The 61,279-nt window shown below is 44.7% G+C and overlaps 9 protein-coding genes across 10 annotated transcripts; 4 read left to right on the top strand and 5 right to left on the bottom strand.

Moving 5' to 3' along the window:
- Positions 1-11,049: 11,049 nt before the first annotated feature.
- On the top strand, positions 11,050-12,900 carry LOC131282228 (probable aminopeptidase NPEPL1). The gene has a single exon (XM_058311638.1). The coding sequence runs from the start codon at positions 11,172-11,174 to the stop codon at positions 12,750-12,752; it is 1,581 nt and encodes a 526-aa protein (XP_058167621.1). The 5' UTR covers positions 11,050-11,171; the 3' UTR covers positions 12,753-12,900.
- Positions 12,901-12,980: 80 nt separating this feature from the next.
- Positions 12,981-13,945, bottom strand: LOC131281127 (ankyrin repeat domain-containing protein 49). The gene is made up of 2 exons (XM_058310380.1): positions 13,724-13,945; positions 12,981-13,653 (listed from the first exon to the last, which is right to left on the bottom strand). Exons 1-2 carry the CDS (start codon positions 13,917-13,919, stop codon positions 13,142-13,144), a joined length of 708 nt encoding a protein of 235 aa, XP_058166363.1. The 5' UTR covers positions 13,920-13,945; the 3' UTR covers positions 12,981-13,141.
- A 249-nt stretch (positions 13,946-14,194) lies between these two features.
- Positions 14,195-15,325, bottom strand: LOC131281447 (peroxisomal membrane protein 11B). Its single transcript, XM_058310779.1, has 3 exons — positions 15,107-15,325; positions 14,908-15,029; positions 14,195-14,843 (listed from the first exon to the last, which is right to left on the bottom strand). Exons 1-3 carry the CDS (start codon positions 15,160-15,162, stop codon positions 14,350-14,352), a joined length of 672 nt encoding a protein of 223 aa, XP_058166762.1. The 5' UTR covers positions 15,163-15,325; the 3' UTR covers positions 14,195-14,349.
- Positions 15,326-16,348: 1,023 nt separating this feature from the next.
- Positions 16,349-18,088, bottom strand: LOC131291705 (uncharacterized protein C19orf47). Its single transcript, XM_058320740.1, has 3 exons — positions 17,910-18,088; positions 17,496-17,822; positions 16,349-17,430 (listed from the first exon to the last, which is right to left on the bottom strand). The coding sequence occupies exons 1-3, from the start codon at positions 17,926-17,928 to the stop codon at positions 16,406-16,408; spliced, it is 1,371 nt and encodes a 456-aa protein (XP_058176723.1). The 5' UTR covers positions 17,929-18,088; the 3' UTR covers positions 16,349-16,405.
- Positions 18,089-18,512: 424 nt separating this feature from the next.
- On the top strand, positions 18,513-24,597 carry LOC131285794 (DNA-directed RNA polymerase II subunit RPB1). Its single transcript, XM_058314652.1, has 2 exons — positions 18,513-21,110; positions 21,252-24,597. Exons 1-2 carry the CDS (start codon positions 18,792-18,794, stop codon positions 24,567-24,569), a joined length of 5,637 nt encoding a protein of 1,878 aa, XP_058170635.1. The 5' UTR covers positions 18,513-18,791; the 3' UTR covers positions 24,570-24,597.
- A 1,191-nt stretch (positions 24,598-25,788) lies between these two features.
- LOC131281036 (STE20-related kinase adapter protein alpha) lies at positions 25,789-27,137 on the top strand. The gene is made up of 3 exons (XM_058310289.1): positions 25,789-26,786; positions 26,858-26,988; positions 27,052-27,137. Exons 1-3 carry the CDS (start codon positions 25,909-25,911, stop codon positions 27,135-27,137), a joined length of 1,095 nt encoding a protein of 364 aa, XP_058166272.1. The 5' UTR covers positions 25,789-25,908.
- A 1,330-nt stretch (positions 27,138-28,467) lies between these two features.
- On the bottom strand, positions 28,468-30,581 carry LOC131280996 (myosin-2 essential light chain). The gene is made up of 3 exons (XM_058310250.1): positions 30,533-30,581; positions 28,630-28,958; positions 28,468-28,551 (listed from the first exon to the last, which is right to left on the bottom strand). Exons 1-3 carry the CDS (start codon positions 30,579-30,581, stop codon positions 28,468-28,470), a joined length of 462 nt encoding a protein of 153 aa, XP_058166233.1.
- A 10,810-nt stretch (positions 30,582-41,391) lies between these two features.
- LOC131285633 (F-box/LRR-repeat protein 20) lies at positions 41,392-51,099 on the top strand. 2 transcript variants are annotated; one of them, XM_058314502.1, is made up of 10 exons: positions 41,392-41,524; positions 48,382-48,489; positions 48,574-48,657; positions 48,744-49,016; positions 49,099-49,201; positions 49,736-49,821; positions 49,921-50,112; positions 50,193-50,294; positions 50,362-50,574; positions 50,926-51,099. In XM_058314502.1, the coding sequence occupies exons 1-10, from the start codon at positions 41,420-41,422 to the stop codon at positions 51,031-51,033; spliced, it is 1,374 nt and encodes a 457-aa protein (XP_058170485.1). In that variant the 5' UTR covers positions 41,392-41,419; the 3' UTR covers positions 51,034-51,099. The 2 variants fall into 2 exon arrangements, with proteins under 2 accessions (XP_058170485.1, XP_058170478.1); XM_058314495.1 differs by lacking the exon at positions 41,392-41,524 and adding an exon at positions 46,419-46,637.
- Positions 51,100-57,251: 6,152 nt separating this feature from the next.
- Positions 57,252-60,703, bottom strand: LOC131287639 (DDB1- and CUL4-associated factor 11). The gene is made up of 8 exons (XM_058316709.1): positions 60,421-60,703; positions 60,201-60,288; positions 59,482-59,905; positions 59,132-59,415; positions 58,606-58,843; positions 58,375-58,530; positions 58,177-58,283; positions 57,252-57,668 (listed from the first exon to the last, which is right to left on the bottom strand). Exons 1-8 carry the CDS (start codon positions 60,597-60,599, stop codon positions 57,432-57,434), a joined length of 1,713 nt encoding a protein of 570 aa, XP_058172692.1. The 5' UTR covers positions 60,600-60,703; the 3' UTR covers positions 57,252-57,431.
- Positions 60,704-61,279: the final 576 nt, after the last annotated feature.

Genomic DNA, 61,279 nt, shown 5'->3' with positions numbered 1-61,279 from the left:
GTATGTGTCCCTCGTTAGCCAGTCATTTACCAAATACAAATTAGTTTCCAGCCCGAACCTAATTCATCAAGTGAAAGAAAGGTAGCTGTCTGGCTTGCTCAATCGGCAACCGAACCAAACATTCGGTGAAGAATGTTGAATAAAAAAATATTCGGGAAGATTGAACCGAACGATAGTGAAGGTGAAGGGTCTAATGTCGAAGCGGAAAGAATAAACTGCGTGTCGTAAATTACAGAGATGTATTTTTACTTCCCTCGGTGGGGAATCGAACCGGAAAACAGCCATTGAAACAATTGTGCGAATGAAACAACTAACATAAATCACTTATTTAGAGACAACATATAAGAGTTAATTTAGACATTTTTATATTGCAGTGAACATTAGTATTGATTAACATTTTTATCCATCAAATGTGATACTGTTAACATAAACAAGGATTGTCTGTATTACATGAAGTGTCGAAGAAAAACCCTTTACGTCTCTTGTTTTAACCTCATTAGAAACCTCAAAAGAAATGGTTAATGGTGTCAACATTCAACTCCAAAAAAAGCCAATATTCCACATGAAGCCACACCGAGAACAGTTAAATTCATTAACCATTCGAAACTTCAATTTATCAACCGAATTGTTTAAAGTGTTTTTTATAGTTTTTGTACTAAAATAAATTTACTTCACACTCAGCGACACTTCTTTGCTATCGGGCTGATCCCTAGGGGGTCATTATAACAAAGTAAGCATAAGAAACGATGCGTGAAGCGACAAAAATCAGGCGTCTATTCCTCACCCAGGCCAGAATTATCGTAACACATAAAAAAAGTTTAAACACACAACCCACCATCGGGGAGAATTGTTTCTTGATTCAAGTTCGATAAAAAGGTTCATAAATTTTCATTTTCTCGAACCTCTGCATTGGGGACCCCTATGCACATGCACTTGTGACAAATACGAAACACACAATCGTAAAAACAAACCATACCAAGGCTTGTTGATTCTAAGCCGCATTAAACAGGTACATAAAAACAACTTTATCGTTACCATAAATTAAGACCCTAAAGGAAGTGACGTTTTTTATGCGCCTCAACATTTTAATTGCATATTGCACTTCCACCTACACACGCACACGTCACAGGACATAAAACTGGAAGGCATACGAAGTCAATCAAAAGACAAAGTCAAGGAAGAAACATCGTTGATCGGAAAATGATCCAATTGCCGCTGTGATGTTGTTTTTGCCGGTTGCATTAGAATTAATAATGCACTGCTAACCGATGAACAATCATATAGTATTCTTCGCGACCAAACATCATTTGATGACAACAATTGAACATAAAATGTTGTAAATAAAATTCACTCATGTTTTCTGTCAGTTACTGTTTGCATTTCCTTATTTTCGGTATGCGGCCATGTGCCCATTTAATTGGGGTCCCATTAAATGTCGCCAAAAAATACACACTTTTTCCTTTCCTTCCGTCTAAACTTTCATTCAACAAAACAAAACAGAAAAGAGGCTTAATGTTTCGGATCGGGACAATTCACATCACTCTTCGAAAACGAAAAAGCCGACCAGGGCGCGATATAAAAATAAACTTTCATGCCGCCAGAAGGAGGCGCGGAGTAACAGCATGGCCGGACACGCGTGACACATCGTGATGCGCTATCAGCCTCTCTAGCGTGTGTAAACTTGACTGAAAAACGGCCCGAAACCCCTGGGCCATTACGTCCCGAGCACTTTCGTGTCGGGCCAGCCAACCAAAACCGACCATGAAGCCATGAAAAACTTATGAAACCAGATAGCGGTTGAAAACTCAGGCCGCCACTGAAACGAAGATTTTTTCCCCTCTGATCCCTCTGTTCAGTTTGTCTCACGGAAGGTTTCATCGAAGCATTGGGGTTTAGTTCGAAGAAGGTGAAAAGTACTTCCCTTCTAATCACTGCTGTCACCGAAATTGCTCAAGAAACGCGAACTCTACCTTGATATTTACTAATTGATAGTTTTATGGGCACCTTACAGTGACTTTGCTACATCTGGTGACTTGGACTCTATATGTTTTGTTCATGGAATGAAATAATCTATCTATCTTCTATCTTCTTCTATCTATCTTCTATCTCCTATCTATCTTCTATCTATCTTCTATCTATCTTCTATCTATCTTCTATATCTATCTATTCTATTCTATTCTATTCTATCTATCTATCTACAAATTATAAAATTTAGTAAAGTGCGCTTGCAAGTTGTACATTCTCATGTTGCACGCAATCTCAAGTTGCATGCAAGTGTGCTATGAAACCAGTAACCTGCTGATGGAATAGGGAAAACTATTCAAACCAACAATCCCACAACAGAATAACTGAATTAGCGTCTTCATGATCGGTCCTGATTCGCTTGGTTCTCGGTTTGAAGTCACTAACTTGCCACGAATGTTTAGTATTTTCAGTTTGTCCATAAATATGAAGCATGAACAAAAATATCGAAGCGTATTTACTTTTGACAAAAAGTACCGACAGTTACATTGATTGCTATAGCAACCAGCTTGATTTGGGAAAGAGTAAAGATACTTGGATTAACAAAACACTTTTCATGTTGAAATTGTGTTTTGAAGCAATTTAAAATTTTCGCGCGGCACCGGGCCCGGACCTTATAAAATACGTTGAATAGAGTCAAGTAAAAAAAAACTCGACACCAGGTAACTAGCAATGGTCTTCGTATCATTCAACAAAAAAAAAAGAAAAACAAAATGCACCACCAACAGAAGTGATGGCGAATTTCCTTAGAACTGTTTTCTCCAATACAAGATTCTTCAAGAGCTTCGAAACACATACAAAACAAAATTTCATATAAAATATAGTCACACACAATACAAAAATATCGCCATGATTTACATACCAACCAGAACGAAATCCAGAGCTCACTCCGATGGACAAACACGAGAAAACTGAAGGATTTAATTGATCCACATTTCTTAGCAATAAATATTTCAAAGCTTCCTAAGATTAATATGAAGTTGTATAATACCGATTTAAATGGTTCGACAAGTGAACAAGTGATATCTGGACTTGGAATAAAACGTTGAATGTTATATTAGACTAAAATTTTATATTCCACTTCCTAGAAGATAGGTTTCACATAAAAAAAAATCATAGTGCCCGTGTAACCGGGCAAATAAGCTAGTATTCCAAAAGGTTGATTAATGAATTTGTGTGAAGTCACAAGATAAAAATTTTATGAATCATAACAAAAAAATAGAAAGCAAAACAATAAAACGATAATGTTTTAATTGGTCTTAGTTGTTGTTGACAAATTGCGACCATTTCCATGCATCCAAAAGGTTCTTAACTTTCATTTCAAATATTATGTGCATAAAACTGCCTTCTCAAGAACGAATTATATTATTGAAATCTTCAAAACAATTTAAAATTTTATTAAATGGCTAGTTATCAACACACCCCCTTCACACAGTTTTTATCGAAATTTTTTAACAGATTCTTTTTTAACCTTCGAACCAAATCACAACAACTTCAATCAAGCAACTTCATTACTATTTCAATCATGCAACGTAAAACACTTTTCCAGGAAATTATCCATCATTTACAGCCCATTAAAATAACGTACACGGTGTTAAATTTTCTAATCGACTATAGTCCATGTTGTTGTCCATGGAAGTAATGACGCAAGACCAGCAATAAATTGTGGAAAAAGTTTGATTAATTACAGTCAAAATGTGCAATCTTATCAATAAAAAATTCTTTGGTATATGTTCAGCAAAACTTCCCTTTTTCCTTTGCATTTCACACAACAACGAATATGTGGACTTTGAAACTGCTGCCACCACAATTTATCTGGGAACAATTCGTGGAATTTGTCTAAGGCAATAAACTACAACAAATGTATGACTAGCGACCACTTCACACACTTGCTTCCTGAACTAATTTACGGCACAGCAACACATCATCGCTTTTCACTTCCATCTTGACGGAGGGAAATAGGAACCGGAAAAAACCGTGCCGGTTTTACTTTCAAAAAGCGACCAGCCTTCCCCGGCCTCTGTTGTGACACAAACACACGCGCTTTGGGGTTATTTTAGTGCACGACTTTGGAGGCATTTTATTTCAAACCCCAGAGAAGGCAGCTATCAACAGCTGTTTTCCAAATTTCACCCGGGTGTCAACACCTCGAAACGTTTCCTTCAACCGATCGATGCCGGCACTGATTGATTACGAGTGTGGTGGAAGGAAAGACGTGACAATTGGCCCACTCAACCATAGGTAAAGTGAAAATATGTTCAGCAAGTAAGCTTTAAGGAGAAGTAAGATGTTACTACAATATTACTATTTTTTTATACTGGCAGGATGTAGTTCAGGTGAACTAGCAGTCAATGAATGAAAGATAGACCTACGAAAACTTGGAACATCGCAATATAGAAAACATCGAAACTAATCAAAACGCTAACCTGTTAGTGCTTTTTTGAACAAATTTTCGTTCCAAAATTCCCATGAAACCGTGGAAGCCCCAACGTAATAACCAAACCTACCTCCCGCCGTGTTCAAAAAATAACTATCACATGGCGGCAGTGAGTTCGATTTCACCTTTTGGCAGGCGAATATCGTAACGATCACCAAAATATACTAATATTCCCTGTTTATATGGCACGTACGGTGCATGATTTCTGCGACAAAACGAAACGAAAAACTACTATCTATAAAATCCACCAACTTTTTTTCTAGCCTCCGGTAACAATCCCGGACGGGATAGATAACATTTTTACTGATCCACAGATATGTATAGCTTTCTTTTCTCGGCATCGAATGAATTAGTAGAACGTGTTCCTAATTGGATTCTTTTGCTTTTTGACAAATGATTTTCACATTTCTGCTTCTTGAGAGCGAAAAATAAATATAAAAACCATTGTGAAAACGCGGAATTGCACCCATGACAGCGGGATAGCTTCGCCGTTGTTGTGCGAATAAGAAAATCTTCATTGGGCTCCCTCCACTCTGCAAGTCTGCACAACTTTTTTCCTTTTTCCGTGATGGAAGTGTGTGGTTTAGAAAAAAAGGGAAAACAGAAACCCATACACCCAACGGGCTAAACCTACTTTTTTTGCACGGTGAGCTACTTTACTTATCGAGCCACCGGTGCACGCACTTCTCCTTCCACTAGAGCAGCCCCCGCAACACCGCAACCAGCCAGCGTTTCCACAGCAAACTATCGAGGCCGGGGGTGCCAAGATAAACGCGATTTACCAAGCCTCGCGAGGGAGACCGTGGCCCCTCCGGAGCAAAGAGGTGCACCACTGGTGAAAACGCAAAACTTGCCCCGATCTGCGGGTTAGGAAATTGATTTTGATTTGCCATACTTCACCCAGATCTACGCCGAATGCACGAGCGTTGAACTTGAGGTTAGAAAATTTTAATATTTGCACTATGGGTGCCATTTGACGGTTTGCGATTCTTTACATATGCCGACAAAAACAAACCCAAAACTGTCAAAAACTGATTAGTAAACTCGTAAAATCATACTATTTAAAATACAAATGTAAGTAATTTCAATATCCGACAGCAGATATTAAACGAAGAAGACTGAGGGAAAACATAAAGCTTCAATTTGTTCAACAATACAGAATGTAACAACGAACAATAAAAAGCTGGATAAACCGCCAACAGCAAAATTGGCAAACCCGATCAAGATCAAAAACAGTAATTTTGGCATCATCATAAAACTGCTGTACACAGTTTTACTATCCTTCTGTACCGCCAGTTCATCTTGGGTTCTTTCGCACCATTTTGCACAAATAACCAATACCCAACATGACGACAGCGGAATGGAAAAAAATAAGAAAAAAAACAAATATCTTGACGTCTCCAATCGCGAAATTGCGCGGGTTGCGACGAGCTTAAACTATTCAAGATAATAAACATAGAAAAGAAAAACTAAAAGTTAAAAGACAAGATAGTCCATGCAAGGTACAACTTAACATAGCCTCAGGAAACAAGGTTTGAACTTTGCCCTCTCGACTGCCGTTCTCAAGGGACTCATTTTGGAGCGTTTTTATCCACCGGAGGAAAATAAAGAGGCGAACGTGGAAACAAAGGTGCAAAAAGTTGGGCGAAAATAGCCAATTTTATTGGGGGCATAGCTTTATAAAGATAAACTATAACGCCGGGAGGTGGAAATTATCTTCCAGCGGCGATGTATCTGCCTATTGCTGCAGCTATTATTTTCGAGGCGAGGCGCACGAAGAGCTTTTTCCACCATATTTTCCACCAATTTCGAGACTACCAAAGCTCGCAATGGTTTCATGTTAGGCCGGGGGAAGTTTCTCGAAGCATTTAAAAACCTACCGCGAGGAACTCCCCCCGGGCAGGCAAGGTGCCGTTCAAATACAGCAAATGGATGGTGGGAGTTGCGACGCCGTTTCTTTTTTAATTCGATGCATTCGGTTTAATGCCACGTCATTTTGAAATCCAATTTTTGTATCCACGATTTTGCGTGCATTGCCCCTTTTTTATAGATTGAGCTGACGATGAAGATTTTGGCAGCGAAGCAAAACAAAAAAGGTAGAAAAAACAAAACAATCGAAACTATCCGGCCCCGAAACGAATATTATGCAGAGAATATGGCAGCCAACTAACAAACTATAAATTCGATCAAATACTTCTGACGGGAAACAAACATATGATAACTCTGTAATGTATAAATTCCATGTGCTAGAAGAAAACATAAAAGGTATACTTGATAGAAATAGAAATAGTTTTTTAAATAGCTTCGAAAACATCATTACGAAAAGTGAGAAATCAGCTGACAAATTAGTGCATATCAAATTGAGAGCACCAAATTAAACATAAGGTAAAAAAATCCTTTTAGAAACTTTTCGATATAATATTGTGTTTCCTATTGCTCGGTCGCCATTGCAGCCTCTTGAAACATGTATGGAACACCATGTAATTCAAAACACCTGTATATTCCAACAACCCGTACACACACCGGTACTCATCAAAATCCGGATATTCGGCAAATCTTCATAGAAATTCAAAGCCAACCCCGATCACAAAGCAGAGTGCGAGAAATTAACAAAAGGAAAAGGGGGAAAAAACAGCCAACCGATAAAAGCCTTAATCAATAGAGCTCTCGTAAGCTGTTCGATATCTTGGGTTTAGTCTCGCGTATCCGCGAAAAACCGGTTTGCCATTTGTGCTCGTTGTGTTGGCTGGCATCTTTCGTCTTTTTTTTTTTTTTTGTTGCTTCCTTCGGCTGTTCCTCTCCTCAATCATATAAATATCTTCGTGATTCGATTTTTTTAACAAGGTATCACGCAATATCACGTACTACCGATGGTGGATGGCGAGTTCTTCCGTTTGGAGGAAGACGATGGTCGGTCGTAACAATCTGTTGACTGAACCTTCAACAGTTTAGTCGAGTTTTGGGCCGGTGACGATCGTGGTGAAATCCATAAAAGGCATTTGTTTTCATTTGATTTTACTCAATTGCATAATTTTGCTTGGAGGGTACAAAGGTTATCTTAATTTTAATCTTGATTATATTATTTTGAATAACTCCACTGACGGTTCAGGCGTCATAGGAAATCATTGCCAAAGATTATCTTCTGCCAAGATATCCCTCTTCCGATTGCCACCAAATTTATAAGTTCAAATAGGGTCAGGGTCGCCTCTAGGACACAAGTATTTCCTGTGCCTGCGCAATAACTAGTGAACAGCAGTCTTTATAATTCGTATGTCTTTTTGCAATTCAACGATGCCTAGCTTTAAACTTGTAGAACAATTTTCTAATATCACTCACCCCCGTGCCAAGAGTTAAATTGCAGAAATTTCAAATGGAAACCGAAGGGATGGTAGTGGTAGTTGGTTATAGGGACTATACAGACTTCAAACTTGGAAGTGCCTTTCACGTACGAACGATGCTCTTTCGGAGATCACCATGGAATCTCTGTCCCTCACGTCATTTTGTTCATTCCACCCTCGGCCGAGTCCGTCCACTTTTGCTTACGGCATCAGTGATTCTTCTGAATGAAACGAGCGCTTATGTAATTCCAACAGGGCGAAAGAAAAACCCTCCCCTACAAACAAGCAAGCCCAGTCAGTCAGGGTCACAGGATGGATGGTCTGGATCGGTGAACTTCGAAGTATTACTCGCGCCCCTTCCATCAGGTTGCACCACCACCATCCGATTCACGGTATTACGCGGCAAATACGAGATTATTCCGGCCTCCGGAAGGCCCACGCAGGTATCGGAACAAAGCGCATTTCGTACGCCATTTCGAACGCCAGCGCCCGTTCACAGTTGCGGACCAAAAGGGAGGTTATCTTGAATCGGACAGATGAAAACTGGATTCCCTGGTGTGGGGAGACGAAATAACCAGTCGTTGGTTCTGTAGATGCCTCTATCTGTACACGGCATGTATTTCTGGACACCATACTCGTGAGCGCCAAACACATTCGACTGAAATATTTTAAATTTATCCAGCTATTAATGTGCATGTAATTCAAATCTCTACCATGGCAAAAGTGCCTATACATTGCAAAACGTTGAATATAGCATAATTTAGAAACTATATGACACGTTTATTTCGATCTGCACTGTAAATGATGCCGTACTTCATCATGGGGTTACAACTTCCCAGCTATCGTGTAGGGTGACGTTTTTCTTGTGCCCTAGCGTGTCTGCGTCCCCTAAGCAACGCTCTTAACTAGAGCCCGTGCATAAATGTTGGCCCCTTTTCGATACTGAAACGCGAATATGCGGGGGTAGTTCCATTCAGCTGGCCAGAGAAACCGGTGCGGCAGACAACGTCGACATCGTGGCGTTCCCTCGCCATCCAGTTTGTTGCGCGTCCCACGAATTCGTCCCACACGTGGCAAGCAAAAAACCAACCCCGCTGGCTTACCTGCGCTGCTGCTACTGCTGGTCTCCCTGTTGGTCTGCGCACTTCCGGTTCGGTCAACGGTTTCCGGTCGTTCCACCGCGACAGAATCGATCACGATCCGCTTCTTTCGGCAATACGCGGAAAAGGTTTGCTTCCGCCTGCGTCACTTTCAAACACTTTACAATATACACAACTTATTTCTTTACTTCACAAACGACGATTTCGTACTAATTGAAACAAACGAAAACTTCAACATTAAATCATCTTTTTTTTCAGAAACCCTTTTCGGTAGGGCTTTGAGAAACATGTATCCAGCCTACTACTGGGATGTACGAATTCACTGTCCTCTTGCGTTGCTACGGTACGACACCTTTTTCGCATCACTTTTACATGATTGATTTTATAATTTACACTTGTACCAATTTACCCTTTCCAGTTTGATTCCAGTTAGAACAACGCCGGTCAGTTGGTAAATTTAAAATCCCAGTTCCCACATCACCTCTGAAAGGTTGTAACACCCGCTCATGAAGTGCAACAAAGAATAGAAAACATTTTTACAACACACCTAATTACGGAAGAAGGAAACTTTCAGCGCTTTTGGCGAGTTGCAGTCACCATTAAAACACGGGAAATGCATCGAGCCATCGATCAAAAACCTGTTCCATCTTGCGTTCTCGATGCAGCAGCACTGGCAAAAAAAAAACAAGGAGTCCCGTTGGTAAACAAGTTGTTTGCTTTAACAAAACAACACACATGCATAAATACAGAAACAAAATACGACAGGAGTGGGTACGGTAAATAAAGAACAGATGATTTTTTTTGTCCCTTTAAAATTTTGAGAACACTCGTGGAAAACCTTTGATTTTTTGCGAAAAAGGAAATATAAACCGCAGCAGCCGTATCTTTTGAAACTCTTCCTTGCTTATCGTGAATATGTTCAGACGCTCCTGAGATCGTGCTCGTAGGGGCTGTATATATTTCAAACATTCGTTGTTACCGGTGCGATAAGACCAAGCTAAAATTTTGCTTGAAAATGAAAGACCAACTGTTCAAGGAAAAGGGTATTTGAGAATAAGTTAGGAAACCCCTCTTTTGTGATTTATGCATGTGTCTGACGTTTATTGAGCACCCGGGCCAACTGGACCAGTCGCCTTCATCACTGTTATTGATTTTTATTCGTTGGAAAATTTTCCCATACACCATTTTTTGGCAGCTTTCCTTTGCCGTGTTTTGGGGGAAAACACACGTCCTTAGGCACTTATTTTTGATAACTATTTTCTTGTACATACTTTTTCACAAACACAAACACATTATATCCTTATCTCAAGAGTGCCCCTTTTACCAAATCGGTAGAACCGAATAAGCTAACGGCGGAAACCATTTGTTTTCTGCGCTAGTGGTTTTCGCTTTTGTGCCCTTCGCATGCTGCGGTAGATGCTTTCCACCACAAAGTTGCCGATTGGTGTCGGAGCCGGAGGGGTAAACGAAATTGAAGGCGTCGAAAGCGAGAAAAACTAAGCCGCTCGTTGATTTTGCGAAAACACGACTTACAAACGCATGAAGACTTTGCAACTTCACGTGCAGTGGATAGCAGTATCGAGAAAATGGCCCACCAGCAAGGCGAACGAAAAACACATCATGAAGCAAAAAACAAAGCTGAACTTCCAATTTCCACTAACTTTCCGGTACGAACACGATACGCGATTCGACCACTTTGCTATCCTACGCCGTACTGATGGGAACGTTGTGCTTTGTACGCGGTAGCAACCGAACGGTTGTTTTCGAAAGCCAGTGGCCCTCGAATTGCGGTAGAGTGAGCGGGTAGGGAAGAGCAAGAGATAGAGAAACAACAGCAGCATTTGACAGCAAATGGTTAGATTGACAATCATTCAAATCAAAGTTGCAAACAAATCAGTTGCCAAACGTCAGATATTTTTGAACAATAAAATAACAGAATAAGCAAATTCGTTCTACAAATCTTCGACAAATATCCCTAGTTCATCCGAAGCTGAGCTATTGAGACTTACTAAAATTGGTTCGGCTTTTTAACAATTTTCTCGTAACGGCATTCTGTAGTGTAGCAGATTGTCATTGCGGTGAAAACTGAAGCACCCTATCATCCATCTCCTTGGTTGTAAGTTTCTGCTATTCAGATTGGCAAATCATTCTTCAAGTACTCACTAGATAAAGTATCTTCAAGGCAGCACTTGAATCAGTTTCATCAGTCGATCCAATATCTATTAGTTGCTAGGAGGCTGCTCTTAACCTGGCTGGACGCTAGTTACGAGCAAGATGAGCCGCCTGAAGTTTCATCGGACGCTTCAGCCGACGGATCCGCACGCCCTACCGGTCCTCATCATTGGCCAGCTTCGTCATCTGACGGAACTGCCGTTCGACCGGATTAGCCCAAAACTGGAACCGCGTGTCGACCGGGAAACGTACATGAAAGCAGTGTCCTGCCTTCATCCCGCGCCGACCGATACGTGCTCGTTGTATCTCGACCAGGCCCGGGTCGCTGCGCTTCCGTTGAAAGCATCACGCCACAACACTGCATCACGGGCTCACGCGATCACGAAACTTATTCAAACGAATACGACGAATGTGAGCGAATCCATCGTGATTGTGTGCGAAAAGCAGGACTTGCTTGCATCGGCTAGTGCGGTCGCCCGGGCTTTTCCGTTGTACAGTCGGAAAACATCCAAGGCGGCGACTGCTGATCCACCGCCATTGGTGCACATCGAGTTCGTGCTGGTAAACGGTCAGTCGGAAACCCCCGAGGAAATCACCGAAGAGGATGTCCTTGTGATGGCGAACGTGACCGTCGGCATCCGACTGACTGCACGAATCGTTGATGCACCGTGCAATGAGATGAACGTGTCTGGCTTCCTGGCGGAGGTGGAAGCGATCGCACTGGAGCTCGGACTGAAGTCGAAAATAATCCGTGGCAAGGAACTGCACGAACAAGGATTCGGTGGTATCTACGGTGTCGGAAAGGCGGCTGCTGATCCACCAGCTCTCGCAGTACTATCATATGAACCGAAAGGTGCTACCGAAACGGTTGCCTGGGTCGGAAAGGGTATCGTGTTCGATACCGGCGGTTTGAGCATCAAGGGCAAGACCGCAATGCCGGGTATGAAGCGTGATTGTGGTGGTGCCGCTGCAATTCTAGGTGGATTTTATGCTGCCGTCAAGAGTGGATTCCAGCAGAACCTGCATGCCGTCTTCTGCCTCGCGGAAAACTCGGTTGGACCGGAGGCAACCCGCCCGGACGACATCCACCGCCTTTACTCGGGCTGCACCGTGGAGATCAACAACACCGACGCCGAGGGCCGCCTTGTGCTGGCTGATGGGGTCGTTTACGCCGATCGGGATTTAAAGGCGAACATCATTCTCGATATGGCCACCCTCACGGGAGCACAGGGTATCGCCACCGGAAAGTATCATGGGGCGCTCCTGACCAACAGCGATGAATGGGAGGAGAAAGCAATGGAAATTGGACGTCGCACCGGTGACATGCTCTGCCCCGTGCCGTACTGCCCGGAACTGCATTTCAGCGAGTTCAATTCGGCCGTTGCCGACATGAAAAACTCCGTCATGGATCGCGGTAACGCACAGGTCAGCTGTGCCGGTCTTTTCATCGGTGCCCATCTCGGGTTCGAGTATGGTGGATCGTGGATGCACGTCGACATGGCTGCACCAGTGCACAATGGCGAACGGGCGACCGGGTACGGTGTGGCACTGCTGGCCGGGTTGTTCGGCGAACACAGCAAAGCTTCGATCTTGCGGGACATTGCTAGCCAGCCAACTGTGCTGAGAAATAAGGCGTCCGGAAATTGCACTGAACCTCCGTTGAAAAAGGCTTGCTTAGATTGAACGCCTTAACGCATCACGTGAGGGGGTGAGTTTTCAAAAGCTGATTCTTTCGATGATTTATACTGCACATCTTAAATACAATTCATTACTTTTTCTCAATAAATACTTTACCTTCAACCGTTGGAGGTGGATTTTTCTAATAAATCAACTAAATTATGAAACGAATAATTGTTGTGCGTTTCTATTTTTCTATGCATCTGAAGCGACTAATACAATAAATTATTAAGAAGGTAGGATTTTGTGTTTTATTGGATCTTTATAATATCACATAAATTACGATTTAATGAACTTGAACCAAGATAATGGATGAAGGCATCGAACAATGAAGTGACTAGACACCTCAACTCGAAGTATTCAAAAATCCACAGTACTTCCTGTTATCTCATCTCCTAATCAATCATTCCCGTCTCCACTTTGAAAGCAGAGTAAGCCATTTCAAATAGTGTGTACGATTCTCCACTACGTTTCGCTATCTTTTCTGCCGTTTCATCCGAATTGTTTCTACTCTCCGGATCGCACTCCTCGTTCATCAAAAGCGTGATTAGGGTTGATCGACAATTCGATACGGTCACCGTGATATGCAACGGCGTTTGATCACCGTCCGAGCGAGCGTTCACATCAGCTCCGTGCTGTAGCATCAAAGCGGCGCATCCCGCATTGTTCCATTTGCACGCAGAATGTAATGGTGTCCACCCCATCGCGGTACGTGCATTTGGATCCGCCCCATATCGAAGAAGCAGCTTAGCCATCGTAGGATTATCATTGTAGCACGCTTTGTGTAGCACCGTGTACCCATCGCTATCGATTGCGTGCACGACCGATGGCTTTCGTTTGACAATATCTTCCAGGATCTCTTGTTTGTTCTCACCAGCAGCCCACAGGGCGTACCTTTCGAGGGTGGCTAGAAACGATTAAATTACAGTAAATGATTTCATTAGTCTCTTAATTAACTTGTTTCCAAATTACACTACCTGTTGGATCGTTATCCTCTTCGATCAAATCATCCGGATCATCCCATCCGCTGACGAACATTCCGCGAGGCACTTTGCTCATTTTCTCCTGCAACGCTTCAAGCGTATCCATCTCTTCATCTTCCCCTTCGGGCGCTTCGTCGTTGGTAAGACTATTCGCTATATTATCCCAATCTTTTAACGTACGGCTAGACATTGTCTAGACACTTGTTTTTAATGCGGATTTATGTATCGAATGCGAATATGGAGTTTCCCGGCACTATCGCATATGATTTGTTTACAAATAAACCAATTGTCAAATTCAAATCGATGAAAGTTGTCGCAGCCAATGGCTGCGTACGCATAAACATTTGCTCGTATGTTCAAATGACACAAAATTATCGAACGATCGTGATTTTTTTAAAAATCTCTAATGCACATGCCTATAAATTTATCGTTTTAACATTTTATTGCGAATGCTCTTAGCCCACTTCCCGATTAATTTAAAGAAAATTTCTCAAAAATTACCCACCTACCATGCCCTATAAATATCCCAGGTTAGTGCTTCTTTTAGTTGTTCCTTGCTTCTTATTTACATAGATAATCTCTGGTCAAATAATTATTTTGCATCCCCAGAAGATGATGCGCTAAAACTTTAATCTTGGGTACAGTAACGGCAACAGACCCATGATTGAAGATACAGCACCGAGTATGCCGATGGTTTGGTTAGAAACTGCAATATAACCCAATCCGTTTAGGGGAATGAAAACATCACAAACGTTCTTCACCGTGTCCACTAGCAGCGGCTTGTTTTCCTGGTAGATGACCGAAAGTGATTGCTGCAGATTGCGGATATTTGAACGACTGTAGTACACGAAAAGTCGATAAAGTTCCTGTAGATCCCGGCATAGATTCATCAGGATCGAAATTAGCCAGAATCGATTTGAACGATTCAGCCATTTTGTGGTGTCCACACCTTTGCTGATACCGGAGCGCGACAACCAAACTACGTGATCCGCCAACAGGAATAACCCCGAGGAAAGTTTCCCAAGTACGATGAAAAGTTGCTGCGAAACATGCTTCAATTCGATGCTTGCCACTGCGCCATACAGCACCTCGAATCCTTTTCCGAACCGCAGCACTACAAATGGACAAACTTCTAAAATAACTATAAAAGGAACGACATGCTACCAATTATTACTTACACTTGCGGAATGAGCTGAGAATACCTTCGATGTGTTTTAACAGTTGAATGGATTCGTTTGTGGGTGATGTGCTATTGGCGACCTTCGCGGCCCACAAGGCCCGGCAAGAATATTGACAAAACCTTGAAATAAATCGAAAGAGAGAAGAAGCCGCTAAAAGGATTGACTCCATCCGATGTTTCCACGTCCGCTCCATTACCTTGCAATTTTGTCTTTGCCCACTGTTTGGCTGTTCAACTTTATAACGATGTCCATGTTTTTGGTTTACTGCGTCTTTGGTAGTAGGAACGGTACGCAAAACACACGCCACTCCACAGAATGGTGTGGTCAATTAAATGCACTTTGAATATAAAACCTCTAGCAAATTTAATGCTTTAAAATTTAACACTTTGCATCAACCAACTGCGCGTAGGGAATGTAGTAAAATTGTTCTTTGATAACGAAGATAACAATACCGAATGTGTAGAGTGGTGTTGATCTGACGAAATCTGACAGCACTTCGTTTTAACGTCCCACTTCACTACTCTCCTTGTCGATTACTTCCTGGCTGACAGAATCATCATGCTTTCTCGTTTTGTTGGCAACAATTGGCAACGAGATAGAACGAGAAAGCACGATGATTGTGAAAGTCGGGGTACAGTCGGACGTCGATTATCCGGGGCCGGATTAACCGGGGGGCGGATTATCCGGGTGTCTTGCAACTGACAACTGCACAACCGGGTTGAAATATTTCCATGAATTTCAGGTTTGTTCACAAAATGTTTTAGCAATAATGTGTCAAATAAAATTTGTCGGATCAAAATAGCAATAAAAACTACCATAGAAAAATAATTCAACCATTTTTTATGATTAATCCACTAACTGGAACTGGTTAAAAGTGAACTAGCCGAGACTCAAACCAGGTATTAACGAATTTTACGTATATGTTCGATTATCCGTGGAATTCGATTATCCGTGGACCTCCCGGTCCCGACACCCCCGGATAATCGACGTTCACCTGTATTTTCAAATTTTTTTATTTTTTTGTAGCAGATTTGGAAATTACTTGAAGCACATATAGGGATTTTTAGATGATATCATAACAGAAGCAGCATTATTTCTAACTGCAGCACATCACATTCCAACTGCATCAGTTGATTTTATAACGCGATCATGTTTATTATAACTTTGTCAGTTGAAGTCAGAATCGTAGCAGTTGATATTATAATCCTGGTATAGCAGCTTGAGCGAAGTACGCAACTTGCATAGGTCATCGCTGCATAAGAAGCACGAATGCGCAGGCAAAAATCGATTAGTTCGACAAGTTCCGTTTTGATTCACTATTCGATTCAAACGGATTCAACATTGAATCAACTGGTGCAATTGGAATATGATGTGCTGCAGTTAGAAATAATGTTGCTGCTGTTATGATATCATCTGAAAATCCCTGTTTTTTCCTGTTAGTACACATTTTGAATTATATTTATTTGAGAGACGATGAACTTATCCTATGTTACATTCACTTCCGATTATAGCCTAAACGATCAAAAACGCTGCCGTTGCTCTTACCAGCCACTTTACCAACTTTAGCAAGCTTAGAATCGAGGCTGAATCTTTCAACGCGTTTCGACAATGATTTCGTATCACCCTGTGAGCCTAGGCTGAGGCGGTTTTTGATCGGTTGTTTCGGCGCCTGCATCATGGCATCCGATTGCAAACTAACGCGCGATGGAGACACCCTTTTCGCAGCCCTCGGAGACGTTGTGTGCTTCATTTGAACCACTTTCTTCGTACCGTGTAAGGACGACACCCGATTGACAGCAGCTACCGTCGCCTTTCCCATTCCTCCACCGCCTAACCGTTGCTTAACGGAAACTGGCTCTTCACTGAAACGAGGTCGAACCCCTCCAGCAGCTCCATCGGATTGCCCCTGGATGCGTACCTTCCTGGGGGCTATTTCGAGTACCTCATCTTCCTCGGAAAACGAAACGCTCTTCAGGCCTCCTCCAAGGCTTACGTCGACGCTATAGCCAGACATTTTTGGATAGTAGTCTATAGCTTCCTCGTCCGATGACACTGCGACCGCTTTTGCTGGTATTTTCTTTACCAAAATAACCTTCTGTTGCGAAGGGTTATATTTGTGGTCCGCAGTAATTGATGGTAGTTTGGCTGGGGATTTTTTCAGAATTCCCGCTGACGAAACTGCCAGATCATCTTTGCCATTATCCACCTTTCGGCCACCAAGTCGGGCAAATATGGAGCACGATACTGTTTGTTCCACCTTTGGCGTTGTGGAGCTGAACTTTGCTGGTGGTTCATTGTCACTACTAAGTCGATCGAAAATGCTGGATCGTTTGACACCCACCCTCCCGGTTGGCTTCTCATCTATGGAAGGTGTTGGTTTTGCTTCCTTCTTCTCAAGAATTTGCCTGCTACGCGCTGTACTTCCGGTAGGGAGAGTGATCTTGTATTTTCCTTCATGCTCCGGTAGCACACGTCTGGGTTTTGGCTCGGTTGATACCGGACCGATTGATGAAACTGTCCCTGTTGAGGTAGGTGAATCGACAATTGAAAAGAATCTGAACAAATAAAGTTATAGGAGTACGTACGTGATGCAGTTCCCGGCTTCTCTGTCTTTTTCACATTGCTACCGGTTCCAGTGTTTGGCGTGCCGGACACCGTGGCCACAGGAACCCCAGGCTCATTCTCGGGCACAGAGAGTACCTTTTCTCTGGCACTCTGTTCGGCTACTCGTTTAGCATGGCGTAGGATCGCAATAATATCGCCCATCGTTGTTATACCCATTTCCCGGAGATACTCCTTGTTAAGATCCATCAGCATGTCCAGCTGGATCCGGTTTTCGACGAACACGTGAGCGTACGTTGCTGCAGCGGGAGACGGAATATCGGCGTTTGTAAAGAACTTTACCCATGATGCTGAGGAAGATTGAACGAGATGTTAATCATTGGAAGGCGAAGCCCATTACAAGATCAAGCCTATGGCGATTTCCATCGTCAACATACCTGCCGAAGGCGATGGCATTGTTGTAATGTAACTGCTTCCTTATTCCTTTAGCCAATTTCGGCGTGATAATCACCTTGTCCACGAGAAGATTGGAAAGCACAAATTCAGCCGATAGAAATGCACAACATTGAAATAGTTTGACCAATTTCGGTCAAAAATAGCTTGCTGCTGGAAAAGTTTGGTTGTCAAGATGGTAGCAAAACACAGAAAAATGAACAAAATGTCTGTTGCAACTGTCAAAGCTTGATTTTGCTGTCAGATTTCTCAAATTAAATAACTTTCCATTTATAACTAAGCAATTATTGTTGCTTGTGGGTCTTCGCTCCACTAAAAAATAAACAAAATTTATTGCAACATTTTTATTTGTTCAAAATTATAATAACAAGTTGAATTGCAAAGTTATTCACGTATCGTCATCCAGGACAGCACCGCATATACCGACGATTGCCGGCCCCGATATGGATTGGTTGTCACGAACACTTGCAAAATGACAGCATCTCGCGCGTTTTCTGACGTAGAATGCCGATGTGTTAGTACCGTCACGGCGTAGATTTCACTAGATCGAAACGACGCGTGTATTCCGTCACGGGAAGGCTTTATCAGAAGTAAAATTGAATTTTCACCGACTGTACCGCGCTCAAACCGATCGAAAACATTCGCAAACAGTTCCCGGAGCACTCCGGTCACGGAAAAGTGCGAAGTAGGGCCCCGGGAGACATAGTTCGAGACGATAAATATCCATTTACCTTGCACTTGGTTGCCCGTGAGGGGGAAGACAAAAAGGAAAAAGAAGCTCCTTTCTGCGAAGCTGTGCACGACCTTAGTCATCCGCGCTTGTGTATTGATTGCGTTTTCCGAATAAGAAATCCAAGGACAACACAATGAGTGGAGATTCGAAGGCACCGTTGCGTACGGTGAAGCGCGTACAGTTCGGCATCCTATCGCCGGACGAGATCCGCCGGATGTCGGTGACGGAAGGTGGCATACAGTATGCGGAAACGATGGAGGGTGGGCGGCCGAAGCTGTGTGGCCTGATGGACCCACGGCAGGGTGTTATCGAGCGAACGTCGCGTTGTCAGACGTGTGCGGGCAACATGACCGAATGCCCGGGCCATTTCGGGCACATCGATCTCGCCAAACCAGTCTTTCACATCGGTTTCATCACGAAGACGATAAAAATCCTTCGCTGCGTTTGTTTCTACTGCTCCAAGATGCTCGTCTCACCGACCAACCCCAAGATTAAGGAAATCGTCATGAAGTCGAAAGGGCAACCTCGCAAGCGCCTCGCGTACGTTTACGATCTGTGCAAAGGCAAGAAAATCTGCGAAGGTGGTGAAGATATGGACATGACGAAAGATCCGAGCGCTGCGGATGCCAGCAAAAAGCAGGGCCACGGTGGTTGCGGTCATTATCAGCCCTCTATCCGGCGCACCGGGCTTGACCTGATGGCCGAGTGGAAGGAGGTGAACGACGAAAATCAGGAGAAGAAAATCCAGGTTTCGGCCGAGCGGGTGTACGAGATCCTGAAGCACATTACCGACGAAGAGTGCTACGTGCTCGGTATGGATCCGAAGTTCGCCCGTCCCGATTGGATGATCATCACCGTACTACCGGTACCACCGTTAGCCGTGCGGCCGGCCGTCGTAATGTTCGGGGCGACCAAAAATCAGGACGATTTGACGCACAAACTTTCCGACATCATCAAGGCGAACAACGAGCTGAAGAAAAACGAAGCAACCGGCGCCGCGGCACACGTGATTGCGGAAAACATCAAAATGCTTCAGTTTCACGTGGCCACGCTAGTCGATAACGACATGCCGGGAATGCCGAAGGCAATGCAGAAAAGCGGCAAACCGCTTAAGGCGATCAAAGCGCGTCTGAAGGGAAAGGAAGGTCGTATCCGTGGTAATTTGATGGGTAAGCGTGTAGATTTTTCAGCCCGTACCGTCATCACACCGGATCCAAACTTGCGAATCGATCAGGTCGGAGTGCCGCGTTCAGTCGCGCAAAACATGACCTTCCCGGAGTTGGTGACCCCGTTCAACATCGATCGCATGCAGGAGCTAGTGCGCAGAGGAAATTCGCAGTACCCGGGCGCTAAGTACATCGTGCGAGACAACGGTGAGCGTATCGATCTGCGCTTTCACCCGAAGTCATCCGATCTGCACCTTCAGTGCGGCTACAAGGTGGAGCGCCATCTACGCGACGACGATCTGGTCATCTTCAACCGACAGCCAACGCTACACAAGATGAGTATGATGGGGCATCGTGTGAAGGTGCTACCCTGGTCGACGTTCCGAATGAACCTCAGCTGTACCTCACCCTACAACGCCGATTTCGACGGTGACGAGATGAACCTGCACGTCCCGCAATCGATGGAGACGCGTGCGGAAATCGAAAACATTCACATTACCCCGCGCCAGATTATTACGCCGCAGGCGAATAAACCTGTCATGGGTATTGTGCAGGACACGCTGACGGCGGTGCGAAAGATGACCAAGCGGGATGTGTTCATCGAAAAGGAGCAAATGATGAACCTGCTCATGTTCCTGCCGACCTGGGATGGCAAGATGCCGCAACCGTGCATCCTCAAACCGAAACCACTGTGGTCGGGTAAACAAATCTTCACCCTCATCATTCCCGGCAACGTGAACATGATCCGTACGCATTCGACGCACCCGGAGGAGGAAAACGACGGGCCGTTCAAGTGGATTTCGCCCGGCGACACCAAGGTCATGGTCGAGCACGGTGAGCTGATCATGGGCATCCTGTGCAAAAGGACCCTCGGAACGTCGGCCGGCTCGCTGCTACACATCGTGTTCCTCGAGCTGGGCCACGAAATTGCCGGACGATTCTACGGCAACATTCAGACGGTCGTCAACAACTGGCTGCTGCTGGAGGGTCATAGTATCGGTATCGGTGATACGATTGCCGATCCGCAGACCTATTCCGATATTCAGCGTGCGATCAAGAAGGCCAAGGAGGACGTGATAGGCGTGATCCAAAAGGCGCACAACATGGAGCTCGAACCAACGCCCGGTAACACGCTGCGACAGACGTTCGAGAACCAGGTGAACCGTATCTTGAACGACGCTCGTGACAAAACTGGTGGCTCCGCCAAGAAGTCGCTCACTGAGTACAACAACCTGAAGGCTATGGTCGTGTCTGGTTCGAAGGGTTCCGACATTAATATCTCACAGGTAAGGACGAAAAAGAAGGCCCAAGAAATTGTTTGTAACTAGTCGTAATTCATTTATTATTATTTGAGTTGAAAACGATGAAGAAATATGAAGTTGTCTGCAAAATAGCCACCGTTTGTTTCACCGTCTTCCCTTCCATAGGTTATTGCTTGCGTGGGTCAGCAGAACGTCGAAGGTAAGCGGATTCCATTCGGGTTCCGCAAGCGCACCCTGCCACATTTCATCAAGGATGATTACGGTCCCGAGTCGCGTGGCTTCGTGGAAAATTCGTACCTGGCCGGGCTGACGCCTACCGAGTTTTACTTCCATGCCATGGGTGGTCGTGAGGGTTTGATCGATACCGCCGTCAAGACGGCCGAAACCGGTTATATCCAGCGTCGTCTGATCAAGGCGATGGAGTCGGTAATGGTCAACTATGATGGTACGGTGCGTAACTCGGTCGGTCAGCTAATTCAGCTGCGTTACGGCGAAGACGGGCTGTGCGGTGAAGCGGTAGAGTTCCAGAATCTACCGACGATCAAGCTCTCGAACAAGGTGTTCGAGAAGCGCTACCGATTCGATCCAACCAACGAGCGCACGCTTCGGCGGATCTTCAACGAGGATGTCATCAAGGAGCTGACGGAATCGACCTCGGTCATCCAAGAGATCGAGGCGGAGTACGAGCAGCTGTTGCGCGACCGGGAAGCGCTCCGGCAGATCTTCCCGAACGGTGAGTCGAAGGTGGTACTGCCGTGCAACCTGCAGCGTATGATCTGGAATGTGCAGAAGATTTTCCACATCAACAAACGCTCACCGACGGATCTGTCGCCACTGAAGGTGATCCAAGGCGTGCGAGATCTGCTGCAGCGCTGCGTCATCGTGGCCGGCACGGATCGGCTGTCGAAGCAGGCGAACGAAAACGCAACCCTGCTGTTCCAGTGTCTCGTTCGCTCGACCCTCTGCACCAAGTACGTCGCGGAAGAGTTCCGGCTGAACAACGAGGCGTTCGAGTGGTTGATCGGTGAAATTGAGACACGCTTCCAGCAGGCCCAGGTTAACCCGGGTGAAATGGTGGGTGCCTTGGCCGCACAGTCCCTTGGAGAGCCGGCCACACAGATGACACTGAACACGTTCCACTTTGCCGGTGTGTCGTCGAAGAACGTAACACTCGGTGTGCCTCGGTTGAAGGAAATTATCAACATCTCCAAGCGACCGAAGGCCCCCTCGCTGACGGTGTTCCTTACCGGTGGTGCGGCCCGTGACGCGGAGAAGGCGAAGAATGTGCTCTGTCGGCTGGAGCACACGACGCTGCGCAAGGTCACGGCCAATACGGCAATCTACTATGATCCCGACCCGCAGCGCACAGTGATCGCGGAGGATCAGGAGTTTGTGAACGTGTACTACGAGATGCCCGACTTCGATCCGACCCGCATCTCGCCGTGGCTGCTGCGTATCGAGCTGGACCGCAAGCGCATGACGGACAAGAAGCTCACGATGGAGCAGATCGCGGAGAAGATCAACGCCGGGTTCGGCGACGATCTGAACTGCATCTTCAACGACGACAACGCGGACAAACTGGTGCTGCGCATCCGTATCATGAACGAGGACAACAAGTTCCAGGAGAACGAGGAGGAAAACATGGACAAGATGGAGGACGACATGTTCCTGCGGTGCATCGAGGCGAACATGCTGTCGGACATGTCGCTGCAGGGCATCGAGGCGATCGGCAAGGTGTACATGCATCTGCCGCAGACGGACGCGAAGAAGCGGATCGTCATCACCCCGGAGGGTGAGTTCAAGCCGATCGGGGAGTGGCTGCTCGAGACGGACGGTACGTCCATGATGAAGGTGCTGAGCGAGCGGGACGTCGACCCGGTACGCACTTACAGTAACGACATCTGCGAGATCTTCTCCGTGCTCGGTATCGAGGCGGTGCGTAAGTCGGTCGAGAAGGAAATGAACAACGTGCTGCAGTTCTACGGTCTGTACGTGAACTACCGCCATCTGGCGTTGCTTTGTGACGTGATGACGGCCAAGGGTCATCTGATGGCCATCACCCGACACGGTATTAACCGACAGGATACGGGCGCGCTGATGAGATGTTCGTTCGAGGAAACGGTGGACGTGCTGAACGACGCGGCAGCGCATGCCGAGGTCGATCCGATGCGTGGTGTGTCGGAGAACATCATCCTCGGTCAGCTGCCACGCATGGGAACCGGTTGCTTCGATCTACTGCTGGACGCCGAAAAGTGTAAGCTTGGTATGGAGATTCCGCACACTTCAATTCTGGGCGGAACGGGAATGTTCTTTGGATCAGCGGCCACACCAAGCATGACGCCGTGGCAGCAGTCGGCCACACCCGGTTACGGTGGTTGGTCTCCGTCGGGACCAGCAAGTGGTATGACGCCGGGAGGTCCAAGCTTCTCTCCCTCGGCACAATCGGACGCATCGGGAATGTCACCTTCATCTTGGTCACCGATCCGCGGATCACCGAGTTCTCCGGGACCGTCGATGTCGCCGTACCCACCATCGTCACCCTCGATGTCGCCATCGTATTCACCGAGCAGTCCAAACTATGCCCCGAACTCTCCCGGCGGTGCGTCACCGTCCTACTCTCCGACGAGTCCTTGCTACTCACCGCCAAGTCCACAATATTCCCCCGGCAGTTCGAACTACTCGCCAAGCAGCCCTAACATTCACTCGGCCACCCAGAACTACTCTCCCACCAGCCCCTCGTACTCGCCCATGTCTCCGATGCATCCGACGAGCGCCTCCGCCTACGGTAGCCCAGCCTACTCCCCCACCAGCCCCTCGTATTCACCCACCTCACCGTCCTACTCTCCGTCGTCACCCGTTTTCTCACCCACCAGCCCCTCCTACTCACCCTCCAGCCCGTCCTACTCACCCACCAGCCCCTCGTACTCACCTACCTCGCCGTCCTACTCGCCAACATCGCCAAACTTTACGCCCGTCACGCCGTCCTACTCTCCCTCCAGTCCGAACTATTCCCCGACCTCACCGCACTACTCTCCAGCCTCACCGAGCTATTCCCCCTCTTCGCCCAAATATTCACCGACCTCGCCGAGCTATTCGCCCACCTCCCCGTCGTACATTGGGAGCCCGCACTACACCCCGGCCAGCCCGCAGTACGCACAAACCAGCCCGAACTATTCGCCAACGTCACCCAGCTACTCGCCCTCGTCGCCGCAGCACTCACCCGGCAGCAGCAGCAACCACTACAGCCTGGGCTCATCCTCGTACTCGCAGACACCCGCTCCCTACTCGCCCAACATGTCCTCGTACTCACCGAGCAGCCCGAAGTACTCCCCGACCAGTCCCGTCTACACGTCCAGCTCGCCTACCTACTCGCCATCGTCACCGGCGTACTCGCCCACACCGCAAGGCTACAGTCCGTCGAGTCCGGCAAGTCCAACCTACTCACCGACCAGCCCTTCGTACGACGATAGCAACGAGGATTAAACTGAGGTGGGGTCAGGACGACACGATTGTTGAGGTAGGTTCAACATGTCGACTTATATTGATCTCTTTACTAACTCCATTTCACTCTTCTTCCTATTTAGGCTGAACCGCGGAAAACACGAACACGCAACACAATGGAAAACAGATGGTTCTCCGCTCCGTTCATCGCGTTGGCAGCATAATAATGGTGATAGATCACTGAATCTGGGAACACTCCCCCTGAGTGGTGGGAAAATGGCTTTACAAAGTCAAATAGAGTCCAAGGACGCGATTTATCATATCTTATTCGTAGGGACTTTAGTGTTTTTCCTTTTTAGACACGATCATATATACATTATTTCTTATTTTCTATCTCTTAAGTTCCCTTCTTCATGTCTTCAGCTGACAGTGCGAAGAGTTTTCAAGTGCATTTTGTTTCCCCAACGACGAGCGCCGAAACTTGGTTGCATTGTGTGTAATTTTACTCCTACCCATTGGCAACCGGAAAGTTAGCAATAGCAATAGCGCCCCTCATACGGGTTGATTAAGATGGGTGGGGAGTTTTTAATCCGCAAAAACAATCGACGAAATGATCGGTAAGACATCCAATAGTTTCGTTTTTAGTTAACTTGCTCTACTGATCAGTGGCGCACCGTGTCCCATCTAGGAGGATATCTCCGGTCAATAAAGTTGTAAATGTTATTTATAAGACAAACCATTGCTGTAGTGGGTACGGTAAAGAATTCGCTACAATTTCATTCAAATAAATACAATTTATAGAGAAAAATGGCTGTGTTGAATTTATTTGTTGTGCGTATTTACGTATGTATTTCACAAGTCGGAACAATGTGTTCCAAAAATGTAGCCAACAACCATATGGATTCAACTGGAGCCATCTAGATTCAACCGGATCCAACTGGATTCAACTGGATTCAACCGGATACATCCTCATTCAACCGGACTCATCCGGATTTAACAGGATTCAACCGGATCTATCTGGATTCAACCAGAGCATTCCGGTTTCGACGGACCAAAACGGATTCACCGGAGCATCCGGAGTCGAATCCAGCATTCTTTTGGAGTCGGATGTGGTTTAGGAAGATGGAGTCGGAGTGGATTCCGAATCCATTCCGAAGTTCTCATCACTAGTAGGCAGGGCTGCTTCTTGTGGTTTGACGGCTGACAATAGTTATTCAAAACAAACAGCACAATAGTAAACAAACATTACGAGTCACGGCACGGTCGTAGCAGATCCCAATTGTTTCGCACGTATCTAGTCAATTATTTGTTGTTGCTCAATCCCAAATCCAGATCCTCCGCGCGCTAATCAATGCAACGTGTGTGAGAAAAGTCATGAAATATGACCGAACCGCAGAAGATACCGTTCGACAATAATATCAACAACTACACATTGAAGGTGGAGCTGGGGAAATGCTTTGGCAATTGCGGAACCGTTTACCTGGCCCAGCATCGGCCCACCCGGAAGCACGTGGCCGTTAAGAAGTTCCTGGTGGAAGACCTCAAAAATGACATCAGCTACGTGATGGACGAGGCGAAACACTTGCGCGAGTTCGACCACCCGAACATCCTCAGCTACCACACCGCGTTCGTGCACAATCTCGACCTCTACTTTGTGCTGCCGCTGATGTGCTTCGGTTCCAGCCGGGACAATATGCTGAGCTACTTCGACACGGGCTACCCGGAGCCGATCCTCGTGTGCATCCTACGGGACGTGCTGCAGGGCCTGGCGTACCTGCACTGGAAGGGCTACATCCACCGGTCGATCCGGGCCAGCCACATCTTCCTCGACGAATCTCGTGCCGTGCTCGGCGGGTTCCGGGTGTGCACCAGCTTTCTCGGCGAGGGTAAGCGGGTCCGGAATTTGCACGAACTGCCCGCTCACTCCACCAAATCGCTCAACTGGCTCGCGCCCGAGGTGCTGGCACAGAATCTGCTCGGCTACACGGAAAAGTCGGATGTGTACAGCCTGGCCATCACGGTGTGCGAGCTGGCGAACGGGCTGGAACCGTTCTGTGCCTACACCACCACGCTGATGCTGACGGAGAAGATGCGTGGCAGTTTGCCGACGCTGCTCGATAGCAGCACCATCCCGAGCGACGACGTACTGGCGCAGACGATGGACGCGAAATCGAACGAAATCGTTTCACGCCAGATGGTCTACACATCGCGACAGTTTTCCGATGCGCTTCACAGATTTACCGAGCAGTGTTTGGAAAGGTTAGATCACCATTATCCGATTTCAAGCCAACACAGAACATCATCTTATTGGTGTGGGGTTTTCTTTACAGAGATCCCAAATGTCGCCCAAGTTCGTCCGATTTGCTATCGCATCCAGTGTTTAAGCAGGTCACCCATACCAACATTAAGGAACAGTTTGCCTATTACAGCATACAGTCGACCGACTTTGACTCCATCCAAGGTACATCGAAATTCCACAACTCAAATCGAATCATTTCTTTTAATACAATTTTACTTTTTGCAGATCACGACGTCGACATTAGTAACACCTTTTCGCAGCTCCAGATGGGCACGGGCGGTGGTTTTGAGTGGGATTTTGACGATTCATAACACAAAAGATGCGACCACGGGATAACTTCGATACGATTTGTTGAAACGAAAGTGAAACAAACACATGAAGACGGATAAATCCTTGCGCTTTAAGTTGTTACCCAATGGTTATAGATGGAATACAATTCTTTTTAAATTCTGGCGAAATATGTCCTATTCGTTAGCACACTGGTGATTGCGTAACACTGGCAGGACTAAAATTGGTCGATCGTACTGTCGAATGCGTCGATTAAACTCGAATTACAAACAAACGGTCAGGCGCATAAAAAGTCTCATAGTTTCGGGTAGTTTATTTTATACCGGGTTATACATTTTATGAACTCTAATTGAGGTTAAAGTATGATCGACTCAAGATCCGTGGGACGTTAGAGTTAACGCTGGTGTTTATTGGTTTCCTTAAGGCAAGGATGAAATTTCTGAAAGGTTTCATAAATTATGGCGTGTAAAAAAAGATAGGAACAATTGGAATTGATACTACCGGAATGATGGGGTACCGCAAAGGCTTAAAGAAAATTAGCAGCTTTGTATCGATGTTTATTTTTTGAATGTTTGCATGAAAGAAAAGGCGAACCAAAACCCGGTGGAATATGGGGCGCGAGAAGCTCGTAGAGGTTGTTAAATTACACAATTGACTCGTCGATCCTAAACTGCAATTTAGAAACAGAGCAAAACAACAACAATCATAAAAATAAAATTGTTACATTAAAAGAAAACGAACACACACACTCACACACACTTGTCGTACTTTTGTTTTTGTTTTGTCACGTACCTCCACGAATGGAGCAACCTTTATTAGATAAATGAAACTCATAGTCACACCTAAACTGGAAATAATTAGTAAGAATGTGACACAGTTACTGAAGAACGTTTGTTCCAAAATAAAGTAAAACGCTTTAATACTTTGCCTGCCATCAAACCGTAAGAATGTATGTTGATATCCACATTTGCTCGCGCGCACGCGTTCTCACATTGGGCAATTTTAATGGCATGTTATAAGTGTTCCAATTTAATGTTTGTTTTCGTGTACGTTTTTCTACCGTGTTGTTAACAAGAAGAAAATAATAATAAATCCCTTTTCAGACGCCTCACACACATACGGTTGGGTAAATGCAAAAACATTGCAGAACACTACTTGAAACGCCACGGGAATGGAAAAATAAGGTGCTTAAGTAAACACGCGATGCTCGTTCGTATGTTTAGGTGTAGCTTGTGTGACACGAACGTTGTTGGCGGGGTGGACGATAGTTTATGGTCTGTGTTTTTCCTCCCTGAACGACATCCAATCCATCGCGCATCGTTGATGTTCCTCCGTCGTTTCCTCTAGCTTCCTCTAGCCGCTCATGACCATCCGTACGAACTCCTCGTAGTTCACGTTCCCCTGCGAATCCTCCTGGTTCTGGAGCAGCTGTTCCACCTAGAAAGGCAAAGAGCATCGAAGGAAGGATTAACGGTTGGAAGAAGCTCCGGATTTTGCTTCTGGCCCCGTTGCTACCTCATCGTCACCCAGTTTCTCGCCCAGCGTCGTCAGCAGGTGGCGCAGCTCGGCCGACGAGATGAAACCGCTCGCGTCCTTGTCGAAGTGGCGCAGACCCTCGATGAAGTCGTCCGCCGTTTCGGCCGTGCGCTGCTTCGAGATGGCCTGGTAGATCGGCAGGAATACCTCGAACGAGACGCGCTCGTCCGGTTTGAGCTGCATTGTGAACTTTTTCACGTCCGACTCGGTCGGGTTCTGGCCGAGCGCCCGCAGACATTCGCCGATCTGCTGCTGCTGGATCTTGCCATCGCCACGGTTATCGAACAGGTTGAACGCCTCCTGGAATTCTGTTAGCAAATGGCAAAAGAAAAAAGGTAACCACAGACAGGAGGAATTAATGAACAGAATTCTAGGGCAAGCTCTCATTGGTATTTCCTCATTTTTTCCCTTCTGAGTAGGAACAACATTCAATTGGCTAAATATTGGTTCAATGTCGTACGGCAAAATTAGCAAACTTTTCCATTTCGCGGTGGGGGAACTCGACGATTAATGCCCAATGCTGGGCTCTTTCTAGCCGCCTTTCATCCCAGTCTCTTTTCCGTCCCGCTACGGCTTCACGGCCAGAAAAAGAAAATATTCTAATTGCGATGCACAAACTTTGCATACACCTCTGTGCTGTCGTGGTGTCTCCGAGGAGGAAATTTTAAGCGAGCGGCCTATTCTTTCCTCTCATTTTTTGCCTCGACCGTCCTAACGAGCGGGAAGTGAAACTTGTTGCCATCGTGGCCATTTGACGGGGTCGTTTTGCATCCAGCGAGAGCAGTTGGATTCCCTTTTTCGCCAAGTAGTTGTGCAGTTTAATTGAAAGAAAAGCTCGCTTGCATTCACAGTCGTTGATGATGGTTGTTTTGTAGTGAGTTAAGATGCGATTCTAATGTAAGTTGTTTTCAACACGTAGGTCGCAAGTATTATACATTGGACATCGATATGCATTCTTTGGAAGCCTTTTATCATTTTACATTCAAAATTTGGTTCATTGATGTTGAAGCTTTTGAATTAACACGTGGAATTTCTATTTTATAATTTTCTATTCAAATTTAAATGATTTTATATATTATTGCTTTGCTTTAAATTGTTTATAAAATCTAACAAAATGGGTTTTAAACAATTTTAAATCTAGACAAAGATCATCGATCAGCAAAAATGGTCCGAGATAATCGGGTTGGAATTAATTAACGAACCATAGTGAAAAAGGGGTGTCCGTCCCTATCCCCCATACAGGCCAAATCATATTTTTCAATAAACTTTATTTTTAGTTGCGTAAATGAAAGTTCAAAATAATCATTTACGATCAAAGGACTTGATTGAACAACAAGATCACTCCACTTGAAAGATAAAGTCCCACAGATGCAGACCAATATTACGTGAATTAAAATTAATAATACTTAGGATTCAAATTAGAATCCCATTTAAGATCCAAATCTTACTGGACACGTGGAGGAATCTTTTTTCGACGGGTCAGCACGTGAAGGAAGCATTCAGATTCAATTCAAAAATTCCAAAAACAGAAGTCCGTATGTCCACATAAATCAGGATATTTATAATTATATCAACATTCTAGTCCAGCTTTAGGTTCTGTGTTTTAAAGATTGATTGAATAAGTCACTTTATTCAACGTTTATAAACTTCCCAAATTATCTGTTTTGTCAGTTCAAAACAAAAATGTGTCACCCGATAGGGACACCTGCTGGCCAGCTCGCTTCTTCTAATACAACGTGTCACTCGAACTGTTTGCAAAATACCGCGCCAACATCCGCGCCAACGACCGTATGGGGGGCTTGTGCAACGTTGAAGGTTCGGGCTCGGGTTTCCGGTGGCGCACAGCCGGGCACCGAGCGGCGGAGTGGAAATCCGATCTTACCTTCCACGGACGTGAAGTTGTTTTTCTTCGGTGGATCGTACATGTACATGGTGGTGGTGGTGTGTTTGTTTTTGCGTACTTCTCGCTGATCGCGTAAATTTGTCTGTAAATATATTCCCCACTACCTCTCACTACGGACGGACAACAATACTTCTTGGCTGACGCCACCTATATATAAGCGCTTGTAACACTGCCTGCAATTGTGTCCTTGATTTAATTGATTTAAAAAAAATGGAAGAAAGAACGTGGTTTTAAAGTAAGTTTTCCACACGACACCGCAGACCGGGCAGCCTCTTTCGTACACTATCGGAAACGATTGGACAGCTGGTGGCACTACTGTGAAGCAACCTGTTCCGGTGTACCGGCGGTCCGACGATCACTTGTCCCGCTTTTCACTCTCTCTGTCTGTTTCCCTCTAACTCTGTGCCGTTTACATCAACCAACTGGTGGAAGGTGGAAAAATACACTACTTTCCGTCCGATCACACCGACTTAAGCCACCACCGCTTTGCACTTGGGATAGCGGTGGAAAACCTTGCCAACACTACAAAAAACACTGGAGTGTTGCAACGGCACCACCGAAGAACCGAGGTTTTCCCTCGAGCTTTTTCCTCCGTGTTTTTTTGTTTGTTTGGCGAGCGGAAGACACGTCTGCACCGTGTGCACAATTACGCGCGGTCACGCTTTTGGTCGCGTTGGTCACACTTCCGGAGGCGGTAGAAACAACGAACAAAAAAAACAAATTGCCTGTAGGTCAGACACTGGCACTGCAACAACACTAAACGGCCAAGTTAGTGGAAACTTTTCAGTTCCAATTTGGGACCGCGCCAACGACTTTAGAGTAATCGCGATTGCTCGAAGGAAATCCAAAGGGGGGACGGTTTAAGATCAGCTGTGAACTGTCCTCCTCTTCGGTAGGCCTTACTAGAGGAAAGTGTACCCCCTGGCACCCGAGTGTGTGTCGTCGGGTCGATAGTACGATTGCAACTGCCTCAAAAGACACCGCTTAGGTTGTCGTCTCCCCGTCGTGTAGGGGACTCGCCTTCTCTCGTCGGTGGTGTGTGATGGTGGCGTGCGCTTTGGCTACGGAGTGTATAGAAGCGAAGTGTACTACTCCGTGGAAGTGGAAGGTCCGCCAGAGCCCGGCAGAGATCCGAGTGTGGCAAGCGATCGGAACGCAACCGCAGCATCCGCACATAAAACGCACACACAAAAGACACCCAATTGACTGTTGTGCCCTTCGCCAACCTCACGCGCAACGGGCCCCGACCCGGGAGTGGTGAAACGGTGGTGGTAGGCGAAGGGAGACAGCAAAAACCAAAAAAAAAACGGCCACGACGCGCCAACACAAACGCAGCCGGTTGCAACTTTGGCGAACTGCGCGGTTTTACTACCATCTGGGGAAGTAAAGCGCCGGAATGAACTGCGGGAGAGGTACGGAAGATAAAACAAAACAAAAAACGAACAGGGCTGCCTGGCCAGCTCAACAAAAACATGGTCATTTCTGGATATATTTCGCGCGCCATAAAACTACGCGATGGAAAGGAGGAGACCATGGGAAGAAGGGGGTGAGAGAAGTTGGTCGAACTTTCCTGCCAAATCGCCTTCTGACCCCCTTTGGACCACTATGGACTACGGCGGACAGATTGTGTGAGAAAGAGGAAAACCTAGTTCGCACATACTTAATCAAAGGTAGGATTTAGATTTGATTAGAAGATGATCATCTTCTGTGAAGGATAAAGAAAATAGGGAAATAAGAGGTATCAGGATATCTGAACACGATACTTTTAAAATACGGATATCAGGGACTCAAGTAAGACTCATAGTAAAACTCAAATTTTTACCATTTTCTAGATATTTGTAATCTGACTTTTATCCTTTGACAGATGATCCTTTTGGGATGATTCATTTATGCAAGGTACGACGAAACTTCTCAAAGGATACCCCATTGAATACCTTTCTAAATTTAATAAGAAGTTTTGCAGGCCCCTTTTTTAATTCGAGGAATTAAATCGCTGTCGAATAACTAGCTTCCGAAAAATGAAGAGACCAATCACATTTAGATACAACCATTTAAAAATTTCTGAATGTATCAATTATTAAAATCTTATCTTTTTAAAATGTGTTCCAACACGTGAATGAAGCTGTTTGAATGAATAGTTTTCTACAGCAATATTAGCAATGACGAAAGCCATCCTATCGTCAAGTCGCATACACCTACGATCTTACATCTTATTTGTAGTTAAATTGTTTCTTAATTTGTAGTTAAGTTTCTGTCTAACTACGATCCCAAGTCTAAGTTCGATCTCAATTCCAGCGCATTACAGATGGATTCCAAGCATCTGCCGCAAGCTCTCAAAGAAGTAAACAACATAAAGAGATAAGCTTTGTGGTTTTACTTCAACTACACTCAACAGTGCGAAACAGAAGACTCACTGCATAAGAAAAGGATCTATTAGGATCTGTTCAGTCTTTCCTCCCTTCCCTTTCCCTTGTAGTTCGCACTACAAATGCACGACTGAAATATTCGAATTTCACAGGCAAAATAAAATTGCCCACTTTTTGAAGGACGAATAACCCATCAGATCCGAACGAGGGGGAGCGAGCGCCCGGGGGGAAGGAGTAAGGACAGCTCGCAAACTCGCCAAATGTAGCGACTTAAATGGTAATGCCTGCTAAAGTAACGAGAATATTAAATACATGCTGTCTCTCTCTCTCTCAGTGGAGCCCAAAGCAAAAGGGTACAAATGGAGGGTTGTTGGGTAGTTCGTTCGGTAAGATCTCGTACCAATGGCTTTTGCCATTTGTGGAGACTGCTGGGCTGGCCGCACAACAAGACAAGCACGCACGCACGCACGAACGCACGGGTTGGGTGCTTGGGATGGTGAACCAACCATTCCCCCCCCCCCCCCTCCCTCCCCCAAACCAAGATGGGCCCATAGCCCAAATTGGATTTTATCTTTCGGGAGAGAAAGGGATTTCGTTTCGTTTCGTTGGTGACGTTTCGACTTTTTGACGGAGCCCATAGCGGTATGATCGGGGAGGATGGTGGTGGTAATCATAATTATTAAACTGATTCACCCTCGGATCCAACGGGTTTCTTTCAACGAACAAATTATGACGTACCACCGAAGACAACATCATTGTGGGATGGCTGCGAAATAACCACGACCGGGACCACGGTAAGTTTTCAACTGATTGCATGTAATTATGCAAAAGAACCAACTTTCGAGCTGCATATACTGCAATTGCTACAGTGGGCAATACTGTGAGAAGTTGGTTGGAAAATATTTCAAAAACTAGAAACGGTCCCAAAATAGGTGCTTATCTACGTATACACAACAAAAAAAAACCAAGATGGCAGGGGAATGATATATAAAATTAACAGGGCCTACTCTAATGCTTCCCTCCTGCCCTGGAAAACAATACAACAATGCTGGTAAATGGGAATCGAAAAAAATGCTCATTGAAATGAGAAAAAATCGCATGGAACCACAACAAGATCCGGTGGGATAAAACTTTCGATTTTCATCTCCATTTCTATTGGAGCTCAAGAGATAGACGAATAATGCGAAACTTTGCAGATTAGAGGCCAAAAACAAGGGTTTAAAGATCGACTTCATTTACACATTACTCACGAAGATCAAATGGAATGCATTTTGACTAAATAAATAGGCTATAAGTAAGATTTATTTTACTCCCTCACAAATAATTGTCCTTTCAGTTCTCACTTTCTTCAGATCGCTACACCGGCTCCCCTTTTTTCACTGTACGATTAATTGAATTGTAGTGTAAAAATTCGCGACCACACGGCAATCCCCTCAGGGCTCGCTTTTCCACTACCCTGGGATGGAATTTGTCACCAAGGGGGTGGTGTTGGTGATGGTGACCCAGTCTTACTTGCCCGGTAAGGGAAACATGTAAAAAAATAATAATAAAACTACTGCAATAAAACCAGCGTTGAACGTAAAAAAAAAAAAGAACGCCCCATTTCCAAATATAAACATTGCGAAAGTGGTGTGCGTTCGTCTTGGACGTTACTGCACACACTTGTGTTACAAGGTCTGAGAAGGTCCGCCTGAGGGGGGGAACGAGCCACCCACGAGGAGAGGGAAGAGCGACCGGACGACTCCGAGCCCCATCCTCTTCTACAAACAAAGGCTGGAGCCCTCATTCATACATGATCGGCGACCGTTTCTTGACCAAAAGAAGGCAAACCGCGCACCATTTATGGAAGAAAATTGAATAATCTTTTATGTTCACCCGTTCACCCAACGCGGCAACCAACGGCAGTCATCTCCGAGCCGTCTGGCTAGGTTTCCTTTTTCTTTCCAGCACCGTCATCTTTCTTTTTCGATCACGAGTATACGCGAGACGCTACATATATGATTCGTCGATCGCGATCGCGATCACATGCGAACTTAAGATGACATCTGTTACGTACGCAGGGGGCTATTGAGCTATGGTTGTTGGCCATTTTATCCACCAACATAAAATTTGTAAACGTTCTATGCTTCATAACCAATTATTTATAGTGTGATTTTCTAGCATAATCAACCTTATCTATATTGCTTATTGAGCAAGGACAGTGTTGTTATTGACTTTACAGGTGCATTTAGTTTTTGTTCTTGTACAGTTAATGTAAACACTATCCATTGTAATATAGATTACAACGATCACCAAGTCAAAATCCGTGAATGTACGGTATGGTAAATAAGTTTAAACCAACTTTGGCGCTTTGTCGTGCGACTCGACCCCTAATTGTCAGTGTGTAATCTGCGAAGAAATATAGCTGTATAATTGTTCTCCTTCTTGGGGCTCCAATTGGAACATATTTCTACCGTCTACAAATTGACCGGCAGCAGTAACGTTTTGGTGAATTCGTGCTCCACCAATCCCGAATTCGTGCGTGACTGCCTACCTTTCGTATCGATCTACCGGCTACCAAACATATGGTGATCTTGCTGGTCCGAAAAAACGATCACACAGAGAGGGTCAATCATAAAACTGTGCGTTCCTCATGTTGAAGCTCAAGGGTCACCCGGTCCGAGACGGTGGACTGTTCCAAGAGGCGGGCGGCGCACAACCTACCATTCTTCTGCCCCTTCCGTCTCGACAGGAGGACAAGCCCGCGACCTGGCGAATAGTAATTCTGCTTTACTCGGCGAGGTCACTCCACGTGCACGGGTTCCGGCGGTCCCCCTCTTCAGCCGCCGCCGTCGCCGCCCTTGCTTGTGAGCGAGCTTTTTGTTTTCCTTATAAGGAACGCATCGCGAACGAATCGCCACGACCTCGTTTCAACGTTTAGCACACAGGGGAGGAGGGAAGCAAAAAAACACACCTCGTCGTCGTAGGGCTGAGAAATCTGTAAACACGGTGTTGCGTTTTGGATTCGCTTTCTTATCCTCGCTTCTGATGCCAGTATCTGGCATTTAGCTGGGTTACATTTTTTTGGTGGGTTTACTAATGCGCCACGGCCCTCTATCAACAACAGTTCGCCGTCTATCGCCAAATCGATTGGCTTGACTGTGGGCTGCTGTTTCCGATATAAACCGTTGTATTTTGTAATTTCGTCAACTATCTGATAAAATCGACATAGTTTGCACTGGAATCATCAATCGTGGTTTCAAGATGCACAAGTGATGATAGTGAATATCGGTCTGAGAAAACACTAGCATGGTGTCTCTTTTTCAACCTTTTTGGGTAGGAACGCAAGAATACCGCCGCGTATGACCCAGGCTAACATATCACAAGATAAGAAACAGTGATAACAAACTGTTCTAGCTGCGTTGAAAAGTGATTAAAAAGTCACGAAGTTAAACATTGTAAGGAAAGGTTCTATAAATGTTCCGAGTTTGCAGGAGTTAAAGTTTCTTAAAACTGATTTAACTAACCGGTTCCAGTGGACACTTTGAATTTGTAATAAAATGTTTGACATTGAAATATAATATTTCTGTTATTAGTGCACCGATTTGGCTTAAGATCAAACGACACTTTATGCCATTGACTGGATATTCAATATACATTCTAATGTAAACTGTAGCGAACATATGGCGTCCATAAATAACATTAGGACTAAAAATTGAGGACTGCTGCAACAGCTTAGCGTAGTATGTTCTCGCCTAGCCTTAATCATCAATTTCTTTAACAGAATGTTAGTATGTGAGTAAAACATTTGCAAACCGGGCGCATCATTCGCACGTTGGTGTAAAAAAAAGCCGGCGCTCACAAAGCCATAAAACTGTCGTGCTTCGGACCGTGAATGATAAATAAAAAAAATGCCACAGGGGTACCACAGCGCTATCGCATCCGGCGACCGATGAGTCGTACACGGTTGAAAATCGTGATTTGTCATCGGTTGCGACTTTCCTTTCTTCCTCGTCCGTTGTCGTCCGCCTGCCTTTTGCTTCACCTTTGCACGTACGACGGATGACAACTGAGCGTTCCCGATCATGACGTCACTGCCATGGAATTCCACGGGCCAACAGGATGTTGAAAAATTGGCCGAATTTGGCAATGCGTCGTCGAGATAAACTGTTCACGCCTGACCCCGTTGCGTTTCCGGTTGCTTCAACGCAAAACAAAAGCTTTAATTCGTGGGTTTTTTGCATTACTTACCAACCAATTGATCCTCGGTTAGGTTGCTCTGTTGTATGGAGGGAAGCGTTAACAAAGGAGAAAACAAAACATCAGTCTTGTAAGCATTCGTTTAGTGGTGAAATCTGCAGTTAGCTACATTTAGACACTTACCATTATGTTAAACGTTTGTGTGTTTTTGCACTCCCGGAAACTGCACAAAATTACAGGCTTTTAGCGTCTAGAATTCGCAGAAATTCCAGAGCAACACTTGCGGAATGGATATGAATACTGAGCGTTTGACAGTTCTGGTAAAATTCATAACTGCTAGCTGTCTTTCTCCGTAACGTGCGTAACGCGTTGAAGTCATTCAAGCTCAAGATAAGCACAAGCAAAAATTAATTAATACGGGAAGGCGTTTTTCCGTTTTGTTTAAAATAAAGAAATTCTTCACTAATTACTTTCGCTTTCTTTGGGGCAGCTACCTCAAATTTGCGATGTTCTTTTGAATCCTTTCGAAGCATAATACATCGACTTGGAGAGTGGCTAATTCTATTCACCGCGTGTCTGGTAACCACCGCGCGAAAGGTAAGACCGAGTTTCTGGCCCAACTGTTTCCGTTATATAGTATTTAACTACACATTGAGAGTTTCCCACATCACAGAGTTATCCAAAATATGTTGACCTTGTTTAAGAAGAGAAATTACATTTTGTTATAATATTTGCTCTATTTGAATGCTTAAAAAACCCCAATCTGTCAACTCACCCCACATGAATCGACCTGAAAAAGCGCAGTTCATAACAAGAAATCTTGACCCTGTGGCGAAAAGGCGAATTCTCTCCCAAAATTCAGGCGAAATACGCTCTTAAAAATCAACGGTAAATATGACCTTGAAACGCATGGACCTGGTCAAACTTGATGACCTGAACCGGTAAACCGATTATTCCCGGTTGGTGTCTATACACGGATGTGGGTGTGTTGGTGCATACTACGCAAATGGGTTAGTGACCCGGTTCATCTCTCAATCAAAAAACTGTTCTCTCTTGCTTAGCAGAGAACGACTAGAAAAACTAGAAAAGATGGTCAAAATATAGTAACATTCTTGAGACAAAGTTACATGTCTTGAATAGACCATTCGTTTGAGGGATCATTTGTTAAAATCCGTTGAGGAACTAAACATTTATTTGCAAATTAGTTTTCTTAACCTAAATTGCAAATCAACCTGCTTTACCTTTTCGCCCTAAGTGCTATCTCGTTCCCACACAGGTTTTTTCTCTCAAAAACAAGAAACGATGGTAAAACTTTACATTCGACACAGTTGCGCGACCGAGCCGGTTGCTTGTGGTGCGATAAATTGTGAAAATATCACGTTCGATATAGAAACAGTGATTGGTATGCACCTGCCTTCTGACCTTTTATAGGATTCTAACCAGTAATAACTTAATGAACTATAAATAGCGGCCCCTAAAAGCGGGTGCTCCGATGTGCGTTTGATGTTGTGTACATTGCATTGCCTAGTGTTTTAGAAAGGAGGAGACGAAAAAAGTGAATATCTTCACTAGTGTAGGCTGCATTGTGGGTGAACAAGTTTACACAATTTAGAACCATCGACGCCTGCGATGTGGATGTGGAGCATTCCCACTTGCGTGTTACATAAATTGTTGTTGTTCCGCAATCCAGATTGCTTTTCAAAGTGCTAACTTTTTGAAACGCAGCGTAGAAGGCATTTTTTCTGTTTGTGTAGTGTTGTGTAGACCCAGGGCGAGTGGAGATTGCGCGAAGGAAAGCATTGATTATGATGTGCGATACAGAATACGAATTTTTATCCAATTAGTATCCCAGGACCGTGAGCGTGACTAGAGCGAGTGGAAAATCGATAATCTTGCACGTCCTTTGCAGCTAATCCTCCAATTTTTTCCCCAACACTTGCCTACATCAATCATAACATGACATACTCGGACGAGTGCGGTTCAAGGAGCATAAAGTAAATAGACAGCATTTCAGAATTTTCGAGTCGAGGCTTTGCGCCAGCGCCAGCCCGTGGCATCAACAAAACGATAACGGTCAGTAGCAATGAATGGCATTGGCGTTCCCCTGGTGCCAAATATTGCCCCGAAACAGCTGATCGATCATAATATAAGCACTGGAAGAGCATTCCCACCGATTGCCGTCACCTTCTCGCTCACCAGTAAACGCACGTGGAACTCACACACATTATCAAAACAATTCCGTTTCGTCCTTGCGACAACTCTTCCTGTAAATGTAACCACAAAAACCATATTTTGTAGCAGAAGAATTGCCAAAAGGAATTGTAAACAAAATGAAATGAATAGGTAAAAGCTTGCCAAGGTGGATTGCGATTCAATTGATCGATTTCAGAAAATCGGACATCGTCAATAGAGTTTTCTATGCTCGTCCTTGAGGAATTCAATAGCCATTTATTGAATGGTTTTTCATGTTCCATCACACATTCTGGTTTCTTGCAATTCCATTGAATGAGTGCTGCTTGTTCTCTAAAAACAAAACAAAAACAACTTTCGGAATTGCTCTATCCATGCAGTTGTGCTACAAATGTGTACAGTGTCCTTCTATTCATCTCCGTACGCACACACGCACTACGCCGAAGTAAAGCCCTTTTTTAACAGCGATTAGTGTATAGAAAGAGCAGGAGCAACAACATACGAGAAAATAATGGTTTCATTCATGCTCTTCCACCCCATCCTCCGCGGGGTGAAAAGGAAAGACCAAACAATCTGCAACACGGTTCAGGCAACATTTGCGTGCAATCGCGAAGTCTTACCCGGTTGTGCGAGCAGGCGAGCGAGTATTAGTTGGCTGCGAAAGGGATAAAACATAGCTACAGCACCGAGGCGAGAAAAGGAACGCAACACAGCAACAAGCGCAGCAGCCACAGCACAACAAAAACAACAGACGAAGCATGAAAAAAAAAACATTACTAAACGTCGCCATATTGAATCAAAATTCCAATGCGACGGCGGGTTGTTGATCGCGAAAAAGGCTCGCGGTACGTCCAATTCAACCATTTCCGAGAACGGCTTTGGTTGAAAACGGACAGTGTGTGCGTATGTTTGAGCGTTGTGGGGCACTGCGATGCTAAAGGGAAGGAGATGAGTAAATTGTGAACTTCTTCGATCCGAGAATTCAATCGCATTCGCACGGTAAAAAGTGACAGCCACGGTAGTAAAGCAGCAGCTGTTAAACTGTCATTCTCATCATATTCCTCGGGATTTTCCCGTGCGGTGGTACTGTGTTGCAGTGTAACGACGTCCTTGCCGATGCTGGGCCATACGAAAGGCGGAAGCGAACGGCACCGTTGACCCTTTTTCACGCGACCCGCGGATGAATATCGCCGTGAGCAGCTCGATGTGTCTGTGACGGTTTCAGTGAACGAAATTACTATCTCCAACCGCGTACAGATAAGGGTGCACTTTTGTGTTCAGCTTAACCCAGGCAACCCACGTTCAAATGACTGAGGATTGTAATTTTGAATTAACATAGTTGCCCGTGATAAATTCATCTACCGCAAAGATTGAGTGAAGGATGGAAAAAACCTATTCATCACAGCAATCCAATGTTCGTCTTCCATCCTTTCTAGCTTTCTGCCTGTAGAAAAGTGTGATATGTGCGTCCAGTGATTCGAACCCGATTCTGAACTCCCAGCGCGGTGTTTTCTCCAGCGCACCCCACGGCGGTGCATTCGTGTGCGTGCGCGTGCATCATCGACCGTCCGGACCGCGACAAACAAAGAAAAGTGCTCCGAAACTGTCGATACTCCCGCGCGCCACCGGGACTGCTCCATTCTCCACCTATCAGCTAGCAACAGCAGCAGCCTTCACCTTCACATTCCCTGTGGCCCTCCGTGGCTGCTGACGATTCCCTTGAACCCGTTCTCCGAACCCTCTATGATCCACCCCAACCCTTCCCGCGTGTGACGTCGGTCGCTTCTTTGTGGTGGCGCTGTGCCGTTTGCGCTAGTGCGTAGTTAGCGAGCTTACTGGAGCGCTGGTTTGGTAAAGAAAATTCGCAAAAGGATAAACCAACGGCATGTGATAAGGGGCACTGTTCGGACAGTTACTACCAGGCACTTTGTTTTCTGGCCCCGCGAAGGGAAACAGCAAGTGTGTGCGTGTGTGTGAAAAGGTTTTGTACCATCATCCGCGGATAGTTAGCAGGGTGGGCCATAGACAACATTCCAGCGCACCGAATCCGCTCGAACGCGCACCGGAAACACTGTACCCGGCAGCCCGGTAGCATTTCGAACCCGACAAACGCGACCCTCGACTCGAAGGGATGACGGCACGCAACGGAGAACGGGAGAAGGGCCCCGGCGGCAAGGAGCCGACGAACGACAAGATGAACCACAGCCACAGTCAGCTGGCCCGGAACAGATTCGAGGTGGGTAGAGATGGAAGGAATAGTACACCGATGTATACTACGATACTATCCTGTTTTTTATTTAAGGGAAATAATATTTGTAATGTACCTAACTAAGAAGGAAACGTTTTTACTATTCCAACGTTTTGAATTAGATTATTATCCATTCGTGTTTTTTTAACAGGGGGGATTATGTATCGACAAGTTTGACAAAGTTGTAGAGCACGTAAAATTAATCCACAAATTATAGAAATTCATGTGTACGGTGTGAGGATACATGATTTCTATCTGGAGAATAATTTATACATTTAGCTAAAATATGCAGGATGCAAACAGTCTCATTTCAATTCTTAAATGATCCCACATGAAAAAGTTAATTTTGATTAAAATGCTAATTGCAAATCTTTACAAGAAAATGATAGATGTATTTGACTTCTATTTTATTAATTAACCTTTAAAAAAGTTACATCCCTAGAATTAATGTATGTGGACAAATGTCAATTACCTTTCCTATACTAACTGTTAAACTATCCCAACTTTTTTGATTGAAAATAATGTTCTATGAGATTCACGTAACGATTTGTTTCAACTACATGCCATGAACCGGACCCATCAGTTCCATTTGATGACTCTAATGGAGTATAAGCTACATTGTCCGATAGGTTTTGTTCTATTAGAATGTACTGTAATGGTTTTCGTATCTTATATAAAATCAAAAAGCATCCCAAAAATAGAATCTGCCATTAATATCGTGCAGAATGGTTTTTCCGGGGTGTAATTATTTTTCCCAACACACCCGGAAGACACGAAAAGTCGCGATTGCGAAGATGGTTCCTTCTTCGGCGCGTATTTCTTTCTTGTGGACCTCCCGTACAAACCAGCGATCGCTCGGTGCCCATCGTTTACACACTGAAATAACACATTAAATAGAAGAAGAAAAAGAAACTGGACGACTACCATCAGGCCAAGACACATAAAGCTGGTCAAGGCGAGCATTGAACGTTCTACGCTCTTGGCGTAGGGAAGGTGAAGATTCCATTGGAACACGGCGACGGCAAAACGAAGAACGCACGTCGATGGAGCACTTGCCGCCTAGCCGGGGCGCATCAATTTAGCGTGTTGTTGGCCGTAGGGTGTCTGCGGCTCGTACGCGAACGGACAAACAACAACGGCCATCCGGGTGTGGAGAGGGTTGCGCGATGGCTTGCAAACGATTTCACCATCGAGCAATTTGCTTCCGCGGATTGGTCGCGCCGTTCGACCGATCTAGCCTTCGTTCTTGTGGCGATGTCTGAGTTTTGAAGCTACGCTCCATTAGAGCTGCAGTAACAGCACCGGAAAGAGTTTTGTTTTAGTGCAACCCACAAGCCCCAAAAAAATCTTAGTTTATTTCCGAAGGCCTTTCAACGTTAGTTACGGTTCAAATGCCAAATGGCTACAATATGATGTGCAATTTGATCTGGAACTATGAAAACCTAACATGATTTTGAATTTGAATTTAAATTATAATTATATTTAAATAATTATAATTTAAATAATTATACGTCGTCAAAACAGTTCATAAAAAAATCTAAGGAAAACAATATTGGGGTTAGAGTATAACAAAAAACAAAACAAAACTGCTGTTTTCGAATCAGGTACTTCTGAAAAAAGTTACTTATTTACTCAAACACAGAAAATAAGAAGTTCTTATAAATAAACTTCATCCCCAGTATTTTTTTTAACAACGAATAAACATTGTACATGAAAAGACATCATTGCAAGCGGGTCAAATTTTAAGTAATATTTTTGACTCATTTTTACTAAAATGAAAAACATGTTCCCCCCTTAAACGACGTTGTTTACTACCTCCTAGGTTTATTGTACCAACTAGCATAGGACATGCAGTGCACGAAAGTACAACATCATGCAATATGCATGTGTACCACCATCTTCCGGTACCCGAACGAAAGTCCGGAACATCCTGCCCTCTCATTATCTCTGGCCGCGTGGAAATGTGGGTCAAAAAGTCGCCCCTTCCAGAAGACGGTTCATTATAAACAAATCAACAGAGAATGAGAAAAAAACAAACCACCAAAACAAAAATAGAACCCATGTTTGGACCGGCCATTTGCACTGCTTCCTTCTCAAGCACTAATAGCTAGCGTGCGCTGATAAGCTGCATCGGATGATTCAGCAAACCAAGTGCGTCGGCTTACCAAAATATGTCCGACAGACAGACACGCGGCAAAGAGCATGGTAGATTGTTTGGAAGACGTTTAAAGATGGGTTTTCTTGATAGAAAATGTTGCCCTTTTTCAGATTTATATAGTGACTTTATGAGTGGCTTAAAATAAAAAGGAAGTAAACAAAAAAAAATGGGGTGGGACCATGTTAGTGTGGAGGGGCATGAATCTGAGCCCCAACAGATAACGCAGAATCGTTCGCAGCTTGCGTTTCGAATAAGAAATGGGAGTAATCGAGACTGGCAAAAAAAAGAAAAAATAGGTCAAGTAAGCTCGGCACAATCTGCCGCCTCTAGAAGTATGTCAGCCAAGTCAGCAAAGTGCAACGTCGCAGAATGCAATTTTGCGATCGAGAACGATAGAAGGAATGATAAAGATAAAGGCCAAAGCTGCTGCACCCGAATGTTTCTTTTAAGTAAAAACTTAGAACGTTTGTAAAAAATGTTATTCTAAACCATTTACTATAAACCACAGCGAGTTGTACATTTTGTGCCACATGCTCAAACGATCCAATATGAAAATGTACATTTTTGGACTTTTCTGCGGCAAACGATACAACACCAAAATCATGCAGTTCCTTAACAAAGTTTGTGAAAACTGTGAATACGTTTTGAAACATTAGAAAAAAGGTGTGTTCATTTTATAAATATTTTTTCACCTTTTTACTTCGTCAATATTGTTCTACCGCAGAAAGGAACGGTGTCGCTCCAGCGAATTGATATCGACTAGCTGAGACAAAGAATGTTCCCCCTACTTCTCACCCGAGCCAGTGGATGATTTATGTAAATTAGCGTCGCTTTTCTTTTGCACAAATTAACATTATCGACTTTTTCCATCGAGGGACGGCTTCGTCTACGGATGTTTCAACACATATTTTGTGCAACAGCGTGCAAAGCGCTTTGTCACATTTTTCACCTTAAAGTTGCAATTTTAATGTGGCATCGTTTTAGATTAGAAGTTATGCATCAACTTATAAATAATCCTTTACGTTGTTTTTTTCCGTTTATTACTGCAAACCAGGCTTCAAGCTTGGTCCAACTAATGGAGCTAATGGGAGCGATAGTTCCCCTGAGGTGTCCCCGAGTTCCCGACCGGAAGCATTAATTCCCGGAACCACGTCGGGCGTGTCGTGCGCAGATATTTACCTCCCACCACCTCCCGCTCACACGTCTGGGCTCTTGTTATCCTTGCACATCCTTTTGCGTGTTGATAACGAGCTCCCGCCGAAGGACACGCTGGAGATGGTGGTAGACGACGACGACGTGTCTGCCCGCCGTCTGGGTTGGTGTTGGCAAGTGAATCCCTTTCGGTTGGTAGCGCTTCGAGATGCACACACTTTTTTATGTTTGTCTGCTACTCGCCGTTCAACCAGCGTTTGTGGGTTGCGTCTGGCTGGCATACGGCGAACTTTTCACGATGCATTTCAAAGAGGCCAGCGCTAGCCCCATTCCGGCTACGGGGCAGGACGACGCCTTGTCCTAGTTGCGATACGGGCTTCATTCTCGCGGCGAGTATGTCTCGGATCCGTGGCCCGTTTTTTTGTCCTTCTCACCGTTGCCGATAGCAACCGAAGCTGCGCTGGGGGCGCCCGATACTGACGTGGCACAACCTACTGGGAGCGTACGCCGTAAGGTTAGCAGAAATACAGAAAGACTCGCGCCACTTGTCGGTCGGCGAAAGCTCTTCGGCTGCTGCGATGTTTCATGGCGTTGTCGGGACTCTTTGTGTGTGTGTGTGTGTGCGACTACTTTAACAACGTGCGCATTAATGCTCGGATTCGTTCGTCCACTCGTCGCTTCGGGTGGCCACCAGCGCTGATCTCCTTTTGCACGCCGAAAACGGATCCTGTCTGCATCGAAAAACAAACAACGTAGTCTGGACGGACTCTCCCACCAAACCATGCGATATTTCATTCAGCATTCACACAACAGCGTCCCCGACGGTGTGGTGTTGGTGGTTGTGCTGAAAAGGATTCAGTTTCATGTTCGCCCTTCTTTGTGCCATCGGGGCAGTTGTGTAGCGCACTTTCATCACATCACTTCCTTCGTCGACGGGAGCTGTTGCTGCTGGTACCCACTTCGTCTCAGGACTCTTCGGCCGCTGCATTTACTCCAACGCGTGAACTCCAACCCGAGCATTCTATCCTGCACGGAACGGAAGGAAAACGGGAGCAACAGTGGAAGTTCCTCGCGGTGTGCGGGAAGTGTGGGAAAAGGAAAGACGAAACGCGCCTTAGGACGCTTGTGATGCCGAGAGGGCTTCCAGCAGCAGACAAAGAAGATCCTAACCAGACCAGAATCACTGCCACAGTCGAACGGTGTGCCACGTTTCTCTTCGCAAGGGCTTTTCTGACGATCCCGTTTGGTACACAAAAAGGATAGCTGCCTTCGGGACTCATCAGTGAATCGAAAGAGATTGGCCATTTATACTAGTTCCTCCAGTTAACAGAGCTCAGGGAATTAAGGCTATTCATGAGGATAGGCGTAGTGAAGGTTTCACAAAAAAATCTCCAACTTCAACAAGTGTACTCGTACCAAAGTGACAGCAAAGTGTGCCTTCCGTGCCTCCTGCGATCAGTCATAAAGGAAAGGTCGGGAAAAGGAATAGAAAAGTCAAACGCTTAGAAGATCCTTAGACATACACTTAGGACAAGGACAATCCGCCGAGTGTTCCCCAAAAGAAGACCAAAGATGAACCGTTACCAACCGAGCCATAACCACCTGCATCATTACCATCATCATCACCATCACCATCATCACCATGGTAACGGCGTGCGAGCCCAACAGCAGCAGCAGGAGCAACACGTCCAGTACTATCAGCAGCAGCGCCAGTATCACTACCTGCAGTACCAGGAACAGTATCAAAGCCAGCGCAGCCTCGAAGTCTATAGTCGGCGTGTGCAGCAGCAGGTTTGAAACCGCCACACCAGAAGTTTGTCCATGGCGACACAAAATACCCTCATACCGTCTGGGCGTAAATGATATTGTCTGAATGGACGATAGTTACACCAGTGACCGATGTCCGTTACTACTGCCCTGTTTAATACTATGCACCCTTGTGTTTGCACGTGAAAATGTGCTGCTTTTCGAAGGTCGCATTAGCCTAAATACCTTCCCGTGTCGAACAGAAATGAAGGATCTGTTGGCAACCCCGTGAAACGAATTCTAGACTAGCTTATGTTCGCCCCCCCCCCCCCAAACAACATCACCCACTCCCTTACCCGGGTTAGCGCAGCGATTATCCTCAGCATATCGTCGCTCCTTGGCGAACTGACCTAGGGCACTTTGTGACTCCCTGTGGTCGAACGGGAAACTGTAATAAGCCAAACTTTCCTCGCCATCGCAAGCGACAACGACGAGCTCTGCTTCGGGTGCTTTGTTCGGGACCGCGTGCGCGATATCGTTTTCTCTTCCCTGCTTGCAGAAACACCAATCCCCATCGTTTCGAGGCGTCTGCACAAACCTTGACCTCCGACAACGGTCCATTACTTGACCCAACCGTTTGCAAGGGTCTCGAGGGGTAACCGTTTACGCCTCACCGTTTTTATCGCCGACTCCACGCCCCCTGGCCACCTTGTCTCCGGTTTCCACGGGACACACTGGATGTGGGGTGTCCTTTTTTTCACTCCCCGACAACATGAACCGCCTTGGGGGGAGGAATGTTAAACGTGGCGCCACAACAAAGAAATCATTCTTCGTGTTGTCAGCAGAATCGATAGAAATTGGGAAAGTCCGGTGGAGCTAAAATAACACTATAACTCAGTTGACAGTGTGGAGGAGCCGGAGCGTATTCTTGCTTTTTGTCATTTCAAAGATTGATCGCTGAATTGGGTTGCTACACGGATTTTCGTTTTAAAGGTTTTCCCATCGAACTCCTCAACCATTCTCGAAACGACGATGATGAAGATGCGACTGGTGTTACTTTTACCTTGAAGAAGTAATTTGAAATGTTCCAAAGTGTTTGAGCCATTGAGGCAACAAATGGTCATTTTACCGGAAAATGGTTTTTTCTTGTTCTTTAGTATCAGTTGAAGCTTATATTTTGTTCGTTTCTGTTGTGTATTTTAGAATAAGTAAAGATTGATCAAGTAAACTTAGCATCCAGACTAGAATCGTTATATAGCCCTTTATCCAAAACCCAATTACATCTATGTTAATAGAACTGTTAAATGTTATGTTTCATATTTTTTTTAAATATTTTGGCTCTTTTATATGGTTAGAAAGCCATTCGTGCGTTGTTCATGTCGTGCGAAGTTAAAAAAAAGATAAGTTTTGAACTGACAACCATGGAGAAATCAGTTACAAATTATTTAATAGTAACAGGAATTTTTCTTTAAAACACCATTCCTACTTCTCTAAGCAGTCATCGCTATTATAAAGGTGGCTTTATACACGTTAAAATAATTTACTTGACAAATTTGGACGTCTGTTGTCAGGACTGCCGAATCAGCGTGTAGATTACATTAAAATGTTTTACCAAAAAAGTGATAATGTCCACAGTATTTAATGTATCAAGTTCATTTGATCTGATAGACGAGCAGAAGGGGTTGACTTATGTTGGCTTTATTTTTTTTATCAAAATGCTTATATTGTATGGGTGATAGTACAACCATTTGTTTTGTTTAACTATATAAATCGGTTGCTTTTATTGCAGAAATCATGCATGATACCGGATGACGAGATCTCACGGAAACTACCAAAGGAAATTTTGCTTCGCATTTTATCTTACCTCGACGTAACCTCCTTATGCCGCTGTGGACAGGTGAAGTGAACTTCTAGGGTCAAGAAGGGGGAAAACATATGGTATTCTGTTCTACTTTAACGATATGCTGATATCTCCATTCAGGTGTCTCGATACTGGAACATGCTCGCCCTAGATGGATCCAACTGGCAAAAGATTGACCTGTTCGATTTCCAGCGTGATATTGAGGTACGTCTCGAAGCGATTTTTATCCAAGCCACTGTCGGCGGGCTAATGTTTACTGGCTGCGTCGTCTATACTATGTTTCTTTCCAGGGCCCAGTAATCGAGAACATCTCGCTGCGGTGCGGCGGGTTCCTCAAGTATTTGCGGCTGCGCGGCTGCCAGTCCGTCGGCAGCCAGTCGATCCGCACGCTCGCCCAACACTGCCATAACATCGAACACCTCGATCTGTCCGAGTGCAAGAAGATCAGCGACGTTGCCATACAGCCGCTCAGCAGGCACTGCTCCAAGCTGACCGCTATCAACCTGGAGTCGTGCTCGCAGATTTCCGACAGCAGCCTTAAGGCACTCTCCGACGGGTGTCCGGTGAGGCCAACCAGCCATTTGGCAAAGACGGAATAAGATTGACTGATATAACGTTTTGTTGGTCTGCTTCTTTATTTGGTAGAATTTAACGGAAATCAACGTATCCTGGTGCAATCTGATAACGGAGAACGGCGTGGAGGCTCTGGCGAGGGGATGCAATAAAATTAAAAAGTTTAGCAGTAAAGGTACGCAAACCGTAATTGATGGTTAATAAGAGCATTTTATTCGAACGGAAAGCTCCCGACTTTTTTGCCAAAGCCGTAAATTGCCCTCATACACACCATCCATTGAATGATGAAAATGCGGAATAGTTTGGGACAAGATAAGCTTAAAAAACTAATGAAGAAAAAACATACAAGATTGTATGTTGTACGAGTCAGACTTAACTTGAACCACTTGCAGTTTCATGCGCTATCGAGAAATAATTAAAAGATGAACATTTATTTAAGCTTATCAGGTTGGAAAGTGTTTGAAGTGTTTAAAATTTGCCAACCACAGTTACCCGTCGCGGAAGCTTCTGTATCTTGTTGATTATAATTTTCATAAAAACAGAATAATCTTTCCCATTGCAAACAGTAATTTGCACCTTTAAGGAAGCACGGATTGTTCCCGGCGGAGTTGTTTACCCTCCCGCGGCGAGCGATGGTCAACAATGTGTTTGTCTATTTATTTATCATTTCCCTATCTTCTTTCCACTTTTTGCCTTGCGCCATACACAGGATGTAAACAGGTGAACGATAGAGCCGTTATCGCGCTAGCCCTCTACTGTCCCGGCATCGAGGTTCTAAATCTACATAGTTGTGATGTGAGTAACACCTTTTTGCTGCTGTCCTGTCCGACAAATGGCACGGTATGCTAATCTGTTTCACTTCTGCTACTTTCTTTTCATCTTCTCTCTTCGAAGAGCATAACGGATGCATCGATATCGAGGATCGCGGAGAAGTGCTGCAATCTGAAGCAGCTGTGCGTTTCCAAGTGCACGGAGCTTACCGACCAGTCCCTGCTTGCCCTGTCCATGAATAATCACTATCTCAACACGCTCGAGGTGGCCGGCTGTGCGCACTTTTCGGACAACGGCTTCACGGCGCTGGCAAAGGTAAAGGGCTTCCACTGCCCCGTCCGTAATTGGATACATGACATTAACCCTTGCTTGTACTGATTTCCATGCCACAATAGAACTGTAAATATTTGGAGCGTATGGATCTGGAGGAGTGCAGCCAAATCACCGATGCCACCCTAGGGCATTTGGCCATGGGATGTCCTAGTCTGGAGAAACTGGTACGAGTATCATGGTGCATTTAAATGATCGAGCGCGTTCTAACTCGCTCCCTCGTTTTGTCTCTAGACTTTATCGCACTGTGAACTGATAACGGACGAAGGCATCCGGCAGCTAGCCGGGGGAGGATGCGCCGCGGAAAGCTTATCCGTCCTCGAGCTGGACAACTGTCCGCTGATCACCGACGCCACTCTGGAACATCTGATATCCTGTCACAACCTTCAGCGGATAGAGCTGTACGACTGCCAACTTATCTCTAGGAACGCTATTCGCCGTTTACGGGTAAGTAGCGTCGGAAGTACGTTCTGTTATGGCCATCTGAGTGGCATATATTTTCCTGTCCCACTATTTAGGACGTTTTACCCCACAATTTACAACGACGGCTAGAGAAGAGTGTTCTTAAAAGCATTCGTTTTGGTAACAATTTGAAGAAGATAGGCTAAAGAATCGATCTCTGAAAATTTGGAGTATTTCGCTTTCGCGCGAAATTTCGCTTAAGCGGTGCATCTTGCCTCACATTACCTTTACCTATCCTGGGTTTGATTGAAGACCGCAATGAACGTGCTTGCCCCTTCCATTTTATGCTACATTTCCTAACGTATCTTTTATTTCCACCTCTTTTTCTCTCGCCAGAATCATCTTCCCAACATAAAGGTACACGCTTACTTCGCCCCGGTCACACCGCCACCGACGACGAACGGACCGCGCCCAAGGTACTGCCGGTGTTGCGAGATTCTCTGAGATCAGGCGATTGGCTTAGCCAGAAAAGTGCTCTGTAGGAGTAGAGACGACTGATATTTATACTTGTAACCTTAGCCTACATACACTCAACACACATACACACACACTCACACAAACACACACACACAAGTACATACCGTCAGACTCAAACCCATCCCAATCAAAGGATCAGAATAATCATAATCGTTTATGATCCATTTCGATAGCATCGCGATTTTGAGAATGAACGAAAGGAACACGATGCTCAATAAGTACATTTTTTCTAAAGGGAACATTGCTGGACAAACACTAAATAATAATAATAATAATACTACTACTATCTACTCAGTCGCATACAAGCGGCAAACTATGGTTAGAAAGCGCGAGGGGAGACAACGTCAGCGAAATGCTGACATTTAAGTGTGAACCCGGACCATCGGACTACAGTGAGCATGTTTAGGACACACTGCAACCCCAAAGATGGTCCATCGTAAGCATGCACACGGGTTGCGTGATAAGTGTGAGGGATAAGATATTTTCTACATAGGTTCATTTTAAAAATATCAATCATCATCACGCGTTTGAAGCTTTGTAGCACGGACACACGGTATATGTGTAGCATATAATAAAGTTTAGAGGCAGGTAGAGTACATCAATTGCGTGTGGCCGCTTTAGTGCATTCTTCTTGTCAATGCACCTGCGCTTGACAAGACCGATCGGATGGTCACCCCCGGGGGGGCCAACCCGTCTGACTCCAAGGGTGTCCGGTACGCTTTGCCTAAAATATGTGACTGAATTTGACTACGAAATAAGTCAAGTAATAAGTGTTGAAAATGGGACCGAGGTGATACGCGTGGGATAATAAAGATGGTCAGAACTAGGAGCAAAACGATTCTAATCTCACGTACTTTTTTTTATCACCATTCCCCACTAGGTCCGCGTAACAGCGCACTAACTTGTGGGACGAGTTGTGGGAGATCGAATTCCCAAAAGGTTGGATTCGAATATGGGGATCGTGAAATCGAACACTGGAAGCTTCACCAAATAGATTAAAAAAAAAAATTACTGTAATTGTCTAACTTGTCGCGACGCGTGAGAAAAATTAGAAAAAGAAAAATAACCTCTGCATCGGCAGCAAAAGCATAATGTGTTCATTTGATGTAGACGGGAGTAAAGCTCGACATTTCCACTCCCCCTTTGCAATAACAGCAAAGAAAAGGGTAGACCATAATCAGGAAATCTAATAGGACAACAATACAATACGGATACCCGTTCTGGTGATCGTCGTAGATCAGAGAGAAGCATTTTTGTCAAGTTCAATCACCAACAACTAAAACCCCACAATAAAATCAAACGAATGGCGGGAAACCTTTCAGGACACACACGATTGGGTTGGGTGGTACGAACAAATATTTCTTACCGGAAACTTGTGCATCTAATGTAAGTGGACTTAGATTAACCAAAATCACTGTAAAGTTAAAAAAATAGTATCATAGCGAAATGCTCACACACAATCGAAAAATGGATAGGAAACGTGTAAAAGGGTTGCGCTGGTCTAAACGTATATTTGCATAAGCTTTTGGTATATATTGCTGCAAGCCACTCTGTTATCCAAGGGTGGGTGCTACCTTGGCGAGCTGGTACGAACAGGACACGCGAGAGCTGATGTATCTCGAATACCGAACAGAAGTACTGACTATCCACGTACAAGTAGGAAAGCTTAGTAAGCCATGGACTGACGTGGTCTCAAACGTAGCGCTTGTTACGCCAAAGAAGAAAAGAATAAATGTCCAAGCATGCTGTGAAAAAGGCATACAGCAGTGATACAACTTGAAATTCGTGCACCTTCTACGGCTACGTGCATTTTCCATCGTCATTTTGCACAATTACTTTAAACATCGTTGAAAGCAATCCCTTATTTTACTTTTGCCAAATTTTTCCCTCATTTTTATTTTTGTTAAACAGTTGTTCCTTGCGAAGCAAATGGCATTTGTTTTGGCTTGCTCTGTACTGACTTTTGTGGTATAGTGTACGGTTCTTCTCTAATCGGCCTATATTGATTGAGAAATTAGATGGATAAAGTCAAACGGCGTAGCCTTTCTGCTTCAAGTTGTTGTTACTTCGCTGTGCAGTTTTTTTTATCTAATAATAGGTGGTGTAGAAGAATCATTGGTTTAAATCTTTTCACTAAAAAAAAACATTTCAGCTTGCACAGACATTGACCACTACGAAGGAAAGATATTTTTACTGTAGCGTAGAAGGAGTACGAAAACTAACTTGTGTCGCTCTAACTTTGCTCGTGGACACACCGTTGGCTGAAGAACTATAACGGCTTCGGACCACTGAATGTAACAATCACATTGTGAAAGACGCACCTAGTGTCGGATTTTTAAAATGATCGATGTATAGTCTTCGATGTGTGTGCAGCTTGTCGTAGCGATACACTATCCGGGATGTTCGCTGCACGCGGTTAGCTATCCTTCGTAGTTTCGTTTTCTCATCGCCACCGAACCACTTCTTGGTTGATGGGCTGTAATACGCGTGATCGGTAGAAGTCATAAGAAAATGGCAGCCATTAGGTAAGTAAAAGCAAATGCACCCTTAAGGCAAGCGAAAGCAAAACGCTAGTATGTCGAGCTAAGATGTGCGTTTGAACGGAAACGTAAAACGGCAGACGACATGGCTTTGGTAGAGGAGGTGGTTACACACAGTATCACTTTCTGTTCCCACCACACCATGCGCCTTTTTGGGATGTTGGAAGCACGGAAACGATTTTACATGCAGTAACGTTGATCGACTGTTCGGGGTGGTAGGAGCTAAATTTGATTGTGATTTATACATGAACAATATTTTATACTTATACATATATAAGCGCAAAGCAGAAAAGGTATACGGCGGAGGCGATAGGAAGGTTGGATGTATAGTTTTTTGGCGTCCTGGTATTGGCAGAAACATAAGAAATTAATAAAATAATTATAACGACACACATGCAGCCGCCATGAAGCAGTTGTCCGAGTGCATTGGACAAGCATTTAGTTTCGCCAAACCGGCGTCATATTTTATCATCCCCCCTTTTTTGCGTTTCGAATGTGTTGTCCGCTTTAGCAACAAATAAAATTTTTCTTCCGATAACTGCGAAGAACACACAATTTTGTTTTACAACGGCGTTCCACAATGAGGAAAACGGTATAAGCGCCTCTAACACGCGTACTTTGCGTCCGTGTTTAGTACGATTTTCTCCTTGTCATCAGAAAGTTTCTTAATTCGTCTGAAGGATAACCAGAAACAATTCGGCCTTACGATGCCATTTTACTTTCCGTTGTAGCGTCCAGGGTATCCACTAAGATTCATATATGTCATAATCGCCATGATAGAATAGGGCCAAGGGTGGGAAAAGGTGCAGAGCGCCCTGGGGTGCATTGTGGAGGCGAGAGCTAGACGAGGAAAGCATGCAGTGCGTGAGGTGGAAATCCGTTTTGAATGACCTTTCGTAATTTTGAGTTAGCAACAAGCAAGCAGTTTGTGGTTTAAATGTAAGATGCAAGTGAACACAACACGAGCAGAAACAAAAAAAAGGCAACATAACATCATGAAGAGTGTATTCAAAACTAGGAAATAAACGAAAAACACACTGATGAAGCAGATGTGAAAAAGAGGAAACAGATGTGGTTTTAATCCTACGTTTAGTTTTATTCGATTTCGCTGAAACATAATTTATTAGCAATCTTCTCGTTTTCGCTTCACTACACATTTGGTTCCGCCCTTCCTACTACACGGCCACACGGTACGATAGAAAATCAGTCGATCGAATAACATCATATAAAAGGTACAGTGAATAATTAATAGCTCCCACCCAGCCGGTTCGGGCGTAGTTTTTGTTATTTGCCTGCGATGTCCCGCCGCCATTTCCCGGAGCTCCCGCAGCCGCAACCGACATAATCACAGGAGGTAAGTTCATGTTTATAATTTTAAATTAATGGTTAAAGGAGATGAATAGGATAGAATAGAATGAATTAAAATAGAAACCTCTTTCTAGAACAATCGCATTTTGACCTGGCTTAAACGTAAATACACTTCTGCATAACGCCGGATCGCTGCCTTGCAAATCAAGGTTAACAACTGTATTCCGCTCGTGTCAACATTGAATGGTATTGACACTAAGAAACACCATTCCAACATAGTATCCTACGGATGCACTCCTAATATCTTTTAAAATACGGTAAATCCAAATTGGTTGAATAAAAAAAGATTACAAATAGAAAAAATGTATTTCCTACCGATTCTGTGAAATGTTGTAGTGCGAAAGGTTGAAAAAGAGGAGTACGAGCGCCCCAACTGACTTGATTCTCCAATGGACATATGTTAATTGCAGTCTGACAAGAAAGTATCCGTGCAGTCACCGTTTTTAAGTTTAATCCTGGTTATCTCAGCGAATACGAGACCTAGGACAATAACTTAAACAATCTATTGTAGATAAACTTCTTTTCCATACAATGAGTGCTTAACATTTCGATAAAGTTACTTGTAGGTCACTTTGTTATAAAGAAACCCAAAGAAAAGGCTCAAAACCGATGACAAAAAAGTATCCGTACACCTGAATTTCTGAACGTAAAACACCAGTTTGGTGAGGTCCTAGTAGTCAACGTATCAAACTAGCCATTATTTCGAGTTATTAAGGGTCTAAAATCATAGCGGCAACAATTGTACATCATCAGTTAACGTGAAATGGACGGTGATACTAGGCAAACAACTGCAAACGATGGAGAACTATCTTTTTCATGTGATGTAAAGGAAAGTTGATGAACCCTATGGCAAATCTCATGCCAAGTCTCGGGAACTAATAATTTGTCGAATTAATCAGGCTACGACTACGCTAAACCCTGCAAACGGACATCTGCAACGGAATGTCTAAATCATCAATCATATGATTTGGATTGCAACTCCTAAGAAAGTTGTTCGGCAATAACAATTACATGGCATAATTGTACGTTGTAAACTTTTCATTTCATAGGAAAGCATAGATGTGAAGGGTGAAATTTTTTGGAACCTCAAATTAACATACTTAATGAATTTTTAAAATTATAAAAATTATACAATATTTTGGAAAACATCCTCAAGTATCTTCACTGAAAATTTCAAATCGATCTGACATCTCAATAAAAAGTTGTTTGGTCTGAAGTACAGGAAAACGGAATCTCCCATACAAAATGTATGGACTACCCGGGTAGTCTACTTAGGTAACTTTGGTTGAACGGGTGACGGTTAATGAAACAAGAAGCAACGTGTGTTGATTCAGGCCGTTGTAGTCATGTCCATTAAACGGCTGTTTAAAACTGCGTATTAAAAACTTCATTATACCAAAACAAAGGCAAACAACTGCAAACGATGGAGAACTATCTTTTTCATGTGATGTAAAGGAAAATTAACGGTAAACGCTATGAACGTTGTCATTTGTAAAAAAAATCGCGTATTGCGAATTCGCCTATATCGAGTATAGCGTACAGCGGGAACCTACTGTACAACATTTGTCGAAAGACGCTTAGATTTACCATCAACGGGACATTAACTTGATCATAGTAGACCTCTTTAGAACTATTATGGAAAACGAGTCAAATTTCCAGCATCTTTAGAAAAAAAAACTGGTACAAATGATGCCTGGGCACTTGCAGGCTATGATTGAAGCAAGTGGCATTGAATGCAACATATTGGCACATCATCTACGGATCGCACATCATCAATACTCATCATGTACGGATACTTTTTTGTCATCGATTTTGAGCCTTTTTGTGGATTTTTTCAAACCAAAGTGACTTGTGAAAGTACTTTTTCCTAGGTCACGTATTCCTAGGTGGTTGTGCTAGGTCACGTATTCGCTGAGATAACTAGGCTTAAAGTTGAAATTGATGACTGTATTTGACATTACAAAACGTTGGCTTCTTCGAAATAGCCTGCTTTGATTTACTCAAATTTTTAGCTAGAAAACACCTGTCGGAGGTTTGTGCAAAATTATTTCTCCTCCTGACAATCTTTGTTCCTTTTCCAAATGGGCAAACCGTAACATTTCATCTAAAATAAAGCTCTTACATTCAACAAACTCGTTATAGTAATGATAATTTTGAAAGAAACCTGAAAGAGCACATAATAGCATATTTTAAAAAATAACCCAAGGTAATCTTAATCTTCCCTTATCCCTCTTTTTCATCCCGAACATGGGTTCCATCCAACTGTAAGAGGGGTGGTGATATAACTTACTCTCTTGCCAATCCCCTCCCCTCCAGTCATTAACCGATTTCCAATACTTCAGGCCGTGCCAGAGATGATGCTGGACGTGGAGAAACCGACGCAACGACCGTCGTCCCAGAGATCGGGTAACAGTTAGAGGGAAAATTCTGCGTGCGTTGGGACAAACAGAAACCAACTCAGTTCCGTCCTGATGATGTTCGCATGCTCGATCGGAGCGTCCGGTACACGGAATTGTTCTTCTCCGCCAAGCGTCGAGAACGGCGTATCGGTCGATCCTTTTCTTCGTCGTCGTCCTCGGAGTCGTTCTCGTAGTTACGCTGCCGGGGGCGGCTTTTCTTCCTCACGTCCTCCTCTTTGTCCTCTTCCCGATCGACGGGACCGCAGTAGGTGTGCCGGTGGACGGCGTGGTCCCACTGGAGGGAAAGGGGACAAGTATCAGCGTAAAAGAAACACATCAAATGTTGGTTCAAATATCAAGTCAAATCATAAAATATCTATATCTGTTAAACATACAAAAAGGTTCTGAGCTTTGAAGACAATAATATGACTACACTGTAGAAAAAAACTTTAACTTGACTAGCCCCGATGGACCGCATCTCGTACCCACATGCTGCATATTAGTAAAACACTAATTGGAGCATCCGAGATGAATAGCAGAAATTGCGTTAATGTGCTAAACATCCCATTAGAGTTGTTTAATTCGTTCTAACTCAGTACGCACATCATTAATCGCGACATGACGCTTTTTAACCTCTACCGTGTATTCAGTGGTCTGATGGAAATTGCACCATTTTTTTAATTAACATAAAACGAAGTGTGATTTTTACAAATCATCGATAAAATTTAATTTTCTTCACATGTTTTTTCAAATATAGGTGATCTTGACACTACTTGACGTAGAGTATATGTATCCCCACTTACCGAGCACGTGATGATTTCCGAGCGGTGTGGATGCCAGGCCACATCGCGTACGATATCGTGGTGACCCTCGATCGCTTCCACAATTGCACCCGTTAGAACGTCATAGACTGTGTTAAGAAAGAAAATGAGAAAGTGCAAGTGTAAAATACACACGTGAAAACGCGGATTAGCCCATCCCTTAAAATTGGTCATATTTACTTATCAAACGACCCGTTCCGCAGCCCGTATAAATGTAGCGTTGGCCGGTGGTCTGTGCGGGGGAAAACTTTGCACGAATCAAACTCTTTTGCACCTTGTGGCCACGGTACGTCATTATGCTGGTATCACCTTGCAGTGGTTTGACCGCGTTGAAGACTGGAACGAGATGCAGATTGTAGAAACGCCAAGGTTATTAAATGTTACGAAATTCGATATTGAACCACTACTCACATCGTCGCGGCACCTCGTCCCACCGGTAGTCCCAGTTGCGATGGTGGAACGTGCGATCCCGTATCGACTGGGGCGCCATTTGGCGCAGATCCCAAAGTTTAATACTTTGGTCCTTCGAGTTCGAGATAATGTAGCGGCCGTCATTGCGCGAATCGATGTACGTGACACCGTCGTAGTGGCCGATCAGCTTTCCAATCGCCTCCGGGTGTGCCTCGTTCGTACATCGTCGATCCCATAGCTACGGAAGAAAAATTAGTAAATGGACGCTATTAAATCAGGGTTAAAGAAAGTGTATAAACTATAAGTGTTTAAGATATGGCTATCGGTAGGTGTTCCGCTCGTTACACTCTAACAAACATCAAAGGTGATGTGAATTGAAATGACTAGCAGTTTGTTATCTGCGAAAGTGATTGTACTTATCGAGCATGGGGTATGTCTACGCAACAAGGAATTTCGAAGTTGTCAGTCCCCGGCACCGGATTATTGACGTCCTACTATATTCTTATAATTTGTTCTTGGAGCTTACCTTGATGATGCCCTGATCGGTGCCACTGAAGAATATGTTGGACGAATCATCGACAAATCCGACCGAGTTGACGTCCGACAGGTCCGGGGCAACAGGCGCCATCAGCGAGCGTCGCTGTGCCTTCAAATCGTACGCGTACATGTTTCCATCGTTCGCACCGCACAGTATGTGTGTGCCACAACTCGAATAGCACACGGTGAATACGCCGAGCTTTTGATTGTCCGGGTTCAGATAAAGACTGTGTATCCGGTCGATCATGTCGTTGTCCAGTCTGGAAAGAAACACTAGGAAGGGCGCGCACAGTGAGGGTGGTATCATCATTTGTGGCGTGGTGCGCCATCTCTACTTACAGGCATCGGCCCAGGTGCTGTAGACGAACGAGGTCCCATCGCTGCTGAAGTCGATGTCAAGGATCGACCAGGACACATGCTTCGTCACGAGCGAGCGCAGAAGGATGTAGTTTTCACGCGACGAATCAAACACACGTATTCGCGTGTCCTGGCTGGCGGTTACGAACCGATTGCCGTCGTTTGTGAACTGACCGCAGAATACTTTCGCATCACACTTGTGTACGGTGTCGGTGAACTCGTTCGGGCGGAAGTGGTTGTTGATTTTGCACTGGTCGCTCCGCATGTACGGACCCTGCCGCTTGCCGAGACCGCGTTGCCGGTCGCTAATCATGCGTACGAGCGAAAAGGCTCCATCGGCCGGCGTGCTGCTACCGATAGCATGGTGTCCCGATGCATTTTTCGTGTGATGATAGATGGCATTTTGCTGTGGCGAAAAAAAAAAAGAAAATCGAATCTAAGTAACCTGCTTCGCTACGTATAAATTGCTCGCATCTAAATAATCTCGACTTTTAAACTGTATTCGGCAACTCTAAACAAATGGCTGAGTCGATGAACATATTTTCTAGCCAATATGTGGTAAACAAGAGCATCAACAACATTGGTAAAGTCGGTTGTGACAAGTACGGACACTTTTCGAAACGTTGGAACTGAAGCATTTGCTACATGTAAACTGTGAACGGAAGGAAACTGTCTGACAGCTGTACATTTTTCATCATTACCTTCAGTTTATCCAAGTTTGGCTTTTTTTTGATCACCGGCAGCGGATTTGGGATGAAGTTCTCATAGTTCAGCACCATAATGTCGCCACTGAAATCGAGTAAAAAACCGGTACTTTTACGGGAGGCAGTGGTTTGGCGGGTTGGTTCCCCGGATTCCCACCCCAGCCGGTGCGGTGCGTACAAACCACCGGCCAGCTGTAACAGAGGCCCACTAGCTCACCTACGAATCAGTTGCCGTAGGATGGAGGCAAACTCGTTTTCATCTAGCTCATCGTGTTCGTCTTCGTCGTTCAACAACCGATCATGCAGGACCGCGATATGGCCGGCCATTTCCTCATTTCCATTTTCCGCGTCGCTCATGTTGTCCAGGACACGGTTTCGTACCAAATTGTTGCCCATGCAGGCAAATTCGGGTCCAGTGGATGCCTGGAAAGTTGCCGCCCGCCGATATCACCGAGCGCCTCCGTTCGTTTCCTTTTTTTTCCACTGCGTTGATCGATTACCAAAGCGACCGCTGAGGTACACTGCTGCGATAGAACTGAGTTGAGTAATATGAGGCAATCAGCGGAGCTGCTTCGTCCAGGACCTATAGGTTATGACAGTAGTACTTTAATTTAATGTCACTTGCTGATACGATTATAATTAACACATCATTCCTACTTGGGAAGGAAAACAGGTCTGGAGCCATTTTTCTTCCTTCACCCTAAAACTCGATGCTATACTTTATGCTACATTTTCTACGTTGTAAATAGCAGTGCAAGAAACAGATTGCGGCCATAGTTGCCCCAACAGATGCATCTCCAAAACACTTGAATTGAGTTGATTTGTAAAGTCGAAAGTAGGTCTACCTGATGGCCCTGAATAAGTTCGCAATACTGTCTCCCTATGGCATCTGATATTTACCCGGATGATACGCTCTGCAACCTCGATGTACCGCTTCTGGCAGGCGATTTGCTTTCGCTCCGTGTCGTCGTCGAAGCGAAACGTTTCTTTTCTCAAGCTGTACGAATCCCTGTATCACCTGTTCTCCGGAATTACGACGATGTTCGGCAACCGGCCGAATTCTTGCCCGATTATAT

The sequence above is a fragment of the Anopheles ziemanni genome, chromosome 2, assembly GCF_943734765.1.
Source record: "Anopheles ziemanni chromosome 2, idAnoZiCoDA_A2_x.2, whole genome shotgun sequence".
Taxonomy (NCBI): domain Eukaryota; kingdom Metazoa; phylum Arthropoda; class Insecta; order Diptera; family Culicidae; genus Anopheles; species Anopheles ziemanni.
Note: the sequence above shows the minus strand (reverse complement) of the source record. Positions and strands in the feature narration are given on the sequence as shown.

What these genes read in the sequence shown, in the direction of transcription:
- LOC131282228 (XM_058311638.1), top strand. Translation starts at nt 11,172, where the DNA reads ATGAGCCGCCTGAAGTTTCATCGGACGCTTCAGCCGACGGATCCGCAC.
- LOC131281127 (XM_058310380.1), bottom strand. Translation starts at nt 13,919, where the DNA reads ATGTCTAGCCGTACGTTAAAAGATTGGGATAATATAGCGAATAGTCTT. An exon ending in AGAGGATAACGATCCAACAG is followed by an intron (nt 13,654 to 13,723) that starts GTAGTGTAATTT and finishes AATCGTTTCTAG; the next exon opens with CCACCCTCGAAAGGTACGCC.
- LOC131281447 (XM_058310779.1), bottom strand. Translation starts at nt 15,162, where the DNA reads ATGGACATCGTTATAAAGTTGAACAGCCAAACAGTGGGCAAAGACAAA. An exon ending in GGCAAAGACAAAATTGCAAG is followed by an intron (nt 15,030 to 15,106) that starts GTAATGGAGCGG and finishes ATTTATTTCAAG; the next exon opens with GTTTTGTCAATATTCTTGCC. An exon ending in TCTCAGCTCATTCCGCAAGT is followed by an intron (nt 14,844 to 14,907) that starts GTAAGTAATAAT and finishes GTCCATTTGTAG; the next exon opens with TGCTGCGGTTCGGAAAAGGA.
- LOC131291705 (XM_058320740.1), bottom strand. An exon ending in GAAGCCGGGAACTGCATCAC is followed by an intron (nt 17,431 to 17,495) that starts GTACGTACTCCT and finishes CTACCTCAACAG; the next exon opens with GGACAGTTTCATCAATCGGT.
- LOC131285794 (XM_058314652.1), top strand. Translation starts at nt 18,792, where the DNA reads ATGAGTGGAGATTCGAAGGCACCGTTGCGTACGGTGAAGCGCGTACAG. An exon ending in CCGACATTAATATCTCACAG is followed by an intron (nt 21,111 to 21,251) that starts GTAAGGACGAAA and finishes TCCCTTCCATAG; the next exon opens with GTTATTGCTTGCGTGGGTCA.
- LOC131281036 (XM_058310289.1), top strand. Translation starts at nt 25,909, where the DNA reads ATGACCGAACCGCAGAAGATACCGTTCGACAATAATATCAACAACTAC. An exon ending in ACCGAGCAGTGTTTGGAAAG is followed by an intron (nt 26,787 to 26,857) that starts GTTAGATCACCA and finishes TTTTCTTTACAG; the next exon opens with AGATCCCAAATGTCGCCCAA. An exon ending in CGACTTTGACTCCATCCAAG is followed by an intron (nt 26,989 to 27,051) that starts GTACATCGAAAT and finishes TACTTTTTGCAG; the next exon opens with ATCACGACGTCGACATTAGT.
- LOC131280996 (XM_058310250.1), bottom strand. Translation starts at nt 30,581, where the DNA reads ATGTACATGTACGATCCACCGAAGAAAAACAACTTCACGTCCGTGGAA. An exon ending in CAACTTCACGTCCGTGGAAG is followed by an intron (nt 28,959 to 30,532) that starts GTAAGATCGGAT and finishes ATTTGCTAACAG; the next exon opens with AATTCCAGGAGGCGTTCAAC. An exon ending in AGAAACTGGGTGACGATGAG is followed by an intron (nt 28,552 to 28,629) that starts GTAGCAACGGGG and finishes TTGCCTTTCTAG; the next exon opens with GTGGAACAGCTGCTCCAGAA.
- LOC131285633 (XM_058314495.1), top strand. Translation starts at nt 46,419, where the DNA reads ATGAACCGTTACCAACCGAGCCATAACCACCTGCATCATTACCATCAT. An exon ending in GTCGGCGTGTGCAGCAGCAG is followed by an intron (nt 46,638 to 48,381) that starts GTTTGAAACCGC and finishes CTTTTATTGCAG; the next exon opens with AAATCATGCATGATACCGGA. An exon ending in TAAAAAGTTTAGCAGTAAAG is followed by an intron (nt 49,202 to 49,735) that starts GTACGCAAACCG and finishes CGCCATACACAG; the next exon opens with GATGTAAACAGGTGAACGAT.
- LOC131287639 (XM_058316709.1), bottom strand. Translation starts at nt 60,599, where the DNA reads ATGGGCAACAATTTGGTACGAAACCGTGTCCTGGACAACATGAGCGAC. An exon ending in CAGCACCTGGGCCGATGCCT is followed by an intron (nt 59,416 to 59,481) that starts GTAAGTAGAGAT and finishes CGCCCTTCCTAG; the next exon opens with TGTTTCTTTCCAGACTGGAC. An exon ending in CGGAAATCATCACGTGCTCG is followed by an intron (nt 57,669 to 58,176) that starts GTAAGTGGGGAT and finishes CTTTCCCTCCAG; the next exon opens with TGGGACCACGCCGTCCACCG.